Raw genomic sequence first — 72,089 nt, forward strand, 5'->3', positions numbered from 1 at the left:
TAGAGAAATAACTCATGGAAGTGGGTGATCATGAGTTTCCTAAATGAGCTAAGGTGTTGAATATTTTTTTCTTCCACTGGTAAGTGAAATTCACTTATTCAAATATCCCGTTTACATACATCCTGTAAATCAGTTAAAAATACAAAAAATGGGAAGAAAAAAATCATGTTCAGATTTTAATCTGATAAACACTTCCAATTACAGGAGTAGGAGGAATTTGTAATGTGCCATTTACCCTCATCCCTTATTCTACACTTCAATCTCTTTTTCTACATTAACATCCAAATTGTCATCCAACTTCTACTGAAACAATGAAAAGTCAATGTTTTAATTCAATTGGAATATTCTTTCCTAAAGGATGAATTGTAATCTTCCATAACATCAATTTCCCACAAGGATTGCTCACCTGTCACTGTAGATATTCTAAATCTAACATAGTTATCTTATTATTTCAATAATCTTGCAGTGTTTTTCCTTTCTCAGTTTTACCTAGTGTACTCACGAAAGAGTGTCTCCCAAATGAAAGGATGATGAAGCCACTAAAATCGTCATCCTTTATTCTGTAAAGATAAAGTTATAGTATGAGAACTCAAAATATTTATTTTTATCTTTTATGTAAATGTGAAGATAAATTTTTAGACAAATTGTAGGAATAATCAGCAAGTGTGCATTGATTAAGTGGAGAAGACGTTGAATATTCTAAGAAACATGTTTCAACTTCAAATAAAAACCCATAACATTGTGAAGAAGTATACGTATTTTTATAGGTTTGCTTAATTTTATAGATTTGCTTTGCTTTTTCTCAGAAAAAGTATAAAGACTGTTTTCTGAGTCTCTTGAGTAAGGTATTTCTACTGTGTATCAAAGGACAATTATAAATTGCTGTTCACCATGTTTCTTATTCTAGCTCAGAGGCCCTCTCCCCTCATTCCCAGGGGACACTTTTCTCAGAAGTGAAAGCCTCTGGCTAATTTCTAAGGATGACTACAGACATTTTGCATGTTAGGACCTTGCCTTTCATCATATCCAAGTTAAAAAAATGTGGAGAATGAACTAAGCATAAAAGCATAAATGGAATATCTCAGGCTTAAATGCCACAGTACAGTTTATTCTTATATCTTGATATATTTAACATTAGATATTATTATTAAATCCAAAGTGAGAAATTTAAAAGAGGATTCCAAACGTACCACAGGTTAAATTTTCAAGTTAGTTATTATGCTTTATAAACTGGACTTTTCTTTACAGATTTTAGAATGAAATTCATTTAATGTTTTTTCTTTACACTAAGACCAGCATTTTGAATGCATCCTGAGGCTAAGACCTTAATATTTTTGTTTTTCATGCATGGAATTTCATTATGGAACAGGTAAGTAAACAGTGTTTGCAGAGACTAGACACTTTCCTAGTTAAAATTTTCTATTTTACAGATAAAACAACCAGATCAGAGAAGTAAATAACTCAAGTTGCACAGCTAGTTAGAGATTCCAAATAGACTTGATAGTGTAGCATGATTATTCTCAATTTATTCCAATCTCATCGTTAACTGGCACCAAGAAAAACAAACACATGGGTGATGGTAATTTTATGTTGATTACTGAATTTATCCTTTTGGGACTGAAGGATAAAATGAAAGTCGTCTTTTTCATGCTGTTCCTGCTGATCTATACCATTTCCTTGGTGGGGAATCTAGGAACCCTTTTTTTCACCCAAATCAGTCCCAAACTCCAAACACCCATCTATCATTTTCTTAGCTGTCTATTTGTTAATGCCTGTTATTCTTCAGTCTTTGCACCCAAAATGCTGCTGAACTTTTTTGCTGAACAGGAGATAATCTCATTTTCTGTATGCATTGTGAAATATTTTTTATTCACTTCACTCCTTACCACTGAGGGCTTCTTGTTGGCAGCAATGGCTTGTGACCACTATATGGCCACTGCGGACCCTTTAATTTATACAGTGTCTATGACTAAAATAGTCTGTGTTGTCTGGTCACTGGATCATGTGTAGGAGGTTTAATGAACTTTTTGGAACACAGAAATTTTTTGGTAAAATTGTCTTTCTGTGGGCCAATGTCATCAGTCACTTCTTCTGTGACCTTCTCTCGTTGTTGAAGCTGTCATGTTCTGACACCTCCACGAATTAATTGTTGCTTTTAATCTTCAGTAGCATTATTGCGTCGATCACTTTCTTGACTGTGATGATCTCTTATGTCTTCATCTTTGCTACTATCCCGAGGATCTGCTCAGCAGCAGGTAGACACAAAGCCTTCTTCACATGTGCTTCACAACCAATGGCTGTGACTTTATTCTATGGTTCTGTAAGCTTTAGTTACATTCAACCAAGATCCCAATATTCCTTACAACAAGAAAAGGTGGTATCTGTGCTTTATACCCTGCTGATTCCTATGTGAAACCCATTAATTTATAGCCTAAGGAATAAGGAAGTGAAGGATGCTGTGAAAATAGCTTGTAGAAACTAACTATAGTCCTTGTTAATTTCACACCGTATGTGCCCTGAAACAGTATACAAACAAGTGCTTTGAATAATGATGTCTATATGAATTTATTAAATCTTTGAGCCTAAAGGAATCTTAGAGTTTATTTAATTGGAACCCTCTGTTTTACAGTGGAAGAGAAAGGTCTAGAAGAATACAATGTCATAGTACATATGGCTAGTTATTTTGTAAACTAAACTAAAAACCATGCTAAGATCTAGGTTGGTTACCTCTAGAAAATTGTTGACATTTTCATTTCTATATATGGGTAGAAATGAATATATACATATAGATACATAGACACACAAACACACGCACAGATAGCTACAAGCATAAAATTCATAAATAATAAAATATCTCCTAACTTGGTCTCTCCATTGAGCATAAAAATAGTTAAATATGTTTAAGGCAAAAAGTATTGATATTTGAATTATCCACTAAAATTGGCAGATGCATGTTTCTGAAATTAACCTAGATTATTTATAATCAGATAGTCTTCAAAATAACTGTAAATACTCAAAAATAGTCCTAAAGAGAACTCAGTTCTAGATTATCTTTCCACACACAGTGGTTATTCTAAGCCATTTCCTTATTCCTGGACTCAATTTCCATTACTACACATGAAATTGAAAGGATGGAATGCCACAATTTTATTACCACTTCACATGGAAGTGCCATTAATACTCAGGGAAAAGTTACCCTGAAGAATTTTACTTCATGTTTAGAAAGGATGCCTCCAAGACAATTAGGGAATCATTAATAATCAGACTCATTTCCCTCTTTCCTTTAAGAATCTTTCAACATCTTCTTTAGACATTAAATAAAAAATTCCGTGAAGGTATTCTAGGTAGAAGAAAACCTATGCAATGTAATCTAGGTGGGAAAACATGTGAAACCAATTATTTTCCCTTTGGTTCAAATTCTGTGTACAGATGCATAATAATTGAATCAGGCCCATGAATACTGATTGTTTCTTTGTGATCTCTTTTCCGTAAATTACTATAAACTGTCCTAGCTGGAAAATAAAATCAATATTCTAGAGAATATCTTCATTTACAAATAAAATTATATTAAATTTTGGAGTTTGTTTTAAATATGGGGATAACTAGAGGAAATTAGGCTAAGCAGCATAATAAGAAAGCAGAAGACTCCATAAGTATTAATTCATGGTTTTACATAGCAGGCTGGACTAAACTTTTATTTTTCCCTCTCAGTGACGCTGAAATGATGTAAATGAATGGCTCGAATATCTGTGAAGAGAGGAAATTGGAATGTGAAAAAAGTGAAAGTGGCAAGTCGAAATGCTTATTATATTAGAAATGCATACAAAGAAATTCATATGAAAGCTTACTTTTCAAAATGAAAGAATAATAACAACCCCACTACCACCAACACCAAGAACAGCATATAAAATTCGTATGACCTTTCATGATTTTCCAAGATCATTTAATGTATTATTTGAAGGCTACCGACATGCGACATTTATATGTTAGGCATTCATGTGTGAAAGCTTTCATTTTCAGAATAAAATTAAAAATAAAATAAAGGTAATAAGTAAACTTAGTTTTATATAGTCCTTTACCATTTTTAAGAGCATTCAATATCTTATATCTTAGAGTATGAAACACAAAGCATGATATACAGGCAAGATAATTGAAACTCGAGAATAATGAATTGAACTATTTAGAATTTTTTACCAATTCTGTTACAAAATACACCCCTAGGAAAAGGGGTTGGCGTCTCAGGATTCAGATAAAATAGCACAGTTTACTAAATGTGTATGTGCCAGAGAGGATCATTTTATGGAAAAAAGTGACTTTTGTTTTTTTCTAGTACTGACCTTCAACTCATCCTAACAAATAGCTACTATATTATACTACAAACTGGAACTAGATATTTAAATGAGAAAAAAAAATCCCTCCCCTAAAATTCTGAGGCAAATAAAAGGTCTGTGGCAGATTTCTAAGATGTAGATTGGAAAATAAATAGTATACCACATATATGGCATATATACATATATATATATTCTGAAAATAAATGAAACTGAGTTAAACTGATTACAAAAGTCCTTAAATGGTAGATATAATTTGTCAAAAGGAAATAAATGAGGACTTTATCAATGAAAAATCTAATGCTGTCCCATCAATTGCTATGTGAAATATTAGGAAAACAATTTTGAGAATGGGCGCTTGTAGCTCCAGTCCTTTCATCTCATGCATAAAATTGGTTACTGTAGAACATCAACACTTGCAGAAATCAGGACTCAGCAGATGTTTATCTCACAGAACTTTCCCCTTAGCCTTCAGAAAATATCAAATATGTGTTAATTTTTTATTTCATAGGTGTAAACTTGCAGTATGCAAATTGGAAATTGAGCTAACTCATCGGGAACATAAGCTGCTGGCATTCTCTAGACTGGTCATGACTACATTTGCATCACAGTCATGTTTGATACTTTATTAAGAGACCCAAGAGCCAATGCAATGAATTTATGCTCCTAAGATTTGAGATTTGGCCTTGTGCTTTGAGCACATAGTGATTGCATTGACCCAACTTTGATGACAATCAAAATAAGTTGTGCTTGGTCAAATGTGGCCTGTGGACAAATTCACAGTCACAGAATCGTGGACAACTAAGCATGATATAGCCATCCCATCTAAACCCTAATCTAATTGACAATACTCTATAAAACTGCTGTGACTAATGGTGCTTTATCTTCCCTTACAAAACCAGCATTTATTAAATTTTACCAATGAGAATAATGACTTTTCTTTCCAATTTAAGCAAGACATATTTCTCTCCTTAGAGCTTATATGAATTCGTCTTATATATGTCTTATGAAGTCTTAGAATTAATTTATTGTCTCTTTTCATTCTTAGTCTCATCGGATGTTCTGTTTTGCTAGAATACCCTCCTGAGTCTAACATTTTTCACACTGGATATTCCTATCTCTTCCAATATTCTTTGTGCAATATGGTTTCAAATTCCATCATTATTTTGTTCACTCCTTAGTTTTTCAATATTGAAAAGCTGCACGGAATAAACAGTAGAAGGAATACTGATTTTTACATCAGACACCCATTGTATTAAAATTATTGTTCTACCACTTCCTAAAGTGCAAACTTGGACAATTTCTTTAATTATTCTGGGCCACCTATAATGTGAAGTACATGAATCAGAATATTTAATGAAATAAAATCATACAATGATTACAGATAATTGTGAAATACCTGGAACATATTAGGCATTTAATAAATAGAAATTATTCCAAATATGATCCTACTAAATGTTTAGTTGACAAAGAAACACTCTTGCTAATAAAAATAATTATAATATTCTCTGTGTCTTAGTCTATTTTCATTACTGCTTCGTTTTAAAATCACTGCAAATTTTCACGACTTCATTTTAGTGCAGTTGTGTTTGTTGGTTTGTGTGCATTTTGATGCAGGGTCGGTGAGCCGAGGAGTTGAAAGAAAGATTTCTTGGACTCTCAAGATCTGGCAGTAGTGCTCTTTTATTTAGAGAATAGTGTGGAATAGCATGGGGACAGGGCCCATGGTCAGTCACAGCTTCTGCTGGTGCCGCTTCTGCTACCCCCGCTGGCATAGGGACAGGACCCATGGGCAGGCAGAGCTGGTGTGTGAGGGCAGGATCCAAGGGCAGTCAGAGCTCCTGCTGCTGCCCCGAGTTAGGGTTAGGGCTAAATTTTTATAAGGCATGGGTATGTGAGTCATTTCTTTACAAAATAAAGGAAAGAAGATGAAAAAAAAGTTAAAATGGTACCAGTGCAGGTGGGGTCTGGTCATTGGGTGATCCCATGACTTTTAGACAAGAATCAAATCGGATTAAGTAAAGGTTAGAAAGGTTAGAAGCCACCACCCTAAATCAGTTACATGAGATTGCCAGACAGCAACCAATTTAAATTCTTGCCTCTGGCATTAAGAGTTTCTAGAGATAAGGCCATCCCCCTTCTTCCTGGCACAGAGAGGGAGGCATCTTTACAGATAGAGGTTTCCCTTAGAAATGTAAATCTTTCCCAACAAAGGGACAAGCAAGCAAATTCCACTCCTTGGAGCCTGCTTCTCATCTGTAGTTTTAAAAGTAACCAGCCTAAAAGTCCTCATCATAAACCGTTTTAAAATTAAGCAGCCTAAAAATCCTCATCACATTTGACCTATCTGGGTGACTTATTCATTCTTATTTGTCCCTTCCCCTTTTTACATTTAGCCTACCATTTCACCCTGCATTTACTTCCGTTTACATTTTCCATTCTATCCTCCAAGTATCAGGCTACTTAGTATTCCTAAAGATTACTTTTACGTTCAGGCAATATAGCAACAACAATGTTGAACTTGATCTTATCTTAATGTTTTCATTGCCTAAATTACCCCTAATACTAAAAGGTAATCCAGTGTGTGAAAACACACACAGGTGCACACACCCACACACACACACACACACACACATGCACACACACCTGAATTCTATTTAGTAATTGCTTCCACTTTGAGAGATTTCACATTTAAATATGTGTATATTTTCCATAATTACTACCAATAATAATGTAGCAGCACATGCTTATCAACAAATGGAACTTAGCATTCTTTAAAACAAAAATATATACATATAATATGTATGTATAATTAAATTATGTACGTCATAATTGTAAACCCTCGTGTTCATTTTTAATAATTCAGTTTTTCCTTGTCGAGCCTCATATAGGTAAGACAACAGCATATGCAACGATTTTCTCTAAAACTGAGAAAAGGACAAATCTAAGAATGCTACAATTTGGAAAGATAGTGCTGGGGCCTTGCTTTCCCCAGACCCCTCTTTAGCTGGTTTAATGAGTTGTAGCATTCACAGAATCATTGGGGATTCTATCTTCCAAAGTCCCTGAGCCGAATATAAACACAGTCAGGGAACTAAGAGAAAGGGCCAAGCTTCCTCTCAAAGCCAGGTACGTCTTATAGTTATATGTTCTAAGAAAAGAATTATAAATGCCTTCTTGGGTTTTCAAAAACAGCAACCCTCAATACATGCTGTGAATGGAGGGTGAAGAAAAATCATCTGCCTCAAATCCATTCCAATTATTAAGATAAGTGAAACAGAATTAGACCATTACCAATTTAACTGGCTGTCTTGAAATAATTAGTGGTAGCTGAATTTAAAGCTTCATACATACAGATAATTATGTAAATTGCAAGAGGGAATTTATTTGAGAAAATTCTTTAAAAATCTAAGATAGATTATTACCAACTGTTGAGTTTTGTTAAATCTGAGAAAGAGAGCAGTGATTTATTAGGCCCCATTACCAGAGCTAATTTTTAAACTCAAAGATTATTCTACTTGACTGACTTTACAGAGAAAGAAAAATGGCATGAGAGGCAGTCCAGATGAAAATTACTATTGATTAAATGAAAACCAAAGAAACAAATATGAGATCAGTGAAATAAGAAGGAACTCATCTTCAAAGTAAAATTATTTTGTTTAAAAACAAAGTCAATCAAGGCAAAGCTATGTAAACAAAACTAAACAAACAAACAAAAAAAAACAAAGATTTAAAAAATCCCTTTAGTCAAAAGCCAGTTGTCCAGTATGTCAATATATAGTTCAGTCTCTGTTGTCCTTATTTGTTTTACTTTGAATATACAGCAAACATTTAGAGAATATCTATGATGTGACAAACAGTTTTCACATATTTTCTTATTTAATTCTCACAAATACCTTGTTAAGTGGGTTTATAGATGAAATTAACTGTTAGGCTAGGAAACTAAGAGTTAGACATGAAATCACAGCTTAATGTGGTAAAAAGTGACTAGCCATTCTTCTTAACCTCTAACGTTCAGTAAATTGAACATAATCAAAGCTATCTTTCAGCACGGTTTCCAGTTTTTGAATTGCTGTTAAATAATTTACCTCACACTGATAGTAAATGGTAGAGATCTAAGCCCATGTCTTTCCCATTCTTTGTTCAATATCAGGGAGGTATTTCCCAAAGCATGAACTGTGGAACACCATATTCATTAATGTTCACTGAAAATAGATTCATTTGTCAAATTAACATGAAAGATACTGTATATTTATTTCTCTTATTGGAAACTCCCAAAGCATATTATGTATTTTGTATTATTATGTATATTATGTATTTCTGTAAACTTTTCTCAAAAAATTTTAGCCAAGCGTTTCCCAGATATATTAGGTATCATAATCTTACTTTTCACGTATTCTGGCTTATATGATAAAGTCTAAAATAGAATTAATTTAATGACCTAACTTTTCCTGGATAAAAAGCCAGATCCCTGATCCATATGTGGTCTAATGTACCCAAAGCATATACCTTGTCCTTAAAATTAGGTTTGAGGCTTTTTGGCCACAAAGATTAAAACATATTGAAAATGTTTTATGATCCAATCTTAATGAAAAATTTCTGATATGTACTAACCTAAGCCATGGGATAATAAATGTTCAGAAACCAGAGGATAAATATCTGTTGGAGTAGCAAAGAATGACTCCTTGGAACAAGTTGAGTTTTAACAAATAAGGAATGTTGTTATCATAGAAAATGTCTGAATTTTTTTCATTCTCTATGTTAGACACTCATTTCTCATTTTCTAATTTTATGAATAATCTATAATTTTTATTAAATAATGTTATGTATATATAAATATATATTCTGCTTGTTTGTTGTTTTTCTTAATGTGTCATGTATTATTTGTCTAAGTTAAAATATGTCATAAAGATTAATTTTGCTACATGTCTCAAAAATTTACCTGTTAAATAGTTTTTTTGTTCTTTGTTAAGTGGTATACTTCCTTAAAATATGTGGTCCTTGCCTTGTGTTCTGGAACCTGGAATATACTGCTACCCAGGATCCAGCTCCTAAACTCTCTCTGTTAAACAAACATTTCTCTTAGGGCTCTTTAGTGGGATTTAAATTTTTCCAGGCTTTCTTGTATGGTGTGTAATGCCGGTTTATATCCCCTGGTGAGATTTTGATCCAATTAAAGTTTTGTATCAGGCTAACTTTTCCTACTTGCAAGAATTGGCTTTACTGTGGATTACTATAATTAACTAAAACTGTGCTGTTTTCCATAGATGCTAGTAGATTGAATTCATATATTCCAGCTGTACACTTTGGTTGTTTTCTTTTTCCTCTTGTTCCCTGCAGATCCCTCACAGGGGAGCCACATAAATGGCTGACAGAAATGTCAGTATGATAACTGAATTCATCCTCTTGGGGCTGACTGACAACCCTGAAATGACCACTGTCCTTTTTGTGCTGTTTCTCTTGATCTATCTCATTACCGTGGTGGGCAACATTTGGATTATCACAATAATCTTGGTCAGCTCCCAACTCCATTCTCCCAAATACTTTTTCCTTAGCCAATTGGCTTTCTTGGATTTCTGCTATTCCTCAGTCTTTATTCCTAAAATGTTGGTGAACTACATATCGGGACTGAAAGTCATCTCCTATCACGGTTGCCTCCTTCAGTATTCCTTTGTCAGCATGCTCCTGACCACTGAATGCTTCCTCCTGGCTGCAATGGCCTATGATCGATATGTTGCCATTTGCCGCCCACTTCACTACAAAGGTCTCATGACCCTCAGGTTCTGCATCCAGCTGGTGACAGTGTCCTACCTACTAGGTTGTGCCAACTCACTCACCCACCTGAGCGGCTTGCTCAGTCTATCTTTCTGTGGGCCCAATGTTATTAACCATTATTTCTGTGATATCCCTTTGCTCTTTCAACTTTCCTGTTCTGACACCCAGTACAGTGAGGTTTTGTTTACTGTCCTATCTGGAACCACATCAGTGCTTACCTTTCTGATAGTGGTTTATTCCTATCTGGGAATTCTTCTCACTATCCTGAAGATAAAATCTACAAGCAGCAGATATAAAGCTTTCTCCACATGTGCCTCCCACCTAATAGTAGTGACTCTTGTCTATGGAACAGTGATATTTACTTACCTGGGAACTAGCTCAGGCTGCTCACAGGATACAGCCAAAATCCTGTCCGTGTTTTATACCCTTTTGCTGCCAATACTAAATCTTCTGATATACAGTGTGAGAAATACAGAAGCCAAAGAAGCAATGAAAAGAATTATTATGAGAAAAATATTTGCTCAGTGACCAAGAATTTTCAAGCAGAAATATTTAAAGAATATTTATTGATACTACAGGCAGGTGCATTGTTAAATGCCTTTGGAACTTTTTGGAGAAAGGAAGGATGGTATTTTCAAAGCAGCTTATGTGCAAAGATATATTCATTATTGGCTTTTGGATAATAATATAATAATATATATGTATGCATATACATGCATACATGCATATATATGCAATATATATATATATATATATATATCCAATATATTCTGTCAGAGAGGAGAAAGTTTTCCTCTACCCTTTTGTTTACTAATTGAGGTCTTATGAATAAAACTGACAAAAGACAAATTAACAGGAGAAAAGACAAAATCTATTCATATGTGTATAAGAGTGCACCAAAAGAGTGGTTTGCTCAATAATTAGAGGTGGGGTTTCGGTACCTAATTTAAAAAGGGAAAGGGAGAGAGTATAAAGGGTTCTATTGGAAGAGCAAATGGACTTTTAATGGAACAAACGGGAGATAAGAAATTTTGTGATATTGTTTATGCAGGTGCAAGTGGTCCTCTCTGTTTTCTTCCTGGCAGGGAAAATTCCCCAGGGAGAGAGGATTTATGGCAGTCTCACTTGCAGAAGTTTCTGCCTTTAGCCAGATAAGGAAATTCCTGAAAAAGCCTCTTTTTGAATCTATTGAATCCCAACTGTCTTCCATTTAAAATAGTTTTATTTCACTGTGTAGTTTGAATCCTTTCAATCCTCAAATTATTATTTTGAATCTGTACTAACTTCCTATGTAATAATTTGACACCATCTTCTAAGGCTTGGTTAGTTATGAAAGAGGATCTTCAGTTTTGATAAAGGATATAGCAGAACCAGTAGGTGACAATCACACAAACATACAAATAGAAATACATGCACATATCTTGAGAATTGATTCCAGAGAATGCACTTATTCTTCCTTCTCCTTTACAACTTGGGAAGAGCTGACCCATGTTACAGATGAAGAAACAAAGGATCAATGTAGTTAAAAGCTTACCCAAAATAAGACAGCATCCACATTTGAGAAGTAGATTCAAACACACATATATTCATATACTTGCACATTTTACGTAAACAATAGAATTTCCTATATGTATTTTGTATGCCATCTTTGATTAGAACTGTTAAAATTTGAATATGTAACTTTAAAAAATCATTCCACAGGCAGAGAGAGGCTTCTTTTTATGGGAACTCCATTTCTACCTATTGTCTAACAGAAATACCAAAATAGCAATGCAAAGATATTCTCTTGTATCAGCACTTTGGAATTTGCTAAAAATCGACCTTTAGGAAACTTTCATAAAACAGTACAGCCAATTAAAAATGCTAATATATGTTTTTAAAGAAAATGACAATAACCCCATTTTCCTTATGTTCATCATTCCGTATAGTGTTTATTGTTCCGCTCACTCAGACATGCATCGAAAAACCTAGTCCAGCACTGTTGTTATCACAATTGTTAAGAAAGCAAGCATAGCCTTCGCTAAATGACACCTTTGCAATATGTAGGGAACAATGGTTTTGAATTTGTGAATAGAATGGTTATATCTATCAAATGGAATAATATTTAGCTAATAGCAATAAATCTTATCTGTCAAAATTTGTAAATCTATGGAATTTTGTTATTATTACTTAACAATTAAATTTATGTAAATATGTAAAAGAATGTGTTAAAGTAAATTTTATTTCACTGTCTCTATACGTTCCATATTTTCTTCCAGAATAATCCCATTGTCAAATATTTTAACTGCATATCACCATAATGGCCTTGCATTTTCCAAAAAAAATTATTCACTGTTATTGTTATAACAAAGTTTTAAAAGCAAAACTAATATTATCATTTAATAAAAGAGTCAATATGACATGGCAAACGGCTTTCTGAAAATGATTTCCCAATCACAGACTAAAATTTAAATCTAGATTGGGGCCACCAAAGCACCATCTCCTGGCGTTAATACTTCAGGTTTCAATGTCTTAAAAACTAATTTATAGCGTAATGATGATTTCATTTTTTCTAATCGTTTCCATCTCAATACATTTTTTAATGATGAAATTCTTTGGCAAAACACATGCAAATATTTTTATTTTGATACTTTGGTAAATTACTTTCCAAAAGACTTATATAAAACCGAATTCTTTCATCAATGCAATTATATTTATTTAAAAGTTTAGTTATTTTAATCTAATAGACAAATAATGGATGGACTGCATCATAAAATCTCAAGAATGCAGGAAAAAGTCAAAACCAATAGTGTGAAAATTAATGAAGATACAATGAATGATCATGTTCTTTTCCTCAAATTATCACTTGATTTCATGAGAAAAAATTTGAGAACATAAGGTTTTTCTATTCTTTTTCCTCAAAAATGGACTTGAGACTATGGTCATTGGACCAAAATCAAGAAAAGTAAAGCATGTTGAATCCAATATGAGGGGTAAAATCAAAAGAAATGGGAGTTTTGAAATATTATAGAATTACAGATAGAGGTATTGGTTAGGAATACCATTAAAACCATGAGGAACCCAGACATCTTTAAATTTTTCTTGCTCGACAAATAAATTGGTAGAGTGAATTTTCCCAATACTTTTAGGTAGAAATATAAAAGGACAACAGTAATTAGCTTCTCAGATCTAGCAAGATACTATTTATATACAAAAATAGTTTCTCCAACAATCACTAAGGGACCCGAACCAAGCAAAGGTTTCCCTGAAGTTTGCTTCATCTGCTTCTGCACTTAGTAATGACCTTGTTTCTGACCAGATTTTTATGCTTTTTTAATTAAAACACTAATTTAATCTGATTTAATGGCATGTGAGTATATGTAGTCTTTTTGCTTAGGTCTATAACCAACCTGAAGATAATGTGTTTGATTTTGTTGCTGTTAAAAGCCTCTGTTAGTAGTGCAATGCTAATGATAATGTATACCAATATATATCTATATATCTATGTATCTATGCATCAATCTGTCTCTCTTGCTCTATAAATATATATATACGCATATATATGTATGTATATAGTTTGTATGATAAGAATATGACATTAGTGTGTTGGGTTCTACTTTATTCTACTGTGGGCAGACAATCTTGAATTAACATATTTAGTTAAGAATATTACATATTTAAATATTCCAATTTGTTTACATCTTTTTGCAGGGGAAAACAAGAAGGATGATAAGATATCACGTAGAGAAATATAGAATTGAAAGAGTCAGGGAACATATTATAATTGTCTCATTATTGAAAAAATGTCATGAGAAGAAGGGATTAGATTTGATTTATAGGGTTAAAGGAATACAATGACAAGAATTTTAAAAGTTTTGAACTAAACACATTTGAAAATCAAAGAAATGTATCTTTAATGATATCTTGACTACTTGAAGCAATATAGAAACATATTTTGACTTAATGTAATGAGGTTTTGCAATATATAATATCCTGAGATTGAGTGAGGTGCACAGAAGATAAAGATCGCTTGGCAAATTGAAGCAAAAGATGGACAACAATTTGGGAGTAATAGGGAGCAGCCTGAGTCTCAGATGATCCATTATGTGTGTTGGCCTCCAAGCGTCATTCCAACAATTAGGCATTCTGCTGATGGCTATTGAATTGATTATAACTTATGAATTTCAAAGAGCTCACAATGTCCTCTTTTTTGGCACCATGTTCTTTTGTCAGAATCATAGAAATTTATGTTTGAATGGAACCTTATAATCTGTTATTCTGATGAGAAAACCAAGTACTGAAGAGAGGAAAAATTTTCATCACATATATATGCATTAGGCCTCATCACCATTGGGTAATTAGCAGCATTCTAGTTTTTAGCCTAGTTCTCTTTTTACTGCACAGTGCTACAAAGCGATTCATTTCACAAGCTAATTATGATAACTAAGAAAGCTGAACATTCCACGTAGCAGCAGGCTCTTGTATCTTTTGCTAGTTTCTGTCCTTGTTCCACACATATAGGTTTTTCTCTCATATCATTCAGTCTTGCTAAAGTTTGGGGGTCATCTCAGAGATCAATCTGAAGTCTTACTAATACAAAGAATACATTTGGTACCTACATTTTGAAATGAGGCTGGATTTGCCAGAGAAGCGTATAAGGAAGACATCAGTTATTGGATAATGTAAAGGCCTCAGATGATCCTAGTCTTCCTGTCTGACCATGTCACTGAGTCCCGGGAGGTATGGCTTGCCCCACGAGGGTGTGATGCTGACTGCATAGTGGGGACATACTCCTCCTGGAAGGAGCTGTTGGTATAGCTCAGGAGAGGGCACATCTTACCCACCGTTCGCTGGCCATCCACCATGCACTTGATCATCAGTGAGCCTGGAATGTGATGGCCTCTGAGCATGTTCCCAGCCCTCAGTTCCCACTCTGGCCCAAAGTTCAGCCCTGGCCCACCTGAAGGCTCTGCTCTGCATGGCAGTCTATTTCCCCTCCTCCCTCATTTCCTCCCCTTCCCGTTGCCCCTTTCTCTCTCCTCTGCCTTTCCTCTCTCCTCCTCTCTCCACTCCCTCCTCCCCATCACCCAGCTTCCAAGCCTGAGAATGGGGAGCTGAGAACCTGGGGAGGTGCTGCTGCTGCATTGGTTTCTGCACCAATTCTGGCCTCGGCCTGGGTCGCCAGGCTGCTGCCCCTGCTACTTGGCACCCAGTTACTCTCCTGGCCTGCCTACCCCAGGAGAATCCACTGGATCATCAGATTGTAAATTTTTCTTTTCACTTCTTGCTCCTCTTCTGGACTGTTTATTCCTGTGAGGAAAAGACCACATCTTATTCAACTTCACAGTTCCAAGATTACTGGGAAATATAGTAGGTGTGCAACACTTATTTGTTTAATAAATTGGTGAGTTAATTTCATAAGACTTTCTTATCTATCATGTACTAGAATATTTGATACTGAAAAGTAAACAAATAACAAAAAATAATCACCAAATTAAGAATTTTTCCACCTATTACAGTAAAAAAAACCAAAAAATCACCACCTATTGGAATGAGGTTCTCAATAATATTTAAAGTGAAGGGCATATAAATTGTAAACAAAGATATGAGGCAGTTTCCCATGCATAGTAATGAAATAAATACTAATAAGATAACCTTTGATTTATTGAGCTCTGTTAAATATGGAGCTTGATAAGACATAAATGGTCCACGTAGGCAAGGTTATGATGAAATTGATGGTCAGGGACCTGCTCACGGAAATTAAAACTTGGCAGACCACTTTAGAATGCCTCATGCTAATAAGTAGCATGAAGTTGTAGTTTTGGCCCCAAAATACTACTTCTGGTTATTTATTTAAAGGAAAAATATCAATATGTATTCTGCATTACTTTAAAAAAAAAAACAAAGAAAAATCATGATTAGTGTAAATGCCCAACAGTGAAGGAAACAGTTAAGTAAATGTGTTTTTATATATATAAAGTCATTTATATTAAGGACATGAGACAAATATTTATTGAATACATATTATGTTCTCAATATCATGCAAAATGTTTTATATATATTATTTAATTTCATTTTCACAAACACTTGAGGCAGGTGCTACTATTCTCACTTTGCAGATGCAGACACTGAGAGGATCAAAGAAATTAAGAAATTATCACGTGGTTGTAAAGCTAGTAAATTATATTTTTGGATACAAACTCAGAATTATGGTTCCCAAATATAAACATTTTCAATTATAGCATAGAGTCTTGATTTTAAAAGTTATAATTACAGAAACTTGAACCTTTAAAAACATTGAAAATATGTGTGATATATTCTTAAGGGGAAAATATAAGTGCACAAATGAAAATAAAATATGTTGTCCAGTTCCTGGTTTTCAGACACCATCTTCCCATAAAAGATAGCAGGGATCCTTGGAGAAGTGGTTGTTACTAGAGCCAAGCCTGGGAAACTGTAAGATGAGCCTGGAGCATACTGTGCTGCCAGAATATAAGAAGTGAAAAAAAGAAAAAAGACAATAGCATGTGCAAAGGGCAAAGCACATAGGAGTTAATTTGATGATGGTTCCATTAGCAAAGCTAGAATAATTTAAGCCACAAAAGAAATCATGGTAGTATTGGAAAATAACCCAAGAACAAAATAATTATCAATAAGTACTTGCTGCTATTTAACTAACTAAATAAATAAATAAATACATAGGGAAGAAAGAACAACTCTTCCTTACACAATAATTTCAATTAAAAGATGTTGAAAGAATAAGGAAAATGAAAATTTGTTACCAAAATACCATCATAATAATTGGTAGAGGCAATAGATTGATAGGATGTCAAAAAGTAAAAATGAAATATTTACACAGTCTAAATTATCTTCCCCAAAGGTAGGTAAATACATATATATTTATGCATATATAAAGCACAAAGAAAAGAATCGTAACTTTGCTGTAAAGAAGGCTGGCAGACACTACTTTAACTAAGTGATCAAGTTTAACACCACTAGTAATATCACTTATCAACATCATATACCCTCGGATAAGATGAACAGGGAATACCTATCATTTCACTGGCATTTTTCCCTGTAATGAATAACCTCAATTTAATGGTGAGAAACCATCAGGCAAACAAATTGAGGGACCTTCTACAAAAGACTTGATGAGTAATCCTTAAAAGTATCACAGTCATGAAAGAAAAGCAAAGAAAATTGGACAGTCACAGATTTCAGGAGACTAAGGAGACATCGTGACATTAATTGCAGCTTAATGTTCTGAATTGGATCATGGAACAGAAAAAATGACTTTTTGGAAAAACTGGTGAATCTGAATCAAATCTGTAGTTTAGTTAACATTAGTGTATCAATATAAATTTCTTAGTGTTCATTGTACTGTGACTATGTAAGATGTTAACATTTGCGAAGCTGGGTGAAGAGTATACAGAAATTCTAAGTCTAAAAATATCTAAATAAAAGTTAAATATAGTTGATTAACAGCTAGAACTCAGTGACTTTATAAGCAAACATGAATTCAATTGAATAAGCATTTATTAAATGTTCATTGATCCTAGAGCATAGTCAATCATACCCCTACACCATTTATATATGGGTGCCCACTGTCCTTTAAGCTCAACAAATATCAGAATATTAAAGAACTGAGACAAATATTGAATCTTGAAAGAGACAATTAACTCTAAGTAATGTGAAAGGAGAGACAATATCATTCTCATCTTTGTAGTACCACACAAAGCATAATATCTATCATTTATTAGTTGCTCAATAAATGTATGTTGAAGGAATAAATAAGAGCAGGGATGGAAATTTGAGATTTAAGATATACAACCCAATTCTTTCAAAGTTTTATTTTCTCAAGAGACATACTAGAGGGGAAAAAAATGTAATACGTTTCTTTTGTCCTAGATATGACACATCTATAATAGATTGTATCCCTTTTTTGAAATTTCTAATGTGACAACTAGAATGAGAAATGTACTTTTTCCTTCCCCAGGGAAGAACATCTTGTTTCATCCCTGTAATACTAATACTTTTTAAAAGATAAGTAAAATAAAAGAATGTAAAAATCACAGTAGAAAAATAGTTTAGTTAGACATCTGTGAGATCCTTCTAAGCTAGTGTTTGTCAAAGTGTTGGTCAATAGTGCATGGACCTGAGGCATTTTGAAAAATTTACTTTTGTGGGTCAATCTCAGACCTGCCAACTTAGAATCTTTATAGAGTGTGGCCTAGGAAACCGCTTTAAAAACATAAACAACAAATGGAATAATAATGTGAGTTGAACTTTTAGAAGTGCTCACCTATGAGCTGAGCATGAAACTGAGAGCATGAATTTGAGTTTTCCTTAAGGTCTCTTGTTCCTTTTCCTAGATGGTATACTTCATCACAGCCAAGGATTTTGTGTATGTACCATTTAGCACAGTCAATTAAAAATCACTGAATGTCTACATTAAAAATAAATACACACATGATTTGTTGATATGAGTAGTAACATACTTTCAATGTGTATTAACACCATTAAATCAGTAGATAGGAAAACTCATTTCTTTTTGCTAGGAGGCTTCTCTAAGACCATGTATTTTATACATTTTCACAATCCTTTACAAAAGCTTTTATGTATATATTAATGAATATATACACTAATAATGTCAAAATAAACATTACTTTTAATCCTATATCAATTACATTTTTATTATGTCTCTGGCCATTTAAACTGAAATACACAAAATTAAGGAATATGTATTTCTGCAGGTTTCCATTGGAGATGTATCCCAGGCAAATTAGGAATAGACCTTGGGGTTCAATTAAGATACAGACCTCAAGAGATCAAAGATTCTAATTGACCAATTCCTTTATGATGTGAGTTTGAGAATTTGAGGGAGAGATGCCGGTGTAAGACTGTGTAACAACGAGATTTCAGAAGACAATCCTTGTCATGCGACTGCTTTAGAAATACACTAAGAATAAAACTAATCCTAACACAAATCTAGGTTTGAGCTAAAAAATTAGATTTTAATTCTCAAGAAGGCACATAAACAATTACTCTGTTAACTTGGTTCTTATTTTTATTTTATCAATGGAATTTAACATATACAATACCCAGAACTGTCATAAAAACCACCAATATTCTTTTCATCAACTTCATAATATTAATAGGGGTCCATTAAATAGGAAATAGAGCTCTGTGCTAACAGCAGCAGCAGCAACAACAATAACAACACATTCAAGCCATTATATTGACAATTCATGGGATTCAGAATTGCAGATGAGGCAAACATATTTCTATGCAAAAAATTAATGGTGAATTTGGTGAATGCTGCACAATGTTTTCTCTTCTTGTTGTCTGATCATAAACCTCAAAATAGGTGTAAGTTGGCTGGAAGAGAAGGGGATTTCCTTTGGTTGACTAAATCCCAGGTAAGTTTACTTTTATCATTTTCTTCTTTCTGTAACTTTGTGTATGTGTCAGTGTTTCTCACACTGAGAGACTTTTTCTTTTTACGGGCCTGCATCTTCCAGTAAGCCTTAAGGAAAATGCCTTTAATGACAGGCAAGACTAAAATGCCTTCATTGACTAAATGTTTGTTAGACAAATGAATGGGTAAATAAATAAGAACACTTATGACCACAGGAGACATTGAATTATTAAATATACTCACTATAACATCAAGTCTGTTTGGGTTACTCAAGTAGAGTGTTAAATGTCTGAAACAAACTTGCATTAATATCACATTATTTTCAGTTTTTATTTATCATGTGCATATGTCAATTGCATTAAGCAAATAAGTTCTCTAATTTCTAGTGAGATCACCTTATATTTTGATTCTTTATTTTAGATATAACAAATCACATTCATTTTACTGTTTGTAGCCTTTTTATCATTGACTTGAAAACTGCTGTTTCGCAATGAATTGACGCCTGATGTCATGGACTATCATGCACTTTTTATTGGAAACAAATGTTCACTAACTACAAACACAAAACAATTTGTTTGTGTCATAGATTAAGTTTCTCATTTGGTCTTAGCTCACAAATAGAAAGAAATTTCTAATTTTTTGATAGAAAAAAATATACAAAGAATTTTAGCATTAACATGTAAAGTATGCAGTATGTCACTCTCTCTAGAAATAAATATGTATATATATATACACACACATTTATATTGTTTTTTATGCAAAATTTTATTGAGTCCAAGGGGCTCAATAATTATTTACATTGTCAGTACATTGTATTACATGTATGTAATTATATTACATGTATGTATCACATGTATGGAACTATTACATGTGTCCATATAAGATCTCATTAAGTTCCTCAAACAATGCTGTAAAGTAACTCTTAGGGGTTGAAAATTTAAGACTGTCACATGAGGTATCATTAAATTTACAAATTATAGAACCTCCTTTCCTAAATAACCTTTATGTTTCCTGAGAGTATCATATATTTGATTCCAACAGAGAAATTCCTAAGTATATGATTTTGGGCCCAATCATAGACTGGGATAGAGGATGGTATGTCTCAGGAGGAATCTTTTGAAAAATCATTCCAGATAGATATCTTTTAGAGTTCTACCAACTCCATACATTTGTGAACTTTGAATTTTTTAAAAGTGTCTGTCAGTTCTATAAATAAAAAAGGAAATCATATGTAAATTCTCAATCAACTTCAAGTCATTAAACATTTGCTTTCCCTTTGTTGCTCTCTCATTATTGGAGACTAAGTCAACTTTGATTATTAGATCTTTAGACTTAAATCCCTCTCTAACTTTTGTTATTGTTATCCAGGAGGTAAGTCAGGAGCCTGAGTTGATAAAATGGCTGAGAAGAATTTCACTGAGGTGACTCTCTTCATCCTCTCTGGATTTACAAATCACCCTGAACTACAAGTCGGCCTCTTCTTGATGTTTCTCTTTATTTATCTGTTCACTGTTTTGGGGAACCTTGGACTAATCATGTTAATCAGAATTGATTCTCACCTTCACACACCTATGTACTTTTTTCTTAGCAATTTAGCATTCATTGACATATTTTATTCCTCTACTATAACACCCAAGGCACTGGTAAATTTCCAGTCCAAGCAGAAAACCATCTCCTTTGTTGGCTGCTTTGTCCAAATGTACTTTTTTGTGGGTTTGGTGTGTAGTGAGTGCTTTCTTCTGGGATCAATGGCCTTTGACCGCTATGTAGCAATCTGCAATCCTTTATTGTATTCAATGGTTATGTCCCAGAAAATGTGTACCTGGCTGGGTGTAATTCCATATATAATAGGCTTCACAAATTCTATGATATCCATCTGTGTGATAAGCAGTTTATCATTCTGTGATTCCACCATCAATCATTTTTTCTGTGACACCACAGCTCTTTTGGCCCTGTCCTGTGTAGACACACTCAGCACAGAAATGGTGATCTTTGTTTTAGCTGGGTGCACTCTTCTTAGTTCTCTCCTCATCATCACAATCACTTACACTGCCATCATCTCAGCCATCCTGAGGATCCAATCTGTAGCAGGCAGACAGAAGGCCTTTTCCACCTGTGCATCCCACCTCATAGGTGTAACTATCTTCTATGGGTCCCTGATTTTTACATATTTGCAGCCTGATAACACATCATCCCTGACGCAGGCACAGGTGGCATCTGTATTCTATACCATTGTCATTCCAATGCTGAATCCACTGATCTATAGTCTGAGGAACAAAGATGTAAAAAATGCTCTCCTGAGATTCATACACAGAAAACGTTTTCCATGATAAATCTATTCATGTTACAATTAAAACAAACCTGTATGGTTTAAGGCATTCAATCGCTCCGATAATTAGGAAAACAGTAGAGTAAACTCAAAAGGCATAACACAAACTAAACGATAACTTAGAGTCTGGAAATTCGAGAGGTAAATTATTACTTTATTTGTTTATACGGAATATTGAATCATCATATTAGGAGTTCAGTTCAGTACATAAATTATTCAGACATAGACACGCACAAGTAAGTAAGGAGGCATCTGACCGGCGATTGAATCCATCCTTGAATATCTTTGATCATGCCATCACACTGAAACGTGTTAAACAATAAATTGACTTTTCATACGGTTCGACATTCTGTTTTCTCAGCTATCAAAAAATTGAAAGTAGAAAATTACTAGATTAAGAGATTATGACTCTTAAATGTTATTAACAACAAGAAATGGTAGCTAATAGCCTGAGAGCAAAGGAAAGAGTATAAGATTAACAAAAGCAAGTATAAGCCACACAGGGGGGAGGGATGGTGAGATTGAGGTCATTTCAGTGAGGTGCAAACACTAATGATGACAACAGACATCAGGTAGTAAAGAGAAATCTCTTGATAATGTTGATTCATTTTGCCATAACAGTTAAAATTTTGATCATTTATCTAAGAAATGTGATCTTTGATTACATAGAAAAGCAATGTGTTTATGAAGTGGAGTATGTTTTCCACCAAAAACAGAAGTTTAATTTCTACATAACCATAGTATGCCTCCCTAAATTCAAAGACTTCATAACCTTTTAAATGAGTGTGCACGTATGTGTATGTGTGTATGTGTGCATGTGTGTAGATAAACGAAGCACTAGCTGTACCATAATTCCTGAGACATTTTGGAGGTGCATATGGAGATTCTCATTTCTCCAAATCAGGCAGAAAGATTTTGTTAAGTCTATAGTATTCAAAGGAGAAACTGGTTTTTTGTTTTATCTTTACTTGAAAAGAGACTTTAACATAAGCTCTGTTTAAAGATCTCTCCCACAAAATGACCACTGGCAAAGATGTATCCCTCAGTGCTGTCGGTTCTGTGCACGAATCATTGAATAGAAATCAGAGGAGTTAGACAATCACATTTAAAATGTATGTTGAAAGGAACTGAAGATCAATTTGATGAGGTGCTCTTAAAAGAAAATGTATGTGTTTATAATATTTCGCTTCCCCCAAGAAGATTGTAAGCTCTTTGAGAGGAATTTACTTATTCACATTTGTGCTCTTCACAACATCTGGCAAAGGTGTTACATATAAAATATGTCAGTAAATATTTTCTTTACTTTTTGTTTGCTTGTGAATGGACAGTGATGAATTCATAAGGCCAAGGATTCTACCTTACTCATGTTGTATCCTTCCTTGTTGTTTGGACAATCATGTGCATATTGGCATTCAAAAAATATGAGTTTAGTTGAAAATTCTATTTTTAGAATTCTTTCAAAAATATTTCTTACTTATATGTTAGAAATGGCATGGTAATTAACAGATATATTCCTTTACAAATGATTTTTTCCTGAATGGTTAGAATATGGAAATAAGTATACACAGAATTATACATTGTATACATGATTTTAAATAATTGGACTGAAGTGGTTAGGCATTCTCATATATCATATGTCACAAACAAACCTTGTATAAAGAGAATCAGTCTTTAGTCTTGGGAGTGGCTTGTGAAGAAATCTGCATGTGCCTGTGTATATATTTGGTTTTGAGATTTTTAATTTTCTTCTCTGATCTATATTACGGGGGTCTGGCTTCTGCAAACTTCATTGCACAATGTAATATTTTACATTATAAGGTATTGTCATTGACAACATATGAAACATACTACACACTATTTTAAGGACAGCTTGAGAATACTGTCTATCTCATCACTCATTCCCTCTTATTAAGCCATCCTGAGATGTTTTTCCTTCTAATCACAGTGTCTGAATCAGATTGGTTGCTCTGAAGATTTCTCATCATCATCATTGAGAACTACTAAACTGATTATATTTCATTCTTTTCTCTTTATCCATCAAAGATTTTCATTCATGTATTCTAAATACAATGCTTATTTTTTAATAATTGTGTGTAACATCAGGACCTTTGCACCTTATGTTTATTTACCCTGGTTCTACTTATATGTATTGTTTTTATTTTCACTTTCATTGAATATGTATTCTTCTATAGATAATTTCAAGACAATATTTAGTATTAATAAAATTACTTATCTAATAGTTCTTTTTAAATTATTAACACTTTCTTGCTGGTCACCCTGTAGGAGCAAAATTATGACACACTGTTCCTGCTTACCATAAGCAGTAGTAATATATTTTATTTGTCCATAGTTATGATTAAATGTCCACATATGTTTTTCAATATGCTCTTTATATTTGTCCCTGATATACCTCCCATCACTCTCTCTTCTAGCTGATCTTTCTGTAACTTCCCTCTAGACCCTGCGATACACATCTTTCCAGAATGGGCCATGCATATGTTTACCATTGCTTCTGTCATTCTTTCTACTGGACTCTTCCAGAACTCTTTATCTTGACCAATCCAGATAAGCAACTTCATAGTGTTTGTGCCTCTGTCCCAGAAGTGATCAGAGTATGCGAAATTTGCCAAATATCTTCTTCTATTATGCTGAAAAAAGATATTCAATTTAAAATATATTTATCAGCCTTCAAAATAAAGACATAGTTTTTCTTTCAGTCTGTTATATCTGTGATGACTTTGTAATATTCCTGTGAACCATTTGTATTCCTTGAGTTTGTGTTGTATTTCACCACCTTTCAGATTCCTTTTCCATCAAAATTATTTTTAAAAGATTATTTCACTTAACTTGTTTTATTGCAAGAAGTATTGCAGGAATTCCTGAAGAACAATTATTCAATAAAAATGAAATAAATTGAACGAAACTAACTTTTTGATATCACTTAGAGTCAGACTCACTCTCCTGTCCATACACAAAGATTAGAGGTCCATTCAGAAATGAATTGCAGATTATTATGTGACAATGGGAGAAAGTAGTGTAGAATAAGTTAGGATTTTGTTCATGATATTTGCCTTTCAAAATATTGATGTGAGGGAATGATTAGAGGAGCTATATAAAAATAATTAGTAGAAATTATCCTTTTGTAAGAGTTATTTTTAAGGGAGATCTTCATTTGTAAGGATGTCTCCCTCTAGGTACCAGGAAGAGCAGGATGACTAAATCTTCAGAAACTCTTTCAGTGGAGAAAGCATGAAATTAAAACATCCTTGTTTACTTTTCTTTTCCTGGTAACCTCTTATAACTGGCTCCCACCCCTCCAACATTTTCTTTTGTCTTTAGCTTGAGATGGTATTTAAGGTGCTGAATTGGGTCATTTGGGGGAGTCACTCAGTTTTCCTGGGTATCTCTCATGTATAAAGAGGTATACATGTTACTAAATTTGTTTTTATCCTGTTAATCTGTTTTTTATTATAGGGGGTCTCAGCCAAGAACCTAGAAGAGTTGATGAAAAATTTTTATTTTTCTTCTCTCACAAATCTAATGAAGTAGGGCAAAAATGGGAAAACTTAGTTAACAATTAATAAATTATAAAGCAAAAATTATCGAACAGCATTTATTGCAAAAAGAAAAGAGATCCATTCTTTCATGAGTAGAAGAAGAAAGAAATTAAAAAAAATGATAGCTAGAATAATCCAACAAAGAGAGATAGAAAAGAAAAACAATATATAGGAAGCACGGTTTAAACTGTAATGAGCTGGGGAATGAAACTATATCATTATTAAATCAAAAGAGATTTAAAATCTCTGATGAGAATTTGGTTTCTGCCATGACAATAAATGGTACAAGAATAGCCCTGAAATCATTAACAACACTAAACATGATCAAATGGGTTTCAATGTTGGGACAATATTGAGCAAGAAGAACTTGCTCCTGGTAGTTTTGCAATAACCAGGCCTACTGAGGTGGAACTTACACTGAAGATTGCCATTAGTCTCTTTTGGCTTAACACCCAAGCTTACCTATTGTCAAATAAGTTTATGTTGGCTTTTTAATCTCCAAATAACGCTGTCTTAGCAGCACTGAATTTTTGATGACTAGAAGAATTGCCCCTGCAAAGTTTATCAAAGATAAAATAACACAAAAGTAGCTGCTTTATCCACACCAACAAATTATCTCCTTAAATTCTGGAGTAAGAGCGTACTTTCCTCTGAGTCACTTTTAAATCTACATGACAACTGATTTCAGTATCATGAATTAATGCAAGACTCACAAGAATATTTCAGTCTGATTCTCAGCCTATCTCTTTTCAGATTCTCCCTTTACTTCCTCATCTTGGACAAATAATCCTCAATAAAACATATCAGCTTTCTTTTCATATTTTAATGTCTTTTGATTCACATTTAAGAAAATACTTGGCCTGGTTATATACAGAAGAAGTGAGTTTTGGGCCACTAAATTAACCATAAAATGTTTACTAGTCTCAGTGCTGATTTTGCGTTCCTACTCTAGTTTTTCTTATAAAATAAAAAACAGCTACACTAAAATAGTAAAATCAAAATATCTATTTATCATCTAATGAACACTTCTAGAAGTTAGTTGTGGAGTGCCAGTCAATGTATAATACATAAAACTGTGAATTTTATCAAAGGATAATATAACATTGGTCATGATATATGACGAAATTTTAGTCATAAGATTTAGATTAGATACTGAATAAACAGTAGAGTAATTATGCAAATCTATAGGTACAAAAATAAGCATTATATGAACCAAGGACAATACTTGGGAGAAATTCATCAACGTGGTCCAAGAGTTTTGTATAATTTTCATTTTGTTCTTTGAATTTTGTTGAATTCTAATTTTTTTTCTAATGATCATATTTACTCCTATGATTGTATCACATTTTTATGTATAAAAATGTTTCATTGTGAAAAATGTATCCTTCCATTTGTGATAGTTTCAGTCATAGAGTAGTGAAGTATTTCTTTAGAAGTATCATCTCCACCACCTCAGTCAAATGTTTAGAGCATCCAAAGGAAGGCCAATCCATCAGGCTCTTCATTGTGTGTCTTCTAAGGAAAAAGACAACTGTTTTCTCAAAACGTAACACAACTGCATTTACTCCTTGAACTTTTGTCCTTGGAAACATGCCAAGCAATTTCCTTTGAAACTGGTCCCTGGTGATGACCAAATGTTGGAGTATCATTAGTCTCCCACATATGAGGTGCCCTGGAATTATCGGGATGAGACACGTGGCACACTCGGCTCCGCTTCTGCTTACAGTAGACCTCTGATATTCTTTTTAGACACAATGTCCTGGCAGATTTTCCATTTGCCCAGGATCTGAACAAAATTTCTTGGTTGACTTATTTTTACCTCAGAATAAAACAGAAAGTGAATGCACTAACATTTAAAAATAATTTATTTAAAAAATATTACAGAAATTTTCAGCTCAAATGGTTTTCATATTTTGTTTGTGAGAATAATTTGAGGTTGACAGATTTTTAGACAGATGACATTGGAAGACAGGTTTTTTTTCATGAACTTTAGCTCACAGTCAGTATTATTCTCAAAATTAGAGGGTTTTAGTTAGGATCAAATAAAATGGTGACATTATCAGAAGAGTATGCATACATATAGCATTTAGACCTTACCCTAAGTAATGTCAAGATTTGTGGAAACAGAAATATAGAGTAGATAGAATCAGGGTCTATATGCAATGTACATATTTTAGAAATATAATTTTTGGCAAAAATTTGATTTGGAATGGTCAAGTTAGGAAAACATCGTATCTTTTGGAAATTTATATTAATACGTGGTTTATAATTTTAATATATCCTGCTAAGATTGAAAATTATTTATCATTAGCATTAAATAATACTGGAAACAAAATGACAGTAAATGATGCATTAAAACTGATTTCCAGGGGCTGGCCTGGTGGTACAGTGGTTAAGTGTGCATGTTCTGCTTCTGGCAGCCCGCGGTTCGCTGGTTTGGATCCTGGGTGAGGACATGGCACCGCTTGGCAAAAGCCATGCTTTGGTAGGCATCCTACATATAAGTAGAGGAAGATGGGCGTGGATGTTAGCTCAGGGCTAGCCTTCCTCAGCCAAAAGAGAACGATTGGCAGCAGTTAGCACAGGGTTAATCTTCCTCAAAAAAAAAAAAAAACTGATTTCCATCATTGTTTAGTATATATCTAGCATTTTTTTTCCTCAGGTTTGCTGAAATTAATTACAAACACGACTATAATCTTATGAGCATGCAACCTGGAGTCAGTCTATCTTGGTAGAATCACAGAGCAAACATTTAAAAGCTCTGACTCTGGATAAGTTACTTTAACTGTCTGTGACTTTTTCTCATCTAAAAACTGTGGCTAAAAGTAGCACACATTCTATAATGTTCTCCTGTGGATTAAATGCATTAATAAAGAGAAGCATTTAGAACAGTGTCAATTTTATTCCAATTATGCAATGTTAGCTTTTAGTGTATCATGACCAAATGTCAATTTATACCTATTTCTGAATTTGGCAATCAAATTTACTTTTTTCCATCATATTTTGTAAACCACTCATTATTATCAATTTCTAGAAACATGAAACCAATATAAATATGCCAGGCCGTTCATGTAAACCAAACCTTTTGAAGTCATTCCTGGTAAGTACCAAATTTGGTTCCTCAACAGTTTAAAGCAGTTGAACACAATGAACAGAAAGACTAATTCAAATGTGCCTGACTTCATCCTTATGGGATTGACAGATGCTGAAGAGATCCAGCTGGTTCTCTTTATGCTCTTTCTCCTGATATACCTGATTACTGTGCTGGGGAATGTTGCGATGATATTGGTAATCCACCTGGATGTCCAGCTTCACATTCCCATGTATTTTTTCCTCAGTCATCTGTCATTTCTTCACTGCTGTTACTAAACTGTTGTCACACCTAAAACCTTAGAGAACTTAACGACTTCCGCCAAGTATATTTCATACATGAGCTGCTTCACCCAGATGTACTTTTTTGTCTTCTTGGGTGCCACTGAATGTTTTCTTCTCTCCTCAATGGCCTATGATCACTATGTAGCTATCTACAATCCTCTACACTACCCAGTTGTTATGTCTACAAGACTCTGCTGCTCCCTCACCTTTGGGTCCTATTTGATTGGCTTTACAGACTCTTTTGTCAATGTGTTTTGCACAAGCAGATTGCATTTCTGCAACTCCAGTGTAATCCATCACTTTTTCTGTGACACATCCCCAATTTTAGCCCTGTCATGCACTGACACACATGACATCGAAATCATGAGATTCATTGTCGCTGGCTCCACATTAATGATGTCTCTTACCACAAAATCTGTGTCCTATGTGTCCATTCTGTCTACTATCCTGAAAATTACTTCCACTTCGGGAAAGTGAAAAGCCTTTTCTACTTGTGTCTCTCACCTCCTAGGAGTCACCATATTTCGTGGCACTATGATTTTTACTTAATTAAAACCAAGTAAGTTCTACTGTTTGGGAAAGGATCAAGTGGCTTCTGTTTTTTATACTATCAGGATCCCCATGCTGAATCCACTCATTTATAGTGCTAGGAAGAAAGAAATGAAAAATTCTCTCATTAGAGTCATGCAGAAGAGAGAGGGCTCCAGGCATTTAAAATAACAGTGATGCTAAACGTTTTAAGATCATCTTTCCTTCCTTCCTCACAGGGCATTTCCCTGGTCTGTTTCCAAAAACAATTGAATTTTTTAATTCGTTTGTATTTTTGTTGACCGATCCTTTATTTGACCAACTAGGATCTTGGACATTTTCAGGAATATGTCTGTAGAAATCTGTATTGCAATTGGAAACCACATGTTAAACATATGGTATAAATATGAGTTATTAAGGACAATTGATGCACAAAATGAGACAATATAGTTGTCATTTTTTAAACTATATGATGCAAATCCATGCATACTCCAACTTCAGAGAATTTTATTGTAGAAAAGAGCTCTGTTTAGGGCACAATGGAATCATTTATTTATTAAACAGAGAAGAAATATAGTACAGTGATTGCAAGTACTTTCTCTGGAACCAAACATTTCAGGATTTAGATTCTAGATCCTCTACCCTTTTAGCTGTATAACCCTTAATAAACCATGGAAACTTTAAACCCCATTTCTTCAACTGCACGAGATAAATAATAACTCCAGGTCCATGGACTTGTTGTAAAGTTTAAATCAGATGATGGATGTGAAGAACCTAAGGCGGTACTAATAAATGCTGGCCATTATCATTAGAAGACCTCCATTCCTGCAATATTTTTAATGCACAATGGCTTTTTCTTAAAGAATATTCACTTATTTTTTTTTTTTTAAAGATTGGCACCTGAGCTAACAACTGTTGTCAATCTTTTTTTTTTTTTTTTCTGGTTGATCTCCCCAAATCCCCCCAGCATGTAGTTGTGTATTGTAGTTGTGGTCCTTCTAGTTGTGGCACTTGGGACACCGCCTCACCATGGCCTGATGAGCGGTGCCATGTCCGCGGCCCAGGATCCGAACCCTGGGCAGCCGAAGCAAAGCGCGGGAACTTAACCACTCGGCCGCGGGGCGACCCCTCACTTATGTTTTATAAATTACTTTTGCTTAACTTAATTGACAAACACAGAAACAGACAAGGAAAAACTCAGCACTCCACAAGTTTTGATTTTGAGTGGTATATATTAACATTGGAGAAAATTTGAGTAATACTGAAATATTAAGGAAATAAAAATATTGTGACAATTGTTACCAGTTCTTGATCTTCTAGATCAATAGTTACACATGTATGTGCATATTTTACATATATAGCAAAATTTCTGTAGTTTTCTGTGTACTTTTTTGCATCTTTCTTTATACACTTATAAGTTTAACATTTGATAATATCTTTGTCATCGAAAACTGTGAGACTAATGTGTTCTTGGTACCTGAGAAAAATCAAGACTCTTATCTTGTAATGCTTTGGACCTGAAATGTTGTAAATTCATCAAGTTAAAAATTGACTCAGTGACACCTCTTTGGGGGTTATTTGCTAAACATTTTAAAATGCTGTCTTTCTGTGATGTGGTACGAAGCTTCAGTAAACTGCTTCTTTGTTGAAATTCTGTGTGTTATAAAGAACCCTTGCCTTTCTCCTTATTTCTATCGATTTTCTTCGGTCATTAAAAATAAATTCTTGAATTACATGTTTGCCTTATTTGTTTTAATTTTTTTAACACAGACAAGTTGTAAAGCTAAGAATTAAAATGAATTCAGATTTTGTGCAACCCATAAATTGTTTTCAGGTGGAGTTTTAAAATTTCCTTTATTTTTAAATTTTTTCTCTACATAATTTTGAATTATAGTTTTAATTTTCTTTGCTATTTAAAGGCTATTTAAGAACATATTTCTCCATTTTCCAAGCATTTGGTTTTATATGTTAAACTTTGTATCTAGGTAAATTGTTTTCATTAAAGCAACAGTAATATACTATATTATTTACAATTATTGCTATTTGTTTTTCTTTGCAATTAGAGATAAGTATTTGAAAACATTTATTGTTATTAATATGCTTTTTTGACTCACCTCTTCTCTTGTACATGCATTATGTGATTTCCTATGGTTACAGGCTGTTTTCGTTTTTCTGATCTTTTTTGTAAACTGTGTTTTTACCTTGCTTTCTTATATGTCTATTTCTAAGATTAGGAAATGTATACTGTTGGTTTGTATTGACAAAGATGGTCAACAGATTCTATGATTTTGTAATAACACTTAAGTTGGGGAAATACTGCTTGAATTAAATTGAATTAACACTACCCTATCTTCTTTATAATATAGTTTAGAAAGCACGTACATAATGTTACTACAAATGTAACAATCTATGAGCAATATCAAAGATTTAGACTATTTGCATTTGCCCTGCAATTTCATTTTTACAGTAGTACATATCACATTTTATGAAAGATGTGGTCTGAAATAATATGAAACATAATCTTATTAATGGTGCCATGTCAAAATACTATTTAATATAAATATGATATAATGTTACTCGCTCTTCGTTAATGTCAGCCATGATATTGGTTCCCCTACAGTGAACCCAGCATATATGGGGTTAAAAACTGGAAGCACACATTCCCAGTTCCCTGCTTCTTTAGTTACACTCATATGTAAATATTTGTTTCTTTAACCTCTGACTCCCTGAGCATTACAACCAAATAGAAATTACAAATCATTAAAGCCCAGATGGCCTCGAGCTGGACTCACACTAAAGTTTTATCTAATCACCTGTCCTTGAAGTTCTTTTACAGAGAAGCTAATGTCCAGAGAATATCAAGAAACTGAAGCTTCCTAGAGGAATCCACCCTTCGCCATGGAGACAAACAGCCAAGGAGTCCGTCAGGGAATTCTCTTACCTTGTCCTGCAAATAGCCCCCAGGCAGATAGTTGTCTATTCTAGTTGTGAGTGCTCTGGTTGTGTTATATGGGACGCTGCCTCAGCATTGCCTGATGAGCGGTGCCATGTCCCTGCCCAGGATCCGAACCAGCAAAACCCTGGGCTGCCGAACAGGAGTGCACGAACTTAACCACTTGGCCACCTGGCTGGCCCCTGGATAAGTATGTATTAAGCTTTGTCCAAAAATAAGAGATAATTCTCCTTCTTCTCATGTTTATGTACAGCTGTATGTCAGTGAAAAACAAAACTGAATATAGAATATTTTAACATTTCATTCTGTTAAGAAATGGATAACACGTAAAAATAAACTCTCTAACTATTCCAGTTACACATTTTAAAATAAGTTATTAAGCTACTCCTAAGTTGAAGAGAAGTAAGGAAAAAAACAGATATATTGATAATGAAAATATGACACATTAAGCGGGGATGCTAATGACAGGGCTAATAACATAAGATTCATTGGAAAATACATATCCATTCAGAAAGCTAGAAATGAATAGAAAAATAGACTAATAGAAGGAAGAGGAAAAATTTTAAAAGAAAATAATAAATTAGAAAATCTAGAGAACAGCGAATATTTGCACATGGATAGATAGATAGAAAACGCTATCTCTGTTTTACATGTGTCCTTTAATTGAATTAAATCATTTTTCACAATTTCCTATCTACAATATTCATTTGTTAATGGAATATTTATGAGTAACAATATGTGTCAGACATCATTCTAGACTCTGGAAAATAGATTAGACAATAAATCACATGCAAATTAAAATTCATATTATGTAAAATAGTGAAAAGTACAGTGGGCGCATTTAATAAGCAAGTCATATGAAGAGATAAATTGCATTATCATAATGTAGCCAATGAGTTCCTAACTAAGAATCGACATTTAAAGGCAAGAATCATATGACTAGCAGTGTGGAGATCCTTTCAAACAGGAGAAAAGAAGTGCAGAAAAATTATAAGGGTGATATATGGTGATTAGAGATGCTGTAGATTTGTAATGTTGAGGTGTTATTTAAACTTAATAATCTCATTTTAGGGAAATGTCCTTAGGTTATACTGTACATATTAAAGAGATTGTGTGATTGCAACTAAAGGAATTTCAGACTCAAAAAAAATTAATGATAATGAAAGGAAGGAAGGAGGGAAGGAAGGGAAAACGTGAGCACATATAATTAACTTCGAAGGATACATGTCTTTGCAATGAAAATGAGGTCAGCTGGAAGCAGGGCTAAACATGAGCATAAGAGAGACTCCCTTCTGTCTCCTGCTTCTTGGGCCTGGACACTGAGGAGAGGTTGCATCTTCAAGAACATCACAGAAGGACAGGGGTCAAATGAAAACAGAGCCCAAGCTGAGTCAAGACCAGCCCTGTAGGGAAACCCATAAAGATTGCTGGGGCTTAGTTGTAGGACAAGCCCAATCTGCCAGAGAGCTGTACCTAATTCTCTGAATTGTGCTTGTCTTTTCTTATTCTTTAGTTTAAGTATAACCTTGATAAACGCTAATGCCTAGTCTCTGTATTCTATGAGGAAATAAAGAATGCATTCAGTGTTCATGCTCTGGATGAAATAATGAAATAATAAAAGGGGAAGAAATGCACCCTCACAAACAGCATAGTAATGACACCAGAAATTTGAACATGTTCTCCAAGTTCTTCTAACCACAGGGTGTGATTAGATTGCTGCCAATGGGTGGATCTGAGAATGGAGCAGAGTGCTTTGAATTGGAGTCTGATACAAATGATTCCATAGAAAGGGCTATGAGAATATGCCAGCTTAGTTTTGCTGTTGATTATGTGGTATTTCCTCAAGATTGTCAGATATAATTATAAAGTACTTGTAATTGCAACCTAGGATCCTATCCAAGTTGACTCATTGAGATGAAAGGTAATAGCATACATTTTAAAGAAAAGATTACATGTACATGTGACTCTGTGTGTGCAAATATATATATATATACACCAATAGTCAAATATTGAAATCCTAACCCCTTTACCTCAGAATGAGACTATATTTAGACATAAGTTCTTTTTTAAGGTAATTACATTAAAATGAGGTCTTCAGGGTGGGCCCTAATCCAATATCACTGATGTCTTTATAAGAAGAAGATATTAGGACATAGACACAAAGAGAAAAGACCAGGCGAAGACGTAGGTAGAAGACTGCCATCTACAAGCCAAGGAACAAGGCCTCAGAAGAAACCAAGCCTGCTTTCACCTTGATCTCAGACGTCTGGATTCTAGAACAGTGAGACATAAATTTCTGTTGTTTGAGTCACTTGCCTGTGATATTTTGTTATGGCAGGCTTAAGAAAGTAACACAATCAGTATCAGCATATATGTACACATACGTGCCTATAATTTGGGGTACATATGCATGTATATGTATGTGTGTGCATATCTGAGAATGATTAAAGTAAGAAGCAAGGATATGACACAATTTTTATGCATGTGTGGAAGCCGCAGAGGTGGAGGTATGACTATGACCTTTATCTAAAAATGTCAAAGAAGAATAGAAAGACACTCATAAACTAAAACAACCCACTTTTATCATAACTTCTTGATATGGAGGCAAAGAACATCATTCTTAATTTGTTTCAATTTAGTGGTTAGTGTGAAAAATATATTTTATTGATACACCCAATTTTACCAAACATGCTTTTTATTGTCTCTTTTACATCTTTGATCCTTAAACTAAAGATGATGGGATTCAGCATGGGAATCACAGGGTATAAAATACTGCCACTGTCATGTCTTCGTCCAAAGAGTAGCTAGAACTTGGTCTCATATATATAAAAAGATTGTTCCATGAAAAATTGTCACTCCAGTCAGATGAGAGCCACATGTGGATAAGACTTCTTGTCTCCTTTCAGCAGAATGCAAAATCAGGATGGCCACCAGAATGAAACCATAGGAGATCAGGACAATCAGGATAGTGACTATCTCAATAATGCCCATTGAGTAGGAGATTAGAAGCTGGTTTGTGTGCTTGTCAGAACAAGAAATGTCAAGGACAGGAGGGATGTTACAAGAGACATGCCTAATTTCATTAGATGCACAGAAGGTTAGGGTAAATGTGGCCCCTGTGTGCACTGAAGCAGTCAACATGACACCAACATAGGAAGTAATGATGAGCGGTACATAGAGCAGGTGGCATGTTAACGGAATACAGCAGAGGGTTGTAGATTGCTGCGTGGCAATCTTATGCCATTGCAGCCAAGAGTAAGCATTCTGTGGTCCCAAAAGTAACTATGAGAAACATCTGTGCTGCACATCCAAGGAAGGAAATGACTTTATTCTCTGACAGGAAATTGACCAACATTTTGTGGGTGACAAATGAGGAATAGTAGACATCTAAGAATGATAACACACTGAGAAAATACTACACGGTGTTGTGGAACCAGGAATCCCCACTGACAAATACAACCAGTTCCAAATTTCCCATCAGAGTAAACAGGTAAATTTCCAGAAAGACAGAATAAGATGATTTGCAATTCAAGCTTGTCTGTGAAGTCCTTCAGTACAAATATAGTTACTTCAGTAACATTCTTCATGTTGACACCTCATGCAACAAACCTGAAGATATTTGTAAAATTATAATTCATATTTCTTTGACAATAATTAGCAATATTGTGTCTCATGGAAAGTAAACTATGTTCTCATATTTTTATTTCTTGGCACTGCATAATTTCCCAGTAGCATTTCAGGACACAGTAACAGGCTGATTGCTCAAAGGTTGATGCCACTCATTACGGAATTAAGTGGAAGATTTGAGTTTTACTCATGAGCTCAACTCATGTCATTTCTAAAACCATCAAGTCAACTGGTTAATTTAACACTGTATTTTATTAGCTGTTTTCCTATTTAAAAACATTAAAACACAAAGTGAACAGCTAAAAATATTTCCTTATAGAATCCTGACATTAATGCTTAGCTAAAAACAATACAGTAAATATTAAATGGCAAATTATGTTAAAATTAACTTTTACAATAACTTAAAAATAGTGTGTGCTGTAGTAGATTTGCTTGACAGTCTGACAGCCTACTGAAATGCAATGTTTTATGAGTTAATCCTTCTAAAATTTTTCCAACTCCATTAGGTTATTCTGAAAAGAACTAATTAAGATTTTTGTTAAGAAGATGGACTATGATTGAACATAGAATTATATGGCAACCTATGTCTCATTTAATTTGTTTTTCAAATACTTAGCATTATTTTGTCCTGTTTGGGTAAATATTTGGTCAATTGTATTGCTTTTGGAAGTTTAATTCTTGATAATCTATGTTTTTCTACTTTCTCAAAACTCTGTGGTAAAAATGAGAGAATAATAAGAAAAAATTAAAAATATAATTTTTCTTTCAGAATATTACACTTGATTATATATTGTTGATTTTGGATTCAGTGAAATAACAGTTAAGTAACCATTATCTAAAAGAAACAAAGAAGTTCCTAAAGATCTGTGATTAAAAATACAACCACGATAAGAAGCAATCTTTGCACTTAGACCTAGAACTTAGCATTTAAGAATAAACACATAGCAAAAAATTAAAGTTAGAAAGTAGACCAGAAATCATTCCTACATAGTCACATAGTTAATCAAATTAGGAGTCAAAGTGTTATCTAAACCTGAATTCAAAGTTCCATTATTGGTCCATAAGATAGCACTAGCTGGAGGATAGATTTTATTCAAATTATTCATTACAGCTATTTATTTTTTATTTATTTTTTTTAAAGATTTTATTTTTTTCCTTTTTCTCCCCAAAGCCCCCCGGTACATAGTTGTATATTCTTCGTTGTGGGTCCTTCTAGGTGTGGCATGTGGGACGCCACCTCAGCGTGGTTTGACGAGCAGTGCCATGTCCGCGCCCAGGATTCGAACCAACGAAACACTGGGCCACCTGCAACGGAGTGCGCAAACTTAACCACTCGGCCACGGGGCCAGCCCCTATTTATTTTATTTTTTATATATCCACCCATAGAAAATTTGAGTGTGTCTTGAGGGCACATAATCTGCTGCAAATAATATTAAATAGTACATTATTTAAATTCATAATACAAGTCAAGCTCCAGCTTCAATACATTGCTATGGATCCCACCAGCAAGAGAAAGAGACATTTGGATTAGAAATAGTGATGGAAGGAGAAGAAAGCACAGACCAACAATCTTGTGGGAAAGACGAAGTCAGGATTCCTTAGAATTGTCCAATATCAGGCAATAATATTTTCGTAGAATTATTGGAAAGATTAAAGGCCGAAAAAATAAGAAATATATGAGACATCAGAGAAGGCAGAATTTAGGTTGAATCCTACATATTGGAAATAAATTTACGACAAAACAAATTAGGGTACTCAAACCACTTATTCTAATTAACTGAATATTTTTGAGTGGCTCTCATACTATAAGATGCTTTGAAATATATCATTTCATTGGAAAACTTCTTAATGAATTGATAGGAAAACCCACAATACATTCTTCTTATTTTAAAAATGCCTTGGGGTGGGAAGGCACGAATACCAATGGGAGGTTCAGATAAGAGTTTATGGAGATAAGATAAAAATAGAAATAAAAGAAAAGAAAAACTTGGATGAATATAGTGAAATCAATCTCTGTTTTAACGTAATTAGGGGTGACAAGAAAAGGTTCAAGCCCAATACAATTCTTGCCATCAGTTCAGTGATAGATAACCTGGTACGAGGAAAATTACATAGGATTGTGCTCCTCACTCAGCTCAATAATTAAAAGCCACCTTTGAGATTAGACTTTCCCTCCAAAATTTGCTCCTCTTTCAAATAGCAATAAATTTAAATGACAAAGCAGACACAATAACACACAGCCAGGCAGACTAATTAAACATGAGAAACAATAAATTTTTAAAGCAATTTCCTTTATATTCGTCAATTTGGGGTATAACATTAAGACGCTCATATAATTGAACTTCTCTCATCACATGTATTTCTTTTTAAAAATTAGCAAACATTGGGCCACAACACTGTTACAACTAAATCATTGAAAAACATAGTTGACCAGAGCCTCGAACTAGATAGTTCATTCTTTAGCTACATGTAATAAATATTTTGGGATGATTTACACGTACTTAAACACTCTTCTATCAGACTAAAACCAATGAATTAAACTATGGTAATGATTTTTCCTCTATGCACTCTTTAAGTGTATGGATTAGAGAGTAGAGTGTTTTGAATTGTATGATCTGTTAATGAAAGAACAAAACAAAAAACAAAACTCTACACACACATCACCACAATCCCATCTGCCACATTGCAGCGCGATTAACTTTGCATTGGACAAATAAGATAATGAAAAATTACAATGTTAAATACTTCAATTAAATTTCTCTTAAAATCGGCGTTTCTGTTAGATGGGCATGACTAAATCCATATTAGTCCATGTTGAAAGGACTCAGAATTATAAAAAGAAAATGACTATGATTCTTGAAGTATTTAATAACATAGAAGTATCTTTTATAATTAGTGTAAAGCCACTTCCAAAATTATCACTTTAATAAAAGGCAGAATACTCCAAATATCCTGGACTCGTTATTGAAACACTAAATTTGAAAAAGAGGAGAGAAATAAGCACTTATGAAGCTGTAGGAGTGGACTTGTGCACACCTTTTTTATTTCACGTTTATAGCAACTCTCACAGAGAATAAGTGCCAGAGCCAAGATTCCATCCTAGGCCTCCTGCATGGTGCACACGCTTTTCACCATTTTTCACTGTCTCTTGTTAAATAAAGCTTTCCTTTTGCAGATGACTTCCTCCCTCAACCTCTCACTGAAATAAAACAAAACATGATCTTTGATGTATTTGGATATATTTTAAGCTATTAAGACTAGGGAAACATTATGAAATAAGTGGTAATCTGAAGTGGATTCTTCATTACATAGCTAGCAAAATTAACTTAAAAGAATTATTCATTATTTTTCTCATTATATCAAAATATAGTTGAATTGATCAAATGTTTTCTGCCTTCTATTGATAAATTTCCTGATTGTTGTTGTTTTACTTTGGACTGGTCTCTCTTCTTTCACCAGGAAAATGAAAACATGCACTCTATTTGGGGCATTCCACAAACATAAATTTGATACTTTCTGTTTGCTTTGTTTTATTCCAGGAAGTATTGTTTTTTAATTCTTAGACTCTGCATAAATCAGACTGTGATGAATACATTCTATCCACCTATGCAACAGGCATCTGACCTTGATATTTAAGTCCTATCTCCTAAAATATTCTGCAGATGATCGGAAGTTTTCTCTTAACTGTGGGACAGCAAAGGCAGGTTGAGATACACTGTGAATATGATTAATTTAAATTGTTTATATCCACTTAACTCTACTCTTGATAAAACCCACAGGAGGTGCCTAAGGGGAATATGCCCCAATTGTCTTCCGGCTCAAAATAGCAACACGATGATTTACTCAATAATAAAAAAGTAAGTGGCTCTGGAATACTCTACTACATGTTGATATTTATAAAATAAATAAAGTTTTATTTGGTCTCTGGTTTAAAATGATGCCTTAAGAAAAAAATTATGTTTTAATACTAGATAAGAAATCTTAAGATATGAGACATACTTTATATCATAGCTCTGACAGTGAGTTAGCACTAACTTCTCTGAGAATCAGTGCCCTCATCCTGGCAATATAAGCCATTTTTTGTTGTAACATGTCAGTAAATAATGTATATTTGTAATATACATATTTGTATATGTATATTATACATATATACACACTTATATATGTATTATAAATACATAAATATGCATATTTATGTATATATTTGTGATATACATATATAAATACATATATACATATGTAAATATGTATATTACATATATACGTAATATAGTAATCTAAAACTACAATATATCTCTTGCAAATTTAGCAGAATTAATTTATTGTCAATCAAATTCATTGCACTTTTACTCTCTTAAAATTTTAAAGTGTGTGGTTTAAATGAATAAAGAACACATTTGGATTTATTGGAAGATTATTATTCAAGGCAATGAGAAAAGTCCAACAAATGTCATAGAAATATGGAGGATACCTCAAAAGTTTAAAGCTCTGTAGGTCTTTATGTCATGTAATTTTGTGAATCATGAATAAAACTGAGTTTAAATAAAACATATCTATTAATCAACTGATAGATACGCACATACACAATAAACACACTCATACACACACACGCCTAGGACCAAAATAGAGAAATCTAACATTGGTAGAAAAGCGAGGCCGAATAGAATTTTAATTTATCTTCCATTTTCCAGATGCTCCCCACCTCCCACCCCAACTCAATCAGGATGTCACAAGGGACTGTGAGAGACAAATGGTGCTATGTGTCACTGAGATCTCAGAAATAAGCAGCATGCAGTCGCTTTGAAAAACAGGGCTTCCCCTAGAGTAATAAAATGCTGAAAAGAATGTCAAATGAGTAGGGTAGATACACTCAGAAAGAAAGTTTCAACTTGGCGGGGGTTCTGCAAGATGTAGGACTCAGAAAGTACTGTTAAAGCAACATATAACATCTAAAGTACAGAGTACTCCTTTGGAAGTTAAGATCTATTTAGTTATAAAAAACAGCAGGTAGAACGTACTCTTGAATCAAACTTAGCTCTGTGAGTTAATGTGGCTGTATTTTAAGGCCATGATAAAAACATGAGGGTGATTTCTTGAGCATGAAATTGGTAAAGAATCTTGATATATCTCCAACTTCAAGTATACTTCCTTCTGATAGCCAAGATGCCCACCACATTTACCCGTTGAAGGAACAAAAGGATTACTGTTGGACTCCATATAATGACATTTAAATGGAAAAAGGATAAAGATAACAAAAAGTTCCAAATATTACTAAAATTAGAGCATAAAATAGGTCCGTAAGGAAATCAAACACATACCATATTAAATATGTCTTAAAATAATATAAAATAAAAAGTTTTAAATGGCTAAAGCTTCAAGAAAATCAAACATGTCAGACATAAGATGACTGGAGATCAGGAGAATGTGAAAAGATGATTCAGAGAACTCAAAATAATAAACCAAAGAATCAAAATAAAATAAAAATTCAGAAATATAGTAATAGTAATTTAGCAAAATACAACAGTTGAATAGTCACTATAGAAAGCGTAGTTAAGGAAAGAGAAGCTAGAGAGAGATGGAGAAAAATCGATTTCCAGCAAAGAAAGAAATTGATTTGATAGAAACTGATACACCTAAAGGTACTAAATTACAATTTTCATAATGATAAAAACATAAAAATATAAAATTAACACATATCAATAATTTATAACCATCTCATTAATGGGTCTATCAGTAAAATGACAGACTGATAGAAAGAACATTGAAGTAAGAGGGTTTATAGAGTGTATTAGAAAAGTTACAACAAAATAAGATTTTGATTCCTTTTTAATTTTCCTGAAGAAAATTTACACAGAAAAGTAGCATGGTTAGTTTTTCCACTCAATAGTTGAAGGACATTTGGCTTTTTCCATTTTTAGAATATAGTGAATAGAGCTGTTATACATATTGGTATAGAGGTCTTTGTGAAGATATGCTTTCTTTTATCTGAATCAATAACTCAGAATGAGATTGCAGGGTCAGCTGCAACATTTTGCTTTCCAACCAGCAATGGATGATAGCTCCAGTTTTTCTGCCAGTTGTGAGCGCTTTGTGTTGTCATTTGTTATTATACTTTTAAAATTCTAGTCATTCTGATAAGTGCTTGGAATCACATTGTAGTTGTATGTCCCTAATTGCAAATGGTATTGAGCATGTTTTTTTCATGTGCTTGGTTGCCATCTGTTCTCTGGTGAAATGTCTGTTCAAGTTTATGCCTATTTTTTACTGTTTATCCTTCCTTTTGTTTTCATACTATTGAGTTTTTAGAGTCCTTTTATACTCTGGATTCATATTCTGTATTGAACAGCTGTTTAGCAAATATTTTGTGTAAGTCTGTGGTTTGTTCATTCTCTCAACAGTGTCTTTCACAAAGCAGATTTTAAATGTGATGAAGTACAATTTATCATTTTTTTGTTTCTATAGTTCATGCATTTTGTGTTTTATACAAAAATTTGTGACTAACCCATGGTCATTCATATGTTGTCCTATTTTTCTCTCCAGAAACTTTATAGTATTAGGTTTTATATTAATGTCTAAGATTCATTTTGAGACAACTTTTAAATATGATGTAAAGAATGAGTCAGTATCTCTTTTTTGTGGCATAAGGCTATTCTATATACTTGGTACCATCTTAAAAAGTAAAGACTATCTTTCCTCTGTAGAGTTTTACTTGGCAACTTTGTCAAAAATCAATTGACTATATCATTTGAATCTATTTTTGAAGACATAGTTCTCTTTCTTTGATCTAGATGTCTATCCTTTCACCAAGGCTACACTCTTTTAATTATTTTAACTCTGTGGTAGATCTTGAATTCAGATTATGTGATTCCTGCTTTATTCTTCTTTTTCAAAATTGCTTTGACTGCCTTAGTTCCTTTGCCTTTTATATAAGTTGTAGAATTACCTTGTCAATTTCTGCAAAATTCTTGTTTAATTTTAATAGATTGCATTGAATATATAGATCATTTAAGATTGCATTTAATTAATTTATCCTTTATTCACAATTCTGCTGCCTATCGGTATCATCTTTCTTTCTTTCCTTCTTTTATTCTTTTTTATTTTTAAATTTAGATTCCATGACAAACATTTCCTATCTACTACTTTAGCATCTCTGGGCATAGAGCTTAAGCACCTCAGTATTTTTCACAGGTTTTTGAAGAATTTAAGTACATAGCATAGTACTAGTCTACATTAAAATATAGGGTCCCTAGGAAAGGACAAGACACCGTACCACTCAAATTTGACCATTATCTCTGCCAGATCTCTAATATCTAATGATCTATTACATCGAATATTACAGTTATCTGTATACTGTCCCATCTTTGCTTTCAACACTTCCTATTCGTATATTTTATCTTATCTCCTCTATTAAATACTCAAAGTGCTTAAACATTTCTCTCATATCACTTAGAAGTATAGCACACTCAGAGTTAAATAAGTATAGTAATCTTTATTAAATGATTGTGAATTCTGTCATAGCTTATGCTTCCCTATTGTTTCCTGAACATATTTATAGGATTTTGAGAGAAGTAAACAGGTGATTTCCAAGGAAGAAGAAACTAGATGTCACAGAATTTAAGTCATCAATCCAATGGCACACAACTATTTAATATCATAGTTCAGGCTCTGGCCTGTATCATTAAATTTCTTTTCCAGTCCTGTGCAAATTCTTTTTTAACTGAGGGGTCATTTTATACTAGAAGCCAAAGCGCATTCATGTATTCATTTCTTATCATGTAGTGCATTGTTCCAGAACCATTCACTTGTTTACTATTGCATAAAACAAAATCACCTTGTTATTTTTCTGTCCCAAAAGAGAATTATTGTATTTTCTCCCTGGGGCATCCTTGTGGGCTTTAAGAAAAGTTGCAAGAACCTGGTATAAGACTCCAAATGCTTAGTACTCATAGTGCACCTTAATTGAGTGAGCAGTTCATTTCCATAGGTAAGAGGAAAGGTTTTTCATTACTTACAAAATATTTCAGAAGTTATAACCTTGAATCTCAAGCTACATTATATGTTTTCATATTTAAATCTGAGATAGAATTCTCTAGTTAACTCAGAGTTGAATTAAAAATTGAATGAGAGGATTCCAGGGAACATAGCAGGAATATTAGAAAAGACTCTTTACAGGTTTAGTCAATATATTTGTAAGTTAAAAATTTGATTTAATGTCCTTAATGGGAGAAATCAGTTAGGTAAATGTAGCACAAATAAGGGGCTATATTTCAAATTTAGGAAAATTATTAAATGGAAGGGAAATTAACTATTAACCAACCATTGACAACATGCCATTTTGAGATCAAAATTTTAATATTTTTCTTGGAGGGATACAAATTAATTTTGTTTATTTTATTGCTTAGCTAATTGATCTAGAAGCCACTTCAGTTTATTTATTTATTTTTAATATAATGGTCTGTTTAAGCTTATGGGTTTATAAAAGAATTTAAATACATGAGGATGTTATTTCATGTTGCTTCTAAGGGATAACATTTCTAGAATTATAGCATGTCACAATGAGTCAGCAATATGGTCAAGTGGAAATAGCTTCAAGTTTGGAGACAGAGAAACCTGGACTTGAATCTTATCTCTTCTAGTAACTAACTCTGTAACCTTGATCAAGTTATAGGTCAGGCTGATTCTCAATTTTATCATTTACAAATGGAAGCTGAATGATTCAGTTTGAAGTTTGCTGTGTATACTACAGGAGACAATATACACAAAACTTCTAACCTCTAGTAGCTCCTTAACAACATGTGGTAACTGTTGTCTTAACTTTCCTCCTTCTCAAGCTTAATGGCTATGATAGTGTTCTCTTGAATGTCTGGTAGTTTGTGATTCCCACAGTATAAGGGTTGAGGAACTGATTTGATTTTAGTTTTCCAGATTGATAATGTTTTGTTAAAAATTCAACACCTATATTTTTGTCTTTCTAGACTCTATCTCTTAAAGTGAAATCACTTAGATATAAATACAATCAGTTTTAATTTCCTTAAACATTAGTTGACAGAAATGCCTGTTTGAAAAACATCTTGGAAGAAGTAAATAAACCCTATGCTTTTTGTCTATCCTTCCTCAATTCCCCACAGTAAAGGGAATAATTGCGCTAGTGGGGCATGAGTGGGAATAAAATATATCTTCACTCATAAGCCACCTTCTTGTACTACAGGTAAAATCAGAGAAATCAAGAGTTATAAGAAAATTATTATGGGAAAAATTATCAGGAGAATTTAAGTAAACATGCTATTATTTTCCTGTCATCCCCAAAGTCAGAATGCCAAGGCAGAGCTATATTTTTAAGGTGACTGATATCATAGAATACTGGAATTCACTGAGTTTAATCTCATGAGAAAGATATTTTAATATATCGTAAGTGTCATATAACAGACATACGTATAACTAGAAGAAGAAATACTAAGCTTCTGGTTTGATGCCCACTCATTACTCAGTGCTTTGATGAAAAATTATTACGGGCCGGCCCCGTGGCCGCGTGGTTAAGTTCGTGCTCCCCACTTCGGCAGCCCAGGGTTTCGCTGGTTTAGATCCTGGGCGTGGACATGGCACTGCTCATCAAGCCTGGTTGAGGTGGCGTCCCACATAGCACAACCAGAGGGACCAACAACTAGAATATACAATTATGTACTGATGGGCTTTGAGAAGAAGACGAAGAAAAAAAAACATTGAAAAAAACCCTCCTTATTAATATTTTCTAGTTAAGTGAAATTTGGAAGTCATTTTTCATTTGTATGCATTCTTCACCCATAATTAATACAATTATTTTTAATACAAAATACAAAAATTAATACAAAAATAATTTTATAAAACATACTTTAATGCATCTCATAAATAAACACTCTGCAATTACACCTTCTTCATGTAGTTGAACAAGATATGCCTGAAAATTTGGTCAGTCTTAGTTATTCTTCAGTTTGGAAGGATAAATTTACCTTTCCAAGGTTACACTGTCACTAAGTACTATATCTGAATTTTTTTTTTTGGCACCTGAGCTAACAACTGTTGCCAATATTTTTGGGTTTTTTTCTGCTTTATCTCCCCAACCCCCCGCCCCCGCCCCGCCCCGCCCCGTACACAGTTGTATATCTTAGTTGCAGGTTCTTCTAGTTTTGGGATGTGGGACGCCGCCTCAACGTGGCCTGACGACTGGTGCCATGTCCGCGCCCAGAATCCGAACCCTGGGCTGCTACAGCGGAGCGTGTGAACTTAACCACTCAGCCACAGAGCCGGCCCCTATATCTGAAATTTTAATACAGGTTTTTAGAGTCCGAAAATAATGTTTTTAATCTTCCACAATTGTATTATCTTGGGCACATCAGTTAAGTAAAGGTTAGAATAGTAATGTCACTGAAATTTCTCTTGTATATAACAATCAATGTGTATTTTGTGATGGATTCCTTGAGTAGATTGTCTATTGGTACATTTTTCTAAATTTGCTTGCATATTTATTTTTGTTTTGTTTTCACTGTGTTTCTTCCTATCTGCCTAATTCCTATTTTGTCCCTGACTCTCTTTCATTAATATTTTTCTACATAACCCATTGATTCTAGAGAAAAAGAGACAGGAAAATGGAGGAACAAAGAAAGAGAATGAGGAATTTTTCAAACAGAAATGAATTTTTTGTGATGCTCAAAAAATGCACTAATACATATCTATATTACTAATGGATAATTTTATGTTATTTTATTAATGTAACCAAACTACACTAGAAATTATTAGAAGACATGTGTGTTCTCAAGAGTAACGTGTAAGTTGTCCGTATTTACACAGAAGTTGAAATCTAGCTTAATAATATTTTTTAGTCTAGAATTCTCTAAGGACTAAATGAACAATTTCTTCCTTTTTTTGTGGTTTGGCATCAACACATTTAAAAAGCTATTTTATTTATGTATTAATAAAAAACCTTCCACATGGATCTGGCAAGAACTTTCTGGGAAAATAAAAACCTGTTGTAGCTTTCTTCTTCTAAGAATAGTTTCAAACTGGGGCTGGCCGGGGGCTCAGTGGTTAAGCACACACGTTCCGCTTCAGCAGCCCAGCGTTTACTGGTTCGGATCCTGGGTGTGGACGTGGCACCGCTTGGCAAGCCATGCTGTGGTAGGTGTCCCACATATAATGTCGAGGAAGATAGGCATGGATGTTAGCTCAGGGCCAGTCTTTCTCAGCAAAAAGAGGAGGATTGGCAGCAGTTAGCTCAGGGCTAATGTTCCTTAAAAAAAAAAAAAAGAATAGTTTTAAGCTAATTTTCTCATTCCTTCTTGTGTGGACAGCTCAATGTGACAGAAATGTAATGTGTTTCATGTTATGAATATAAATCATTTGTATGTCCCTCACCTTATACAATGCAGATTTTTCACTCCTTGAAATACATTTTGATGTGTGACACACAGAAGGAACAACAAGAATCACAGCGCTGAAATCTTGCTCCTAAATATGGTAGTTGCAATATTTAATTTTGTTTCAATCATGAAGTTCTCAGTCCAGATGCAGGTGACCCTTCAACTTTTTCATTGTTTTCTTTTATACACTTTTCTTTTTTCATATTCCACTGAATGAGCAACAGTCTGATGGAAAAATATACCAGAAATAAATCGCTACTTTGAGGTTTATGTAGTGAATTTATTCTTTAGCAATATCGTCTATAACTTTAATAATCTAGTATTGGGTGGTTCTTCGTTTATAACAATTTTAGATTCTCTCTAAGAAACTATAATATATGAATGGAATGGCCATGATTTATATTTAACAGAAATATTTCTCAAAAATATACTCAAGAATCTTCAAGAATAATGAGTATATGAATACAGAAAAATCTTACATTGGCATAAAGTCAAACTGTGGAGGCCTTAATGGACAACTTCGTGATATTTTGATCATGAAAGAAAACTGAAAAACAAAACCAAACCAATGCCCTACTACCGTTTGCATGCAAGTGCATCTGCACCCAGAATAAGACCTGCTGTCTGTTCTCCAGTGTTCCATAAATGCTAGTGGAATGGGATCATAGCCAAAAAGAGGACATATGATGGTTTGATCAGGAAACAGTACCCCATAATACAACTTGAAATGTAAGTTTAACATCCCATTTTCTAGTCATCTGGGCACATTTTAAAATTAAATAATTTTTACGTTGTTTTTCTCATTTAAAATACAACCCAACTTTGTGATATAATTATGGTTCTTCCCATATTAATGATTTTGAACATTAAGGAAAGGCATTTCATGCACACTGTTGAAAATCTAGGATTTGGACTCAGATGTATACTATCTACACTAATATTGTTGCATTTAAAAATTCTTATATTCATTCATATTTTTGAATTTTCACAGGATGAGTATGAAAACAAATGGTAGTAAATTTAACAAAAAATGAACTAGAAATTAAACCACATAAATTGCCATGTTTTTAACATGGTAAACGTAGCCAAATACTTAATAAAACAGTTTATTTAATTTAACAGGGTAGTGAATTCATTTGGACCCAACTTCTTCACTACTGACTATTCCATCATTACCAAGGATTTCAATATACCCTGCTAAGAAACAGACAGGAGGATAAAAGAGTGGGCTCCATTTTCAAAAATATTGCTTTAAAACCTATAAATAAAAACTGAAATGTCAACGTTGACATCAGATTTAGATTTATACCAGATTCAGTTAAAAAATGCAACTGAAGTTACCATGTTTATATTGATGGGCTTCACAGATGATTTTGAAGTGAAAGTCTTCCTATTTTTGCTATTTCTAGCAATCTATCTTTTTACTCTGATAGGAAATTTGGGACTGGTTGTATTGGTCATTGGGGATTCCCGCCTCCACAATCCTATGAACTATTTTTTGAGTGTGTTATCGTTCTTGGATGCCTGCTATTCTTCAGTTGGGACCCCAAAAATGCTGGTCAATTTCCTGTCAGAGAATAAAGCTATCTCATTCCTTGGATGTGTAGCACAGATGTTTCTGTTTGTTACGTTTGGCACCACAGAATGCTTTCTCTTGGCTGCAATGGCATATGATCGCTATGTAGCAATCTACAATCCTCTGCTGTATTCAATTAACATGTCATCCAGGGTCTATGTGCCACTCATCATTGCTTCCTATCTTTGTGGCATTTTACATGCTTCTATACACACAGGGGCCACATTTAGTCTATCTTTCTGTGCATCGAATGAAATCAGACAGTCTTTTGTGACATCCCTCCTCTCCTTGTTATTTCTTGTTCTAACACTCACACAAACCAGCTTCTACTCTTCTACTTTGTGGGATCTATTGAGATAATCACTATCCTGATTGTCCTGATATCCTATGGTTTCATTCTGGTGGAGATTCTGAAGATGCATTCTGCTGAAGGGAGAAGAAAAGTCTTTTCTACATGTGGTTCTCACCTAACTGGAGTGTCAATTTATCATGGAACAATTCTTTTCATGTATGTGAGACCAAATTCCAGCTATGCTTTGGATCATGACATGACAGTGTCAACATTTTACACCATTGTGATTCCCATGCTAAATCCCATCATCTACAGTTTAAGGAACAAAGATGTAAAGGAGGCAATGAAAAGAGTATTTGGTAAAAATGGGTGTCTCAAGAAAGTATATTTTTCATATTAACCATTAAATTGTAACAAATTAGGAATAATGTTCCTTATCTCAACGTTAAAATGATAAAAATGTTTTGTTTTAGTTTATTAGTGTCTTTCTGTTATTCTTAGACATTTTTAAAGATCATACTCATACCTCAACCCATGCAGGTTCCACACTTGCAGAAAAGCTGCGTCACCCATTTGCTTCTTACTTAATTCACTCTCAGATACATACATATATATACACATGTATGCACTTACATGTATATATACGCTGATACTGATTGTGTTATATTGTAGGGGCTGCCTTAACAAGTTACCAGAGTGGTGGTTTAAACAACGGAAATGTATATCCTACTGTTTTAGAATCTAGGAGAATGAGGTCAAGGTGAGGGCACGGTTGATTTCTTCTGAGGCCTTTCTCCTTCACTTGTTGATAGCAATTTTCTCTCTCTTTCTGCACATCATTATTCCTCCGTGTGTTTGCCCTAATTCTTCTTCTTATAAGGACACCATTCACATTGGATTAGGGTCCAGCCTAAAGACCTCATTTGAAGTTAATCATCTCCACAAAGACCCTGTTGCCAAATATACTCACTTTCTGATGTACAGGAGGTTAAAATGTCAACATGTGGTATTTGTACATAGTATATTTATATTTTCACATGCACACACAGAATCACATATGAACAAAATCTTTACTTTAAAATGAGTAGTATTCACTTTCATCTCAATATGAGTCAAATCGAATAGGATCCCAGGTTGCAGTTACAAGTAACTTTGTAATTATATTTGACTAGTTTGAACAAACACCACCTAATCAATAGCAAAACTAGTGTTTGCATAATCTCAGACTACTTTCCATGCAATCATTAGTTTGGACTCTAGTTCAAAATACTTTTCTGCACCTTTAGATCCTAATCCCAGCCTGTGGTTTGGAGATCACAGAGAATGTGTTCAAATTCCTGATGCCATTACCACGCTGTTTGTGAGGGTGCATTTCTCTCTCTTTTATTATTTCATACAGAGCATGGATATCAAACCCATTCTTTATTTCCTCACAGAGTACAGAGTCTAGGCATTAGCATTTATCACAATTATACTTAAAAATGACAAGAGGAAAGCACAATTCAGAGAATAAGGTATAACTGGCTGGCAGGCTGGGCTCTCCCCCTACTAAACCCTAGCCAGTTTTGTGTGTTTCCCTACAGGGATAATCCTGACTCATATGGGGCTCCTTTATCTTTTGACCTCTACTCCTCTGTGATGCCCTTGCAGAACCACCTTTCCTCACAGTGCAGGCCTAAGAACCAGAGTACAGAAGAGAGTTTTTCCTATGCTCACGTTTAGTCCTGCTTCCAGCAGACCTCATTTTCATTTCAAGGACATGTCTTTTTCAAGTTAATTGTATGTGGTTGTGTTTTCCCTTCCTTTCCTCCTTCCTTCCTGTCATTATCATTAATATTTTTTTTGAGTTTAAAATCCCTTTAGTTGCAGTAGGACAATCTCCTCAATACATAGAGTATAATGTAAGGACATTTGCTTAAATTGGGATTGTCAAATTTAAATAGCACCTCAATAATACAAATATAGGGCATCTCTTACACAATATATTACGTTCACACTTTTTCTGCATTTCTTTTCTTCTGTTTGGAAGGCTCTCCACACTACTGTTCACATCATTCCTTCCACATAATGCCTCTTCTTAATCAGGATCTCATTGACTACATTATGATAATGGCAGTTTATCTACTTTGCATCTCCTCCTACTTATTTCTTAAATGCACGCACTGTACATATCATTATTTCATACAATAAGGACTTTAATTTATATTGAATTTATTGTCTATTCTATTTTCCGAAGGCTAGTAAAATGTCTGACACATAATGTTGCTCAATAAATATTCCCTAAATTAACGAGTATTTTAGGTAGGAAATCATCAAAGGCATTTTACTTTATTCAATTAAGGGACATGTGAAATAGAGATGACATTTTTTATTTAAATATTAGTTACTGTTTAAATTTTCTAGTTTAACTTTTACCTTTTAAATTTTTCCTCTTCATTCTATTGGTCTATTTACTATTCTCTTCTAGCTTCTGAATGGTACATGGATTTTCCAATGAACACTATGTCAGTGGCATCCCTCCTATTGTATGTCATACTTTCATTATCAATACTTTGGATTTTTTCCTTATCTCTCTTTGACCTAAGAATGGTTTAATAAGTTATTTTTAAATGCCTAAATGTATTAGTTTGATAGTTTTAAAAAATGTTATTCACTTATAGATGGAATGTAGTTTTTAAATTATCTTTATTCAGATTTAGTTTTCACTAATATGGATGTTTTCATAAACTTGAAAAGAGAGAGAATTTTCTCTTATTTGTAGCAAAGCTTAGTGATTACTTAGATATAAAAATAATCTTATTGAATGTACATTTTAATTTTTTTAGCCTAGTTAATGTTTTCATAGCTTAAAATGTTTAATAAATTATGATAAGTTTTTCTAATGTTAGAATGTTTCTATTTCTATCTTTGCATCTCCTCTATGAGAAGTTTCCTGTTTTGAGATATTTGTTGCTACATTACTATTTGCATAGATAATTCTCACTGCCAAATCTTCCTTGTGAATTAAAATCTATTATTATAAAGTATCCTTGTTTTGTTTTGATGCTTTTCCTGACTTTTATGTTTCCTAATATTAAAATTACAACCAATCCCATCTTTCACGTATATTGCCTAAACGTATATGTGCCCATACTTTTACTTTTACCTTTCTGAATTACCTTGTAATATATTTGGCTTTCATGAAATTATACTTAAAGTCTTTTCTTTTTAAAGATGTGTTAGGTACATTTACAATTATTGCTAAACATATATTTATTCTTGGCTTTGTCATGATGTTCATGTTACAAATATGTCTGATACACACACAGACTTATACAGGCATATATATGTACAGTCACACATACACACAAACATATGTGACATCTTTCCTTTTGTGGTCTTTCTTCATTACCCTCTGTGTCATTATTATTTTAGAATATTTTTGTTATTTAGGAATGTATTTAGTTTTGTAAATTCCCCTTATATTATCCCCATTGACCCTTCTTTTTTAGATACAACATCTCGGTTTCCTACTACAAAAAATATTGACATTAACAATGAACGGTTGAAGTTCATTTGGCTACATTTAATCCTGTATTCATATTTGTCTCTTGCTAAGTTTCCTCTTTGCTATTTTACCTTGTCTTAAAGTATTGCTATTGAAATATGTGATGTTAACTTTTTGGTACTCCTTAAAAGTACCAAGGGAGACCAACCCCAGGGCCAGGAGGTTAAAGTTCTGTGTGCTCCACTTAGGTGGCCCAGGTTTGTGAGTTTGGATCCCAGGTGCAGACCTACCTCACTCATCAGCCATGATGTCGAGGCATCTCACATACAAGGTAGAGGAAGATTGGCACAGGTGTTATCTCAGATAATCTTCCTCAAGCAAAAAAAAAATCAAGCAAAAACAAAAAAAAGAGGAGGATTGGCAATGGGTGTTAGCTCAGGGCAAATCTTCCTCACCAAAAAAAAAGCAACGGCATCTTCTGATCTGAATTCTGTATAGGAAACAGTAACTTTAATATATACAACTTAGTATTGATCATTTCTTGGTGGTTTACTTTAGAAATCATTGTATCCTTTCAATTGAAAGTTTCAAAATTTCTTTCATGTCGTGTTTTTCATTTTCATCTTTGATGTTTCAAATTATATGCCTATATATTCTTCTTATCTGTGCCTATATATTCTGCCTACCTTCTATTTCTCTCACTGTATTTTTATGGAATCTATTCACTTTTGGTTTTTGAGTTTTACGTGACCTTTTATTTTTTTACTTAATGCAAATAATATTTAGAGATATCTAAGGGCTATGATATAATTTTTCTTATGTTTAAAGAGATGTAGGTTTTCATCACTCCAAAAAGAAAGCTTGTAGCAGCCAGTAGTTGTTTCTCATTCTCCCACCCCAAAACCTGGAATCGCTACTCTATCTTCTCTCTATAGATTTGCCTATTCTGGATTGCATATAACTATTATCAGGCAATATGTGTTTTTTTGTGACTGACTTCTTTCCTTAGAATAAATTTTTTAAATTTCATCCATGTTTCAGCATCTATCAGTACTTCATTCCTGTTTTTTTTTGGTCAAAAAATATTCATTGCATGATATTTCACATTTTTAAGTCACTCATCAACTGTTAGATATTTGGGTTGTTTCCTTTCTTTGCCTATCATCCATAATGCTTATGAACATTTTCATGCAAATGAAACAAACTGACCAATTGTTTTCAATTATTTTGGGTAGATACTGAGGAGTCTGGTCAGGACCAGATGGTTTCACTGGTGAATTACACCAAACATTTAAATAAGAATCAATACTAATCCTCTACAAACTCTTACAACAACAGAAGAGGAGGAAACACTTTTCAACTCATTCAAGGAATCAGTATTACCTGGATGCCAAAACCAAAGAGATGCCAAGAAAAAAAATGTAAATGGAATAATAACTCTTTTGGATTTGTGTAAAAATTCTCAAGAAATTGCTGCAAAATCAAATTTATCAATATAGGAAAGAGTATTCAGGGGTCTACTCAGTCTTATCTTCCTTCTAGATTAATCTTCATTTCTACAGTGATTTTTTTTTCCCCCAAATCTCTCCTGAACACAATGAACTAATTTTATGAACTCTCATTTTTTTAAACATACTTTTGCTAACTTCATCTATATTTCATGTATGCAATGATTAATATCTTTTAGATTTTCTTACTTTGTATGTAGGTATGAGGGCGTGTATGTGTGCATGTGTTTATTTTTTCTTTGTGGTATATTCTTCTTGTATATTCCTTCCATCAATGTAATAATTAGAACATATTTTTCTTTTATTCACATAATATTTCTGAATGGGTGAGACTTGTTTGTAACTTTTCTCTCCCTCATGTCTCAGTGAAATAAATTTACAATACACTTGGGAAGATTTGTATGGGTGGGTGTTAGGGTGGTTCCAGTGCATCTTTCACAGCTTTACATCTAGAGGGCTTCCATCTCTGATGTTAACATTATTGATTGTTGTTGTTTTAGATGTTGTTTTTTTTATATAAGCTTTCATTATCCCTGACAATCTGAAAACTGTCTCTTCTTGAACCTACACCTCAGGTCTTCAACATTCTTTTCTCCATGTACAAATTGTACATCCCTGTACTAATTGTATTCCATTCCCAGCAACATTATGGCTCTTGGTTCTAGGAAGGAGTTATAGCGGCGTTTGGTCTCCTTCCTTACACTTCTTAATCACTATTCCATGACATGATGTTTGTTCTACAAAAGCATATTACTATTATCACAGTTGAAAAAACAAATTTATTACTTTATTATATTAAAGAAAGCGTTAAATAAAATACGAAAGGCCATTTAAAAGTAGATGTTCTTGGCAGATATTCTCTAGAACTGCTGATAGAAGAAAGTGTGATTTTGGCAATACCAGCTAAATTTTCTCAAACATAACAGTAAAGCCCTATTTGCAGAAAAAACAACTCAGTAATGGAGAGAACAATTTATCAGATGATGAGATGATGTTGGGAAGAAGATCTGTGTTACTCAGAGTACAGGCTATCCTGGTGTAACAAAAGGAATCAGAAACAGAGTGGCTCAATAAAGAAAAAAGCATTTTTGGATATACCTGTGCAGAACTTAGTTGACTAAAGTATGTGGTGGCTCTTTTTCATGAGGTAATCATGAGAGCAAACTCTGCTGTCGCTCTCTTATCTCTTAGATGTTATCAGATTCTGCATGGTTAGAGAGGGTTCATTCAGCAGTCTGTCAATGTTCCAACAGACTGAAAGGTGAGATTTTTCACGTTGGAAAATGGATTGCCAAAATTAGTTCATATGGATTTTTTTTAGGAATAATTCCGTTATTTATTAGACATAGTACTATTCAGAGTACCCATTTCTTTTGATATGAGCATCTTTAATAAATTGTACTTTATATTAATTATTAAACTTATTATCAAAAGTGTTTAGAATATTTCTTATTTTCATTTCAAAATTTGTGAAGCCCATGGTGATATTCCTTCTTTTATTCCCAAAATTGGTAATATGTGTCTTCTCTCTTTTCACAGTGGCTGCCCTAGGGATTGAAATATGTATGTTTAATTTATCATTAAATTAAAACTTAAATAATATTCAACCACAACTTATAATGTAAGAACCTTAGAATAGTAGAGATGTAATCCTTCTCTCCCATTCTTTGTGCTATTTTGTGATCAATTTTACTTTTATGTATTGTTTAAACCTACAATCATCAATATATTTTTCCTCCAGTCATTTATTTTTTGAAGTAATTAAAATTAAAATCAGAATATATGTTATATTGACACTCATTTTTACATTTCGGTGTTTTTGTCTCTTGGTATCGGCCATGTTTCCTGCATACTCCTTCTACCTGGAAAATTGTTGAAGTACAAGCCTGCTGGCTGCAAGTTGTAATTTCCATCTCAAGTGCTATATGAATGCCTTCAAGTCTTATCTTCCCTGAAAGAGGCTTTTATCTCCTGTAGCTGCAGAGCTGAGATTGCCAAATACAAAATCCAGGATCTCACCCTGCAAATGGCTTACATACAACAAAAATTGAATTCTCAACCTTGCAGGATGTCTACTGTGAAAGTGAGCACTGATGTGGGCTCGGCGAGCTGAGGAGTCAAAAGAAAGATTTCTTGGACTCTCGAGGTCTGGTAGTAGTGGTTCTTTATTCAGAGAATAGCATGGGGACAGGATCCATGGACAGTAAGAGCTGCAAACATGGGTTGAGTGTAGGGCTAATTTATAAGGCATAGGTATGTGAGTTACCCCTTTACAAGACAAAGGAAAGATTACGGAAAAAAGTCATTAAAATGGTATCAGTGCAGGTGAGGTCTGGCTATTGGGTAGTCCTATAACTTTGGATACCAATCAGATCTGATTAGGTCAGGACATCCTATGCTTCCTGGAGGACGATATAGATTAGTATGAAGGCCAGGATGCCTTGGGCTTCTCTCCCTGAGGCAGCCTTGATCCTCATCAAGGACAATGATTGGGAAAAATGTGATCATGAAAATTTTAATGGGAATGTGTGAGAAGACTCTCACAAAATTGGGGACATTCATCCTCTAAATTGTGATATCTAGTTGGCCAATAACTGTAGCCATATCATTCTCAGCTGAGGAGACGAACCCTGCAAAGCCTGAGAAAACAGTATGGCCTCCCCTGAGGCAGTTATCATGCAGTACAATGACGATTCTCATCAGGACTCCCTCTCCTCTCCCCTCTTTGTTCCTAGAGCTATAACAAGACTCAAGTTCTAGCAAGCTCCTAAAGGTGAAGAACGAAGTATGATTCATGAGGAGGTGCACTGCACTCCAAAAGAACTACTTGAATTTTTAATTTCTACAAGCAGAAATCTGGGGAAAATGGGTAAGACTGGATAGTAAGGGTGTGGGATAATGGTAGAAAGAAAATAAAGTTTGATCAGGCCGCATTTATTGATATCGGCCTACTAAACAGAGATTCTGCATTTAATGTTGCAGATCAGGGAGTTAGCTGGCTGAAACATGGAGCAAAAGCTGACCAACACCAAGTAAACTGATAATGTCTAACCTGTGTTGGTTTAATTTGGGAAATGGATTTAAAGTCTTAGGTAGATTGGAATTTGAGTGGATTTGTCACTTAAGATCTACTCACCCACACAGTGTGTATTCGGAAGAAATACCCTTCATCAGTGCTATGAGAAAGATATTTTTGTGAGGAGATCCAACATCCTTGAAGAACTCTGTGATCACTCCACTATAGGCCAGACTGTACAGTGGGAACTGCAGCCACAGAGTTGGGAATCCAAAATGCAAGTAGTGATTGGATCTTGGGGTGGAAGGGGCCAAGTGGAGGCACTCAACCTCAAAGACAAGATGTGGTTACCCTCTAGCACAGCTGAAACAATAATCAATCATAATAGTCTGACTCATGACTAAGCATGGCATTAACAGTTAATAATTGTATTTCTAGAACTGAAATAGATAGGAAGTCATAATCCTTCAAAAAATTTCTGGACTGAGCTAGTTTACAGTCCTAGTACCCCTTTGAGAAAGGGAGGCTGAGTATCCTTGAGGAAGGACCCTGGTATACTACCAAAAATTTAAACTATTGATCTTTCTCTAAGCCTTCCCCAAAAGAACCTTTGGCCCTTTACCAGGGTAACTGTGCGTTGGTTAAAAAAAAGTCAGATCTTTGGGGACTACTGGACACTGGATCTGAACTGTTACTAATTCATGAAGATGCAAAACATCACTGTAGCCCAATAGTCAGAGTAGGGGCTTAAGGACGTCAGGCGATCAATAGAGTTTTATCTGTAGCCCATCTCACATTGGGCACAGTGGGTCCCTGAGCCCATCCTGTGGTTATTTTCCAAATTCCAGAATGCATAATTGGAATAGACCCACTCAGCATCTGGCAGAATCCCCACACTGGTTCCCTGACCTGTGGAGTGGGGGCTATTATGGTAGGAAAAGCCAAGTAGGAGCAACTAGAACTGCCCTTACCAAGGAAAATGGTAAACTCAGATCAATACTACATTTTTGGAGGGAAATAAGAGATTAGTGTCACCATCAAGGATTTGAAGGATGCAAGGGTCATAATTCCCACCACATCTCCATTCAGCTCTCCTATTTGGCCTGTGCAGAAGACTGATGGATCTTTGAGAATGACAGAGAATTATCATGAGTTTAATTAGGTTACTCCAACTTTGCTGCTGGACCAGATGTGGTTTCTTGCTTGAGCAACTGAACATGTTCTCTGGTACCCGATATGCGGTTATTGATCTGGCAAGAGATTTTTTCTCCATTAATTTCCATAAGGTCCATCAAAGCAGTTTGCTGTCAGCTGGCAAGACCAGCATTACAAACTCAATGTTGTGAAGGGGTATATCAATTTTCCAGCCTTTGCCATAATTTAATTCACAGGCATTTGATCACCTTTCCCTGATCCATTACATTGATGACATTATGCTGATTGGACTTAGTAAGCAAGAAGTAACAACTAATTTAGATTTATTGAGAAGACATTTATGTGCCATGGATTGGGAAATTAATGTGACGGAAATTTAGGGACTTTCTATCTCAGTGAAATATCTAGGAGTCCAATGGAAGGTGGCATGTAGAGGTGTCCCTTCTAAGGTACAGGAAAATTTGCTGGACCTGGGACCTCCTGCAACAAAAAAATGCACATCACAAGTGGATCTCTTAAAATTTTTGAGGCAGTATATTCCCAATTTGGTTGTGTTATTCCAGCCCATTTACCAAGTGACCTGAAAAGCTGATAGTTTTGAAGGAGTTCATAATAGGAGAAGGCTCTGCAACAGGTCCATGCTGGTGTGCAAGTATCTCTTCTGCTGGACTATATCATCCAGCAGGTCCAGAGGTCCTTGAAGTGTCAGTGGGCATATAGGAATGCTGTTTGGAGCCTTTTATTAGTTTCTATAGAGGAATAAGAGCATAGACATTTAGTATTTTGGAACAAAGCCCTGTCATCCATCATAGATAACTATTTTTCTTTTAGAAAACATCTCTTGGTGAGCCACTTGGCCTTAGTAGAGACTGAACACTTTATCACAGCCACCAAGTTACCATGCTAACTGAGCTTCCCATCATGAGCTAGTGTTCTTTGACCCAACAAGTCATGAATTTGGGCATGCACAACAGCACTCCATCATGAGATGAAAGTGTTATATATGAGATTGAGCCTGAGCGGACCCTGAAAGTCCAAACAACTTACATGAAGAAGTTGCCCAAATGCCCGTGGTCCACCACCCTCTTTCTCTCCTAGCCTGAATCTATGACCTCTGAGAAGTTTCCCGTGATTATTTGACAAGGCAGAGGAGACTCAGGCTTGGTTTAAAAATAATTTTTTGTCGTATGCAGGTATCACCCAAAAGTGGACAGCTGCAGGACTATAACCCCTTTCTGTGACATCACTGAAAGACTGTAGTGAAGGGACATCCTCCCAGTAAGAAGAACCTCAAGCCGTATCACTGTTCATTTTGCTTGGAAGGAGAGATGGACAGATGCACAGTTTTATACTGATTCATGTCCCATGGCCAATTGTTTGGCTGTATATTCAGTGACTTGGATGTACATGATTGAAAAATTGGTGACAAGGAAGTCTAGTTGGAGGTATGTGGATAGACTTCCCTCTGCGTGTTAAATATGTGAGGACATTTTTTTCTCATGTTAATGCTCATGAAAGGCTGACCTCAGCAGAGGAGGATTTTTATAATCAAGTGGATAGGGTGACTCTTTCTATGGATACCAGTGACCTGTTTTCTCCAGCCACCACTCTCATCACTAATGGGTTCATGAAGTGACCATGTTGGCAGGTTTGGAGGTCAGGGTGTGGGCTAAGCAACATAGACTTCCACTCACCAAGGCCAATCTGGCTACAAACATTGCTGAGCACCCAATCTGCCTGCAATATGGCACCACAACCTGGGGTGACCAGCTAGCTAGATAACCACTTCCTGGTGGCAAGTGGTTTACATTGAACCATTTCTATCATGGTTAGACAGTGTTTGGGAATAGTTATATTGGTCACAGGGGATTCTTGGTTTGATAATTCCATATACTATTTTTTGAAATGTTATTATTCTTGGATGCCTGCTGTTCTTCAGTTGTCACCTCAAAGATGTTGAACAATTTCCAAGCAGAGAGTAAAGCTATTTCATATCTGGAATGTGCAGCACACATGCTTCTCTTTGTTACTTTTGGGACCACAGAATGCTTTCTCTTGGCTGCAATGGCATATGATCACTACGTAGTAATCTACAATGCCTTGCTCTATTCAGTTAGTTTGACACCCCGGGTCTATGTTCCACTCATCATTACTTCCTATGTTGGTGAGATTTTACATGCTTCTGTATAGACAGGGGCCACATGTTGCTTATCATTCTGTTCATTCATTATAATTAGACATGTTTTTTGTGACATCCCTCCTCTCCTTGCTATTTCTTATTCTGACACTTGCACAAACCAGCAATATACATATGCATATATAATGTGTATATATATAATGTATGTATATATAAAAGGTATATATATATAAAATGTATATATAATGTATGTATGTATGTATACATATAATTAACCAAGTGTTGCTTTTCTCTAAGTTATACTTTTATTTGTCTTTTCTGAGCCTTAAGTACATTCTCAAGTAATATTACCATCTAGTGTCAGTATAATTTTTGGAGTTTCAAAATAGATCTAGTCAATTTCTGTGATTGTGCAATAGTAATGGAAGATTCTGAAAATGGAATAAAAATATGTGGTGTTTAATCAAACAATGAAAAAGGCGTGTTCACAGGGCTCGATGGATTTCACTGTGTGAGAACACATGGAGGGCAAATGAAGCAACATTTGGGATGTCCCTCACTGGGACTCCAGTAGAGAAGTACTTCATAACAAGTGCTGAAGATGTACTATAAACAATGTGAAGATACATCAATTCATAGAATCCTGAAGACATAAACTATAGTTATAGTGAGAGAAAATCAAATTACACAATGACTAACAGCAATGATATATATCTGTGAATATTTAATATTCATCAGTTTGAACATAGCAACTAGCATAAAGGTGATACAAATTATCTATATTTGCAAAATGCTGCATTCAATGGCCGATTAATGTTTATTTGGAAATATCAGAGGATGCAAAGGCACTATTAACTTAAACCAAGGTATTTTCATCTATGGTTTCTAAGCATAGAGAAATGGACTGATATGCAAAGTTCTTTGCAACTTTACACAAGGCTAAACATTTACTTTACTTATCAACCAATTTCTCTCAAATAATTTTTTCATCACTTCTTTTACATCTTTGTTTCTTAAACTGTAGATGATGAGATTCAGCATGGGAATCACAATGGTGTAAAATGTCAACACTATCATGTCTTGGTCTGAAGCATGACTGGAACTTGGTTTCACATATAAAAAGATCACTCCATGAAAAATTGTCATGCCACTTAGGTGAGAATTATACGTAGAAAAGACTTTCTTCTCCCTTCAGCAGAGTGCATCTTCAGAATGACCACCAGAATGAAGTCATAGGAGTTCAGGACAATCAGGATAGTGACTATCCCAATAGAACCCACCAAGTAGAGGAGTAGAAGCTGGTTTGTGTGATTATCAGAGCAAGAAATAGTAAAGAGAGGAGGGACATCACAAAAGACATGTCTAATTTTATTGGATGCACAGAAAGATAGACTAAATGTGGCTCCCGTGTGTAGTGAATAATGCAAAATGTCACAAAGATGAGTGGCATATAGACCCTGGGTGAGATGTTAACCGAATACAGCGGAGGGTTGTAGATTGCTACACAGGGGTCATATGTCGTTGCAGCCAAGAGAAAGCATTCTGTGATCCCAAAAGTAACAAAGAGAAGCATCTGCACTTCACATCCAAGGAATGAAATGCCTTTATTCTCTGGTAGAAAATTGATCAACATTTTTGGGATGAAAACTGATGAATAGCAGGCAACCAAGAATAATAAAACACTCAGAAAATGGTATATAGGGTTGTGGAGCTGAGGATCCCCAGTAACCAATACAGCCAGTCCCAAATTTCCTATCAGAATAGAAAGACAGATTGCTGGAAATAGCAAAATTAGAAAGACTTGCACCTCAAAATCATCTGTGAAGTTCATCAATATAAACACAATAACTTCAGACACATTTTTCAACTGACTAAGATATAAATCTAAATCTGATAGGGACTCTGACATTTCAGTTTTAGTATTAGGTTCTAAAGGCAATACCTTGTAAAACCAGTCAAAGCTGTTATATCATTATGTTTGTTTCTTGGTAGGGAATAATGATTTCCTTGGTTGTGATGAGATTGACAGTGATGAAAATGTTGGACCCAAGTGGATGCATTTTGCTGTTAAGTAAAAGGAAGAAATGATTTCATTCAATGATTGACTAAATTTATCATCTTAAAAGTATTCTGTTAATTTAAGTGGTTTATACTCCAACTTCTTTTCTGTTAAATTTTTACCACCTGTTTTCATCTTACACCATCATAAAATTCACAAAGATGAATGAACATGGGAATATTTAAATCCAAAAAATATTATAGTGGAAATTACACACCTGAGTGCTAGTTCTAGATTTGCTACAATGTGCATGAAATGCCTTTGCTTGATGTTCACAGTTGTTAAAATGGGAGTAAGAACACATAAATCACAATATTTCTTTGAATTTAAATGAGAAAAATAATTTCAAAATTATTTAATTTTAGAATACTTCCTTATGACTAGTAAATGTGATGTTAGACTTACATTTCAACTTGTACAGGGCCGCCTTTACCAAAAAACACGTTTTATATCTTTTTTTGGCAATTTTCTTGTTCCGTTAGTTTCCAGTCTAGAGCAGTGGTGAACAGAATGTGAGACGGTATTCTGGAGACAGATGCCTTGTTTGCAAACAAAAACAACACAAAGTCCTTTTCTTTTCTGTTGTTTTTTCACAAAATACATATCAAGTTGTTCATTGTTGGCATCTGCAACTCATTGTACTGTTATTATTTTTCAAATTTTATCTTAATAACAATGTGAGATGTTTCTCAGTTCATCTGCTTATTAGCTCTTAAAGTATTTGGATTATTTTTTAGATATATTTGTGTCAGAAATAAATCATGGTCACTCTTTTAATGTATTATAGTTGTTTATGGGGTTTCTAAAGTAACTGCAAAATTAATGTCACCTAATAATAAATAATAAAATTGTTTTAAAAAAGTTTTTGCTAAAAGAGTAAAATTACTCTCTCTCCACAAAATAGTGTTTGATTTCTGTTTTTCTTTTTTTTCCCCCAGTTTCCTCATACTGTTTCTCATTCAGAGGAGTATGAATTAAAAAAGTACATGTTTAAAAAAAGTTAAAGAAGCACTTGTATCTGGACTGAAATCTCAGTTATTGAAACACTGTTAAATACTGCATCCATAAGACTGAGGGGGAAGATTTCAGCATGTCAATTTTTCTGTTTCCTTCAGTATGTCGTAGTCAAAAATGTGTAAAAGGAGTGAAAAATCTGCTGTACATAGGGCCGGGAAGAATTCAGTGACATAAATAATTTATATTCATGATGTGAAACATGCCGCAGTTTTGTTGTATTGAGTTGCCCAAATATAGAGAATAAACAAGCTGAAACCACTGTTCGAAAGAGAAGGCCACATATCTTTATTTTCCCGGAAATGTTCCCAGAGATCTATGGTAGTCTTTTCTAACATATAGAATAAATAGTGTCATGAACACGAATCTGTAAAACTAAAAATAAATGCTCGTTTGTCTTAGAAAATTATAGAGTAAAAAAACATATAATAATCTTAAATTTTGATTTCTGTGTGAATCCAGAAAATTTACATCTTACTCATGAGAACACACACACAAGCACATAAATATCTTGTAATGTGTAATTTGGTTTGAATTGTTATATTGATAAAATAGCTAATAAAGATATCAATTAATACTATAAATATGTATTAATGTTTTGGCATCACCAAAATACATTTTTATTTAAAAAATTCCTATTTTCTCTCTTTCTCCCCCAACCTTCTCCTCTCTGTCTCTCTCTCTCTAAAGAATTCATGTATTACATACAAAAGTATTTACTGAAGAGAGTCAGGGATAAAACAGGAAGTAGGCATATAGGAAGAAATATAGTAGAAAGAGATAAAAATATGCAAGCAAATTTTGAAAATATACCTTTATGTAGTCAATTAAAGATATCCATTACAAAATACGTGTTCACTGTTATACACAGGAGAAATTTCAATGACACTACAATTCTAACCTTTATTTAACTGATGTATCTGAGCTGAAACAAGGTGGAAGATTTAATATTATATTTAGACTCTAAAGCCCCATATTAAAATCTCAGACTTAGCACCTAGTGAAAGTGTGAGCTTGAAAAAGTTCTTTTTCTTTCCAAAGGATTGATGAACATTTTCAAGTATATCTTGTTCAACTATATGAACATGGTGTAGTTGCAGAGTGTTTGAGATGCATTAAAATATGTTTTGTTAAGTTATAGCATTAATTATATGTGAAATATGAAATATGTCACATGAAATACGACTTCCAAATTTGATTTAACTACACAAAGTTTTAAACTTCCACAGAATAAAAGATACCATAAACAAATTGAAGACAGAACTATTTTATTGCATATAAAAGACAAAATTTATTATCAAGAATAGATAAATATTATATGGAAAAATATAAAATCAAGGACTTCACTAAAAAAGACACACAAATAACTAAACGTGTGAAATTATACCTAAACTTATTTTAACATATTTTATTGACAAAATTCACACACTGTAGCATTAACCATTTTAAAGGGAATAATTCAGTAGCAATTATTATATACACTACATTGTGCAACCACACCTCTATCTCGTTCCAAAACATTTCCATCATTCCTAAGCATCCATCAAGTAATTTCTCCTAATTTCTCCCCCACCTCCAACCACTGTCGGCCACCAGTCTGCATTCTGTCTCTATGAATGTACCTATTCTGGATATTTCATGTAAATGATATCACATATGTGAACTCTTGCGCCTGGCTTCTTCATTTATCATGTTTTCAAGATTCACACCCGTTGTAGCATACATCAATACTTATTTTTTACTGTGGTAAGAACACTTAACATGAGATTTAACCTCAACAAATTTTAAGAATACAGTAGAGTATCGTTAACTATATCATTAACTGTAGGCATAATGTTGTATAACAGATCTCTAGAACTAATTTATCCTGTATAATTGAGACTTTATGCCCATTGATAAGCAAGTTCTAATTTCCTTTCTCTCCCCAGTCCCTGGCAACTACCATTCTACTTCTAATTAATAGAGTTTGACTATTTTAGGTAAGTCATATAAATGCAATCTCCTGTATTTGTCCTGTGGCTGGCTTATTTTACATAGCATAATGCCCTAAAAGTTCATCTGTGTTGTAGCACATGGCAGGATTCCCTTCTTTTTCAACACTGAATATTATTCCATTGTATGCCTATACCCATTTTCTTTCTCTATTCATCCACTAATGGTTTAGCTTGTTTTCACAACTTAGCTATTGTAAATAGTGCTGCAATGAATATGGGAGTGAAAATAGCTCTTCAAGATCCTGATTTTAATTATTTTGTATAAATTCTCAGAAGTGAGATTGCTGGCATTACAGCACAAAGGGTTTGATCTGCTCCCTGCAAGATGAAGCCGATTAGTCGAGAGGCAAGATGGTTGTAGGGAAAGGACTTTATTAAATGATGAGCTAGCTAATTGAAAGACGGTACATTAGCACCAAAATATGAACATCTGGGGTAAGGGTACAGAATCTTAAAACAATTATATAGGGCCAGTGGGCTATAGAGGAGGTGATCAGGAATGTTGACTACCTGGCATTGCAGACTGGGAGTCACCTCACCAGGTCTTTCAGACATCATTGATGAGTATAGAATTTCTGTCCAAAGGTCATTACATTCCTAAGGAACTCAAAAGAACAAACTTATCTCTTTTTTTCAGCTGCGAGATGTATGGTAAACAGAGGTCAGAAAACCTACAGAGCATGCACATGTCCTAGAGGATGGTTGTCAGCTCATCTAGACTATCTGCAGGCTCAAATGTTCCCTATGGGGAAGAGAAGCAAAGGTTATAGAGAGTTATAAGATGGCTTCCCTTAGGCCAAGTCTGGTTTGGCATACAACACTGGCTTATATGGTAATTCTATTTTTAATTTTTCTTTTTTTTTTTTTTTTTTGGTGAGCAAGATTTGCCCTGAGCTAACATCTGCTGCAATCTTCCTCTTTTTGTATGCAAGCCACCACCACAGCATGGCCACTGACAGATGAAGGGTATAAGTCCATGCCCAGGAACTGAACCTGGGCTCCTGAAGTGGAGCACACTGAACTTTACCACTAGGCCACTGGGGCTGGCTCTAGTTTTCATTTTTTGAGGACTCTCCATGCTATTTTTCATAGCAGCTGCACCATTTTGCATTCCTAGCAACAATGTACAAAGTTTCCAATGTCTTCACATCCTAATCAATACTTGTCTTTTTTTTATAATAGCTGTCTTAAGAGCTGTGAGGTGACATCTCGTTCTGGTTTTGATTTACATTTTCCTAGCAATTAGCGATTTTGATCATATTTTCATATATTGTTCATTATTTATGTCTTTTTTGGAAAAATGTCTACTCATGTCTTCAACTCTTTTATAAATAAGGTTATTAGGTTTATTTTACTATTGAGTTGTAGACTTTATTTATATATTTTGGAAACAAACTCCTTATCAGATACATGATTTACAAATATCTTCTTTCATTTCATGAGTTACATTTTTATTTTGCTGACTGTTTCCTTTGCTGTGCAGAAGTTTTTAAATTTGTTGTAGGCTCACTTGTCTATTTTTGCTTTTTTTTGCCTATGCTGTTGGTGCTATATTCATGAAATCTTTCTGAAACTCAATGTCATGAATATTTCCCTTATTTTTTTTAAGAGTTTTACATTTTCAGGTCTATATTTAATTCTTTAATCCATTCATAATTGATTTTTGTGTATGGTGTAAGATAGGAGTCAAGTTTCATTCTTTGCATGGGGCTTTCCAGTTTTCACATTACAGTTTGTTGAAGAGAATGTCCTTTCAATATTGTATATCTTTGGTTTCTTTGACAAGAATTAATTAACCATATATGTGTGAGTTTATCTCTGGACTCTCTATTCTGTTTCAGTGCTCTATGTGTCTGTTACTATGCCAGTACCACACTATTTTTATTACTATGGCTTTGTATTATATTTTAAAATATGAAATTGTGATGCTTCCACCTTTGTTCTTATTGTTCAAGATTGCTCTGACTAAGAGCAAAATGGCGGGGTGACCTGACCCAGGACTCTCTCCCCTCCAAACTACAACTAAAGAAACGGAAAAACTGAATTTCAACCAATAACCCTATTACTGAGACCGTCAGAGACCTACAGCAGCAAGACAACAGAGGATGGAGAGGCTTGCGCCGCCCTCAGAGGAGCTGGAACAGGGTAGTAGAGAACGTCGCTCCCTCCCCTAGAGACTGGGATTGCTGCCGTGAGTGAGGGAAGGAGCAGGGGAGGGGCTGTGCGACTGGGGTATCGTCCAGGACTTCTGCCACCAGTGCAGTGGAAGCCCGCTGATGGGGGAAAGCTTCCACGTGCGGGGACCCCATCAAGCCAGTGTCCTGGGAGACCAGAGAGCGAGAGCTGATCGGAATACAGGTCGGCGCGTGAGAGAAAGTTCCCTTCCTCCCCCAACCCGCACTGCGTGCCCGCCATCACGTCTGAAGGCAGCGGGCTCAGAACACGCGGCTCTCGACCCCCATCTAGTGGTGACAGGCTGTAACTGCAACAAAATACTACCATCATGCATGAAATCTGCTCCTCTACCATTCAGCAATTTATAAAAGCTCCAGACCTGAAGGAAAACAATAAAAACACAGAATTAAGTCCTGCGGACTTGGAAATAGGTAAACTAAGTGAAAATGAGTTCAGAGTAGCTATCATCAAAAATCTCAATGAGGTAAAGGGAAAGATAGAGAAACAAGTCAATGAGTTCTGGAGTTAATTCACAAAAGAGATTGAAACTATAAAGAAGAATCAATCAGAAATACTAGAGATGAAAAATACAACGGACCAAATAAAACAGAATATGGATTCCCCAAATGCCTGTGTAGACACCATAGAGGAGCAAATTAGCATAATCGAACACAGGCTGAATGGTTCCAGACAGAGGAAGAAAGAGATTGAGGAATTTAAAAAACTGAAGAAAATCTCTGAGAAATAGCTGACTCAATTAGAAAATGCAACCTAAGAATAATCGGAATTCCTGAGGGTGTGGACAAGGAAAGTGGAGCAGAAAGTGTGATTAATGAAATTATAAAAGAGAACTTCCCAAATCTAGGCACTGAGGGAGAAATGTGTGTGGAGAAAGCTTTCAGATCTCCTAGATTTGTCAATGTAAAAAGACCTACTGCAAGGCATATAGTAGTAAAAAGGGCAAAAAAGAACACTCAGGGCAGCAAGACAGAAGTAAATAATCCACAAAGGAACTCCTATCAGACTTTCAGTGCATTTCTCTACAGAAACCTTACAAGCTAGGAGAGAATGGAGTGACATATTCAAAACTTTAAAAGATAAAAATCTTCAGCCGAGAATACTCTATCCAGCAAAAATATCCTTAAGATATGAGGGAGAAATTAAATCTTTTCCAGACCAACAAATGTTATGGGAATTTGTAACCAAATTCCTCCACTACAAGAAATCCTCAAGAAGACTCTCATACCTGAAAAAAGAAAAAAAGGGAGAAAGGGGTCACAAACCAGAGAGTAGGGAGACAAACAGACAGAACCAGAATAGGATAACAAATACTCAACTATTGCACTAGGATAAGGTAAGGAAACCACCAATGCAAAGATGATCTTATCACTCTAACTACAAATTCGTAACACGAGTTGGAATAAGAGATGAAAATAATAATTTAGGAGGGGAAGAGCAAAGGGACTAAATCAGTCTAGGCCAAGTAAGTAAGAGACCACCAGAGAATGGACTATATTATACACGAGATTCTAAATACAAACTTCAGGGTAGCCACTAAACTAAACAACAGAGCAGAGCCACAAAACATAAACAAGGAAAAATATAAGAAACCCAGCATAAGAAATTGCAGAAGTCAATGGGTAGGCTAAAACACACAGGACGAGAAACAAAGGTAATGCAGGAAAACCAGATAATGAGCGACAGAATGACAGCATTAAGCCCACATGCATCAATAATCACCCTCAATGTAAACGGATTGAACTCTACAATAAAAAGACACAGAGTGGCAAAATGGATTAAAGATCAAGATCCAACAATTTGTTGCCTCCAGGAAACACACCTCAGCCCCAAGGACAAACATAGGCTCAGAGTGAAGGGGTGGAAGACAATACTTCAAGCTAATAGTAAGCAAAAGAAAGCAGGTGTTGCAATACTTATATCAGACAAAACGGATTTCGACATAAGGCAGGTAAAGAGAGACACAGAGGGCCAATATATAATGATCAAAGGGAGACTTCATCAAGAAGAAATAATGCTTATAAATATCTATGCACCCAACACAGGAGCACCAAAGTTCGTAAAGCAACAATTAACAGACCTAAAGGAAGATGTTAAAAACAACACAATAATAGTAGGGGACCTCAACACCACACTCACATCAATGGACAGATCATCCAGACAGAAAATCAGCAAGGACATAGTGGAGCTAAAGGAAAACCTAAAACAATTGGACTTAATAGACTTATATAGAACACCTCATCCAAAGACAGCAGAATACACATTCTTCTCAAGTGTGCATGGTACATTCTTAAGGATATGTTGGGAAACAAGGTAAACCTCTTCAAATTTAAAAAAATTAAAATAATAACAAGCATCTTCTCTGATCATGATACTATAAGGCTAGAAATTAATTACAAGAAAAAAGCTGAGAAACACACAAGGATGTGGAGAGTAAACAATATGCTACTGAACAAGCAATGGATCACTGAAGAAAGTAAAGAAGAAATCAAAAAGTACCTGGAGACAAATGAAAATGATAAATGCCATACCAATTCAGCAAAGGCTGTATTAAGAGGAAAACTCATCACAATACAGACACATCTTAACAAACAAGAAAAATCCCAAATAAGCAATCTTAAACCACACCTAACCAAATTAGAGAAAGAAGAACAGTCAAAGCCCAAAGTCAGCAGAAGGAGAGAAATAATAAAAATCAGAGCAGAAATAAATGCTATTGAAACGAAAATGGCCATAGAAAGGATCAATGAAACAAAGAGCTGGTTCTTTGAGAAGATAAATAAAATTGACAAACCCCTAGCCAGACTTACAAAGAAAAAAATGGAGAAAGCTCAAATAAACAAAATCAGAAATGAAAGAGGAGAAATAACAACTGACTCCGCAGAAGTACAATGGATTATAAGAGAATACTACAAAAAACTATATGCCAACAAAATGGATAACCTAGAGGAAATGGATAAATTCTTGGACCCCACAATCACCCAAACCTCACTCAAGAAGAAGCAGACAATTTGAACAGACCAATCACAAGGAAAGAGATTGAAACAACAATCAGAAACATCCCAAAGAATAAAACCCCAGGACCAGATGGCTTTCCTGGGGAATTCTACCAAACTTTCAGAGAGGATTTAATACCTATCCTTTTCAAGCTATTCCAAAAAATTAGGGAGGATGGAACACTTCCTAACACATTCTACAAGGCCAACATCATGCTGATACCAAAGCCTAACAAGGACACCAGGAAAAAGAGAAATACAGGCCAATATCGCGGATGAACATAGATGCAAAAATTCTCAACAAAACTTTGGCAACCAGAATTCAGCAATTAATCAAAAGGATCATACACCATGATCAAGTGGGATTCCTACCAGGGACACAGGGATGGTTCAACATCCGCAAATCAAACAACGTGATACACCACATCAACAAACTGAGGAATAAAAACCACATGATCGTCTCAATAGATGCAGAGAAAGAATTTGTCAAGATCAAACAGCAATTTATGATAAAAATTCTGAACAAAATGGGCATAGAAGGGAACTACCTCAACATAATAAAGGCCGTATATGACAAATCCACAGCCAACATCATACTCAATGGGCAAAAACTGAGTGCCACCCCCCTGAAAACAGGAATGAGACAAGGATGCCCTCTATCACCACTCTTATTTAACATAGTACTGGAGGTCCTGGCCAGAGCAATCAGGCAAGAAAAAGGAATAAAATAATCCAAATAGGGAGGGAAGAAGTGAAACTGTCGCTGTTTACAGAAGACATGATCTTATATATAGAAAACTCCAAAGAATCCATTGGAAAACTTTTAGAAGTAATCAACAACGACAGCAAAGTTGTAGGGTATAAAATTAATTTGCATAAATCAGTCGTATTTCTATATTCTAATAACGAACTAACAGAAAAAGAACTTAAGAACACAATACCATTCACAATCACAACAAAAAGAATAAAATACCTTGGGGTGAATTTAACTAATGAAGTGAAAGACCTATGCAATGAAAATTAGAATGCCTTTCTGAGAGAACTGGATGACAACATAAGGAGATGGAAAGACATTCCATGTACATGGATTGGAAGAATAAACATAGTTAAAATGTCCATTCTACCTAAAGCAATCTACAGATTCAATGCTATCCCAATCAGAATCCCAATGACATTCTTTACAGAATTAGAACAAAGAATCCTTAAATTCATATGGGGCAACAAAAGACCCCGAATTGCTAAAGCAATCCTGAGGAAAAAGAACAAAACGGGAGGCATCCCAATCTCTGACTTCAAAACATACTACAAAGCTACAGTAATCAAAACAGCATGGTACTTGTACAAAAACAGGTGCACAGATCAATGGAACAGAATTGAAAGCACAGAAATAAAACCACACA

At 34.4% G+C, this 72,089-nt stretch overlaps 3 protein-coding genes and 4 pseudogenes across 3 annotated transcripts; 5 read left to right on the forward strand and 2 right to left on the reverse strand.

Annotated features, from left to right (window-relative positions):
* Positions 1-1,911: 1,911 nt before the first annotated feature.
* Positions 1,912-2,413, forward strand: LOC124229134 (olfactory receptor 1052-like; annotated as a pseudogene).
* Positions 2,414-9,692: 7,279 nt separating this feature from the next.
* On the forward strand, positions 9,693-10,631 carry LOC124228716 (olfactory receptor 1052-like). The gene has a single exon (XM_046643415.1). It carries the CDS (start codon positions 9,693-9,695, stop codon positions 10,629-10,631), a length of 939 nt encoding a protein of 312 aa, XP_046499371.1.
* A 10,266-nt stretch (positions 10,632-20,897) lies between these two features.
* On the forward strand, positions 20,898-21,830 carry LOC124228344 (olfactory receptor 8I2). The gene has a single exon (XM_046642775.1). It carries the CDS (start codon positions 20,898-20,900, stop codon positions 21,828-21,830), a length of 933 nt encoding a protein of 310 aa, XP_046498731.1.
* Positions 21,831-28,533: 6,703 nt separating this feature from the next.
* LOC124229135 (olfactory receptor 8H1-like) lies at positions 28,534-29,238 on the forward strand (annotated as a pseudogene).
* A 5,646-nt stretch (positions 29,239-34,884) lies between these two features.
* On the reverse strand, positions 34,885-35,829 carry LOC124229136 (olfactory receptor 5T1-like; annotated as a pseudogene).
* A 12,694-nt stretch (positions 35,830-48,523) lies between these two features.
* LOC124229137 (olfactory receptor 5T1-like) lies at positions 48,524-49,530 on the forward strand. Its single transcript, XM_046644230.1, is given in 2 exon segments — positions 48,524-49,097; positions 49,100-49,530. Coding segments are annotated over 2 exon segments (990 nt in total). The 5' UTR covers positions 48,524-48,538.
* Positions 49,531-61,372: 11,842 nt separating this feature from the next.
* Positions 61,373-62,342, reverse strand: LOC124229138 (olfactory receptor 5T1-like; annotated as a pseudogene).
* Between the last annotated feature and the right edge of the window lie 9,747 nt (positions 62,343-72,089).

The sequence above is a fragment of the Equus quagga genome, chromosome 17 (assembly GCF_021613505.1).
Source record: "Equus quagga isolate Etosha38 chromosome 17, UCLA_HA_Equagga_1.0, whole genome shotgun sequence".
Classification (NCBI taxonomy): Eukaryota; Metazoa; Chordata; class Mammalia; order Perissodactyla; family Equidae; genus Equus; species Equus quagga.

Coding starts and splice junctions, on each gene's coding strand:
- LOC124228716 (XM_046643415.1), top strand. CDS start 9,693: ATGGCTGACAGAAATGTCAGTATGATAACTGAATTCATCCTCTTGGGG.
- LOC124228344 (XM_046642775.1), top strand. CDS start 20,898: ATGGCTGAGAAGAATTTCACTGAGGTGACTCTCTTCATCCTCTCTGGA.